The following is a 72089-nucleotide window of genomic DNA, read 5'->3' on the forward strand; positions in this document are numbered from 1 at the left end:
CAATATAAGAATCCATGTTGCTTTAAACAGGTTGCTGGTTTTGCCATTGCAATTTCCTTTGCACCTAGCAATGGTGTGGAAGATGATAAAAGTAACAAGCACAGGAGGAGGCCATTTGGCCCCTCAAGCCTTAACTCCCCTTCCGTACCAACTCCCTACAGTCTTTGATTGCCTTCATCTTCAAATATCTGTAGGTCTCAGCCTTGAACAGACTAAACTCCTGAACATCAGCAGTACTCCAGGGTACAGCATCACAAAGATTCACAACACTACGAGTGAAGAAATTTCTCCTCATCTCAGTCCTTAAAAGGCCATCGCTTAACCGGGGATTAAGCCCTGTAGCTCCTCAGGCAGTGAAAAGCAATGTTACAGTCTCCATCCTGTCAAGCCTTCCAAGTACATTTTAATGAGGTTGTCGCTCATTGTTTTGAACTCCAGAGAATATAGGCCCTTCTACTCAATGTCCCTTCACAAGACAATCATCTTTTATGAGTAACTAATCTAGCGAACCTTTGTTGTACCCTCTCGAAGAAAAGAAGATCCTTAGTTTGGAAAGGATACCAAAACTGTACAAAGTACTCCAGGTGTGGTCTCACCAAACTCCTGTACAATTGAAATAAGTGCTCTAATCTTCCAGTCTCTGGATAATTGGAGATTGGTCATACAACTGAGATGAGCATCAGGACCCTATGCATCTCTGACGTACATGGGAATTTCTCGGGAAGTTTTCCGTAGGGGCTTCGCCTAAGCCAAACTCAATATACGGATGTTTTGCCTCCGCATCCAGTTTTCTAAATCACTCAACTTACATTCTTATTAATTTCCACCACTGATGATAGGCTGGTTTTTAATGAAGTGATCCAATCACTGTGGTTGGATAGGGCAGTTTCCATATTTTTAACTGTGGCTTCACGTGCTTCTATAATTCTGCTCCCACCTTCAGCTCCTCTGCTAAATTCTGACAGTGTTTCACCAACCCGGCTGCTACAATGTAGCTGTTGTCGGCTCTCAGCACCGCGCCCACCCTCGCATTTGCAGCCCACCGAGTCTTGCGAAACCTTGGAAACAGAGGAATATGTGCGACCCACTTCTTTCCTGTTTTTGTCTTTTCTGACCATTAACTTGAAGCCCGAGCATTTTTCTGTAGAATCGTCGTCAGTTTTTTTTATTTTTGTGAAAGGCCACTGTGCCTTAAAAAGCAATTTTTGAGCGTAGACCCTCCTCATGTGTCTCCTTCCACTACACAGGTCACTGGAAGTCCCAACCTCTCCCTTTCTAAACAGATGTAATTTTTCTGTTTTTCCTACATGTGAACATAAAAATTAGAAACAGTAATAAGGCCCCTCGAGCCTGCTCCGTCATTCAATAAGATCATTTTTGGTCTAATTGTAATCTCAACCCTATGTTCCTGCTGACCCCTGATAAACTTTCACCATGTTGTTGATCAAGAATCTATCTAACTCTGCCTTAAAAATATTCAAAGATATTGCTTCCACTGCCTTTTGAGAAAGAGAGTGCCAGAGACTCACGGTACCTCTGAGAGGAGAATTGCTCCTCATCTCCGTCTTTAACTAGAGCCCCTTTATTTTTAGACAGTGACCTCTAGTCCTAGGTTTACCAACAAGAGGAAACATCTGTGTGAGTCTTCACATTCTCCCCGTGTGTTTCGTCCGGGTGCTCCGGTTTCCTCCCGCAGTCCAAAGATGTGCAGGTTAGGTGGACTGTCTGTGCTAAATTGCCCTTAGTGTCCAAAAATGGTTAGGTGGGGATAGGGGGGAGGTGTGGGGATAGGGTGGAGGTATAGGATTAGGTAGGGTGCTCTTGAAAGATAGGACTTCCGGCGAGGTAGGAGAGCGGTCGTGGGCAACAGAACTCCGACAGTCGCTTCCCGTTCCCAAGGGAGAGACATAAAAACAAAACGCGCAAACCGGCCAGCCGTGCGTGCACCGCCCCCCCCCCCCCCCCCCCCCCCCCCCCCGCGCACGGCAGGAGAAAAAACGGGGACCGAGCGAGGACCGAGCCAGCGACGGGGATCGAGCCAGCGGCAGGGATTCAAACCCCCGCCCCCCGCACGGCAGGAGAGGCAGGAGAACGCGGGGACTGGCGAGGACCGAGCGGGAGGGGGGACCCCCTCCCCCGGGGGACCCCCTCCCCCACCCCACCCCTACCCCAGTGGCGACCACGAGGCATGCAACGGAACAAACGAGGACACTCGGCACAGCCAGAAGCCTCTCTCTCTCTCTCTCGACCCTCCTAAGCCGGCGTGTGGGTGGGTGTGAGAGAAAAAAAAGAACTTCCCCAAAAACTTTTTGAAGAGGAAACCTGTAAAGAGAAAGAAAAAAAATTTCTTTCCCCTTTAAAAAAATTTTTTTTTTTACATTTTCTGAAAAAGGGTTTTAAGAGGGGGGGGGGGAGTGTTGAAGGAGAGAAGGGAAGGGGAAAAGAAAAGGGGGAGAAAAGAAAAGGGAAAGGGGGGGAGGAAAAAAAAGGCATTAAAAAAATGCCAGAAGGTATCCAAAGCAGAGGGAGAAAGGGCACCAGAAGCAGAAGGGGCAATGAGAGAGCCCGTTCAGACGAGCTACCCGGCACACGAATCGGCGGAACGGAAGATCTGCCGCAATAAAATGAACTGGGCGGACAGGAGCTTTTTCCCCTTGGGCCAGGGGCGACCTGGAATTGGAAGGCAGCCTTTGCCGAGGTGCTGAGGGAACATCAGCAGGAAAACAAGGCAGCGGCCAGAGCAGACACAGAGGCCGCAGTGCAGGCACCAATGGCCAAGGCCCTGGCGGAGGTGCACCTCGCCCTGGACAGAGCAAAGGAGAAACTGGAAGCCCAGGAAGGAGAAACTGGAAGCCCAAGAGGCGACCATTAAGGAACTGGAAAAAGCCGCGACTGACAAGAGCAACCGGATCACGGCCCTGGAGAAGGAGGGCAGAGTGGACGATCAGGAAAACCGTTCGAGAAGGCAAAATGTAAGGATAGTGGGCCTTCCACAGGGGATCGAGGGTAGAAACCCCACGGCATACGTGGCCGAGATGCTGGGCAACGTAGTGGGGAGGAAAACTTTCCCCAATCCACCAGAAATGGACCGAGTATACTGGGCGCTGCGCCCGAAGCCCAAGGCAGGGGATCATTCGAGGGCAGTTATAGCTAAACTACACCGGTATCAGGACAGGGTAAACAATCTTGCGCTGCTCCAGGCAAAACAGAACCTGCAAATGGGAAGGGCACTTCATTAGAATCTACGACGGCATTGGCGCAGACCGAGCCAGGAGATGGGCCGAATTCAATAGAGCGAAAGCAGCCCTTCACAAGAACGACGTACGTTTTGGTTTGCTGTACCCAATGAAACTCTGGGTCACATACCAAGAAAGAGAGTACTTCTTTACAGCCCCCGCCAAAGCAAACAAGTTTGTCGAGGAATACGGGCTGGAAAGCCGACAGCAAGGGTAGAAATAATGGGCCCCTGGCAGGAGGCAACAGCACGCCAATGGGGGGAGGGGGGGGGAGGGGTGAGGCAACGCCTTTCCCCCCCCTCCCCCGCCACAGCAAGCGCACCCTGAACAAACAGCAAACCACTACCCGAGGGACCGCTTCAGGTGGGAGACAAGGCCCCAGCACGAGGGAACGAGAGCAGCAGAGAAGGGAGAGCAAGCGGGAGGAGTGCAGGCTAGAACGGGGGAAGAGCGGGCAGAAAACCGTCAAGGTCGGGCGATGGAGAAGTGAGACGGTAACCCCCGAGAGGGGAGCCACCACACTAGCAAGAAAGGTAGCGCCGGAGGCATGCAACAAAGCAGGGCCGCAGCACGTCCCAACAGGGGGGAAGGGTGGGGGGGGACCACTCAACAGAGACGGGAGAACAAACGGGGAAAGAGGGACAAAAGAAAGGTAGAAGGGGGAGGGGAGAAAAAGGGAGGGACCGGAGGGGGTGACACAGGGAAGGAGGGACAAACAAGGCTAGAAGGAGAATAACTATAGCGTTACAAATTGCCACAACCAAAGGCTCGGAACAAGGAATCGCTGCAAGCAACCACCCAATGGTGAAGGTAGACTCCAGAGTGCAGAGGACTACCCCCGTGGCAGATGCACAGTAGACGGCCATGTCAGGTGCCCCCTGGACAAAGGAAAAGCGCAGGGACCCGACCACATGGAGAGAGCAGTGACAGCGGCCATCCTGGATGGCCCTCCTAACAAGGGGGAATCCCGGAGGGCAGGGGCACGACCACCAGGTAAGTATGGTTAATCCCACAGTAGCGGAGGGACAGAAGCCCCCCACCAGGATAGTCACCTGGAATGTAAGGGGACTCAACGGCCCAGTGAAAAGATCCACAGTCCTCACCCACCTAAGAAATATGAAAGCCGACATAGTCTTCCTCCAAGAGACACACCTGAGAGCAGGACCAACTGCGGGTACAAAAGGGCTGGGTGGGGCAGACCTACCATTCCTGCTGTGGGATGAATGCCAGGCGGGTGGCAATACTGATCAGCAAGAAGACGATGTTTAGGGTGACAAAGACGGTTACGAATCCAGGGGGGGTGGTACATCATGGTCAGCGGGGCCTTGGATGGGGCACCAGTATTACTAGTTAACGTGTACGCGCCCAACTGGGACGACACAAGCTTCATCCAAAAGACCATGGCAGAAATCCCCGACACAGCGATGCACCGACGAATCATGCGGGGGGGACTTCAACTGTGTACAGGATCCAATGACTGACATATCAAGCTCCAAAATGGGGAAAACTTCAAGCATGGCAAGGGAACTCAGTCACTTTATGGAACAGATGGGAGCGGTGGACCCCTGGAGTTTCACCAATCCAGGGGAGAAGGAGTTCTCCTTAGTCTCCCCAGTACACAACGTATACACCAGAATTGACTTCTTTGTGGTGGGGAAAACGGTGCTTCCAGGGATAGGCAAAGTGGAATACTCCGCAATTGTGATATCCGACCACACTCTACACTACATGGACATGCGGCTAGAGACGGGCAGGGCCCAATGCCCCACATGGCGGTTGGTCATTGCCCCACTAGCAGACAAGGTCTTCAACGAAAAGATATCACAGGCCATACACGGAGAACAACCAAAATGGGGAGGTCTCACCTCCACGTTCTGGGAAGCGTGGGACCCTATACGAACATGGAGACAAAGCCAGCCACCTGTTCGCACAGCAGCCTAGAAAGCAGGCGGCCACCAGAGAAATTGCACAAATCAGGGATACCAGAGGCACATTAGAAACAGAACCAGAAAAGATTAACAAAACCTTCAAGGCCTTCTACCAAGGGCTGTATACCTCAGAGCCCCCAATGGGGGAGTCTGGGATGAAAGGTTCCTTGATGGACTGGACATACCAGTCGTGGGGGAGGGCAAAAAGCGGGGCCTGGAAGCACCACTAGCACTGGGAGAGTTTTTCAATTCTCCCGCCGGTCATAAACCGGCGTTGTGCAAATCCCGCCGGCAGCCTGTGAAAACAGCTGGCGCCGGTGGGATTTCATTTTTTAAAAAACTTACCTCAAATCTCCGGCCCGGATGGGCCGAAGTCCCGCCGCTGGGAGGCCTTCTCCCGCCGCCGAGATTTAAACCACCTCTGAAACGGCGGGCTCAGCGGCGCGAGCGGGCCCCCGGGGTCCTGGGGGGGCGGGGGGCGATCGGACCCGGGGGGGTGCCCCCACGGAGGCCTGGCCCGCGATCGGGGCCCCCCGCTCACTCCGCGGGGCAGTGCCGTGGGGGAACTCTTTCTCCTTCCGCTCCGCCACGGCCTCCGCCATGGCGGACGCGGAGGAGAACCCCGCATGCGCCGGCAGTGACGTCAGCGGCCAGCTGCCGCTGACGTCACTGCCGGCGCATGCGCCGACCGCCGAAAGCCTTTCGGCCAGCCCCGCTTCCGACGGCGCCGGGTGTTTGCGCCAGTCTACCGGTGCAAACTGCTCCGGCGCGGGGCTGGCCCCCAAAGGTGGGGAGAATTCCCCACCTTTGGGGAGGCGCGACCCCTGAGTGGTTGGCGCCACTCCCCTACGCCGGCACCCTCCGTCACGCCGGGTAGGGGAGAATCCAGCCCAGGGTTTACCACCTGGGTAAAACTCCTATACAACGCTCCCATGGCGAGCATACGGACCAACAATACCAACTCCCGATACTTCCAGCTGCACAGGGGCACCAGACAAGGATGCCCACTGTCCCCGCTGCTGTTCGCTCTGGCAATCGAACCATTAGAAATTGCTCTCAGAGCAGCAAAAAGCTGGAGGGGAATCCATAGGGGCGGCAGAGAGCACAGAGTCTCACTCTTTGCAGACGACCTGCTCCTCTACATTTCGCACCCACAGAGCAGCATGGACGGAATCATCACGCGACTGAAAGAGTTTGGAGCCTTCTCGGGCTACAAATTCAACATGAGCAAAAGCGAGATCTTCCCGGTACACCCACACGTAGGGAGGGCAGCACTAACAGGGCTGCCGTTTAAACAAGCCCGACACAAATTCCGCTATCTGGGGATCCAAATAGCCCATGACTGGAAAGAGATCCACAAATGGAACCTCACCAGTCTGACGGAGGAAGTAAAAAAGGACCTGCAAAGATGGAACACACTCCCACTCTCCCTCGCGGGGAGAGTCCAGATGATCAAAATGAACGTGCTGCCCAGATATCTCTTTCTATTTCGATCCATCCCGATCTAAATCCCCAAGGCCTTTTTCAAAGCACTGCACAAACTAATCATGGCATTCGTATGGGGGGGGGCGTGGGGGGAAGAATGCTAGGATCCCAAAGAAGGTCCAACAAAAAACAAAATCCAGGGGGGGGCTAGCCCTCCCAAACCTACAATTCTACCACTGGGCGGCGACAGCCGAGTGAATAAGGGGATGGATCAAGGAGCCAGAAGCCGAGTGGGTGCGTGCGGAAGAGGCCCCCTGCAAGGGGACCACCCTTCGGGCCCTCGCCATGGCGGCACTCCCATCCCCACCCAAAAAACACTCCAGCAGCTCGGTGGTGACAGCCACCTTCCAGTCCTGAAACCAACAACAGCATCAATTTGGCCTGACCAAAATGTCGGACAAAGCTCCCATCTGCAACAACCATAAGTTCACACCAGCACAGGCTGACGCCACCTTTAAAAAGTGGGGACGGGACGGAGGGACACTGACAGTCAGGGACCTATACACGGGCGGCAGGATCGCAACAATGGACGAACTGACAGAGAAATTCCAGCTGGCCAGAGGGAACGAGCTAAGGTACCTGCAACTCAAAAACGTCCTAAAGGAGACAAGGACGTATCCACAACCGCCACGACAGACATTACTGGAAGAGTTACTGGACGCAAGCATCCTCGATAAAGGGAACTATAGCGACATGTATGACCGACTGGTGGAAAGGGCCGACACTTTACTGGACGCAACAAGAAAGAAATGGGAGGAAGGCCTGGGGATTGAAATAGGGTGGGGACCTTGGAGCGAAGCACTGCATCGGGTCAACTCCACCTCTACGTGCTCAAGGCTCAGCCTGACACATAGAGCCTACTTAACAAGAACTCGTATGAGTAGATTCTTCCCGGAGGTGGAGGATAGATGTGAACGGTGCCAAGGAGGCCTGGCCAACTATACCCCAAAGACGGGACCAACGGCTGAAGCGGAGGTGATCGCAAGACAACGTAAGGGAAAACCGTCCGGGAGACAACACCAACACCAGATCTATTCGCATATTGCCCTCTGTAATTGTTCTGTATTTGTTTCCCCAGCGCCCAAATGTATATCAATCCCCAGTTCTCCCCCCCCCCACAAACAGATGCCTACTTATGTGCTAAAACCAATATTGCCAATTGTACAGAGCTGCTGTTGTTGAGCTAGCACATAATACCCTCCCAGTTATTTCATTCTAACTTTTTTTTGTTGTTGTTTGTTTTGTTTTTGTGCATGTTCCCTTCTTTATATATATGCATTCTATTTTGTGCATATAACAGTAAATATACTTTATTCAAAAACCCAATAAAAAACATTTATAAATAAAAAGGTAGGGTTCTCTTTCCAAGGGCCGGTGCAGATTCGATGGGCCGAATGGCCTCCTTCTGCAAAGTGAATTCTATGATTCTGTGATCCCTCCACATCCACCCTGTCAATTCCCCACAGCATCTAAAAGGTTTTGATCAAATGGGTAATTTCACACTCTCCCACATTATACTCCACCTGTTTCTTGTAGTTTACGTAGTTTATCTGTACATCTTTACATGATCTTTGGGAAAGTGTTTGTTGATGTAGCTGTAGTGAATGTAATATATGTTAATATATATATGTTAATTCACACAGTTGTTGTAAGCGCAGTAGCGCCATCCTACCACTCGGGGGAGTAGCGCTGGGAGCACTCAGGAACTTGTACTGGGCTCCACCCTTGGCTCCACCCACAACTCCTCCCCCTAGTGCAGCTGTATAAATACCCTTGTCTAGAGTCAGCCTGGGTCACTACGAGTTCATCAACGGGTAGCAGGCTGGCTCTGAAGTAAGTCGATTAAAACCTAGATTTACATCGGAAACACGTGTCTGGTGAATTGATGGTTCCATCAATTTAATCGACTTAAGAACAGTAAAGATCGATTATGGAATCGGCCCTCAAGCCTGGACGCCTGGAACTCAACACGCAGGATGCAGAGGCTAAAGAAATCTTCTCCCACTGGATCCGGTGCTTCAAGGCCTACCTGGCCGAAGCGAGCACAGCCGAAACTACAGAGGATCAGAAGCTAAGTCTACTGCACGCGAGGGTGAGCCACAGAATCTTGACGCAACTAAACTCGGCCAGTTCATATACTGCGGCGCTAGCAGTTCTTGAAAAAATGTATTTAAGGCCCATTAATGAAGTTTACGCTCGCCATGTGTTCACGACTCGCCGTCAGCGGCCTACGGAATCACTCGCCGAATTCCTAAGAGAACTTAACAATTTGTCCAATGACTGTAATTACCAAGCGGTTATCGCGGCTGAACACAGGGAATTGGCGGTACGCGATGTTTTTGTAGTGGGCCTCAAGTCTAACTATGTGCGCCAACGACTGCTGGAAAAGGAGGCCCAGGACTTAGAAACGACTGTGGAAGCTTCTACCACGATGGAGGTCTCCTTCCGCAGCCTTAACTCGTTCCCCGCGGACCCCGCGACCCAATCATGAATCCCCGACCAGCGACTCCCCCAGGCCTGTGCTACCCTGCCCCAGCCAGCCACCATGCTGTCCCAGCCAGCCAATATGCTGCTCCAGCCAGCCACTATGCTGCTCCAGCCTGCCATTTCTGCGGCCAGAATCAGCACCCACGGCAGCACTGCCCGGCCTGCAACGCGACCTGCAGCAGCTGCTGGTGAAATGGGCATTATGCTAGAGTGTGCCTCGTAAAAAGGGCCCCAGCTTCCAACACCCCAGCGACTCACAGTAACCGCTCCCCTCACTCGCAGCCCCGCGGGGCCCGAAATGCTGCGGCCTCTGCCCCGACTCCACCCCCTCCAGCCACATGCAATCCATGGGGGCCACCATCTTGGAAAACCTCCACCACGCGACCGGCCACTTGCGACTCATGGGGGCCGCCATCTTGGACGCCATCTTCTGTGTCGCCCGCCACGTGCGATCCATGGGCCCGATCGGCATCTCCGCGCTCGGACAACTCAGCGGAGGAATTCGAACTAGACTATGAACTCAGAGGGCAGTCATCACGGGGCCACTCCAGCACAGCTGATCGAGCCGCCAACTACCCGCAACTCAGCGCGGTCACCCTAGACCAATCACGACCAAAGAATCTACAAAATTCGATGGCAGAGGTCCATATCAACGGGTACAAAACACCATGCCTCTTCGACTCCGGGAGCACAGAGAGCTTCATACATCCAGACCTGGTAAGACGCTGTTCGCTTCCTGTTTTCCCCGCGCAGCATACTATCGTGCTCGCTTCAGGCTCCCACTCGGTCCAGATCCAGGGGCGCACCGCCACGACACTCACAATCCGAGGCGCTATTTACTTGAAGTTCAAACTACGTTTTGCCCAAACTGCGCGCGCCACTCTTATTAGGCCTAGACTTCCAATGCAACCTCAAGAGCCTCACCCTCAGCTTCGGAGGGTCCCTGCCCCCACTCGCGATCTGCAGCCTCACTACGCTGCGAATCCCCCCCCCATTCCTCTCTTTGCCAATCTCACTAAGGACTGTAAACCCATAGCCACTCGTAGCAGGCGGTATAGCTGCAGGATAGGGTACTTGTCAGAGCAGAGGTCCGAAGGCTACTCAGTGAGGGAGTTTATAGAGGCCAGCAATAGTCCCTGGAGAGCTCAGGTGGTGGTCGTTAAGACCGGGGAAAAATTCCGTATGGCGGTCGACTACAGTCAGACTATAAATAGATTTACGCTTTTCGACGTCGCTAATGGGGTCTCGGTGTTCCAACGAACAATGGACCGAATGGTGGACCAGTACGGGCTGCGGGCCACATTTCCGTACTTGGACAATGTCACCATCTGCGGTTATGACCAGCAGGACCACCTCGCCAACCTCCACCGTTTTCTCCGACGGCACAGAAACTGAATCTCACATACACAAGGAGAAATGCATTTTCCGCACATCCAGTAGCCATCCTCGGCTATGTCGTGGAAAACCGAGTCTGGGGCCCAACCCGGACCGTATGCGCCTCCACTTAGAACTCCCTCCCCCTCATTGTCCCAAGGCCCTCAAACGGTGCTTGAGATTTTTTTCCTACTACGCCCAGTGGGTCCCTCAATATGCGGACAAAGCCCGCCCACTCTTTAGGACCACACGATTTCCCCTGTCAGCCGACGCACGCCAGGCCTTCGACGGCATCAAGGAGGATATCGCCAAAGTGGCCATGCGGGCGGTGGATGATTCCACCCCATTTCAGGTAGAGAGCGATGCCTCAGAGGTAGCTCTTGCAGCCACGTTAAATCAGGCAGAGAGACCAGTTGCATTTTTCTCCCGTACCCTCTCCGCTTCAGAACTCCGACACTCTTCAGTCGAGAAAGAAGCACAAGCCATTGTGGAGGCTGTTCGTCACTGGAGGCACTACCTCGCAGGTAGGAGGTTCACCCTCATCACCGAACAAAGATCGGTTGCCTTCATGTTCGACAACTCGCAAAGGGGCAAAATACAAAATGATAAAATTCTGACGTGGAGGATCGAACTCTCCACCTACAATTACGATATCAAATATCGACCCGGGAAGCTCAACGAGCCTCCGGATGCCCTAACCCGCGGGACATGCGCCAGCGCGCAGATCAACCGATTAAAAAGCATTCACAATGACCTCTGCCACCCAGGGGTCACCCGGCTCGCCCACTACATCAGGGCCCGAAACCTGCCTTTCTCCAACGAGGAGGTAAAAGCGGTCACCAGGGACTGCCCGATCTGTGCGGAGTGCAAACCGCATTTCTATAAACCAGACAGGACCCACCTGGTCAAGGCTTCTAGGCCCTTTGAACGCCTCGCGATTGATTTCAAAGGGCCACTCCCCTCAACTAACAAGAACGTTTACTTCTTAAACGTCGTAGACGAGTTCTCCCGTTTTCAATTCACAATCCCGTGCCCCGACATGACCTCCCACACAGGCATTAGGGCCCTGCATAGCATCTTCACCCTGTTTGGTTTCCCCAGCTACGTACACAGCGACCGGGGTTCATCCTTCATGAGCGACGAGCTGCGTCAGTACCTGCTCGAAAAGGGCATTGCCTCGAGCAGGACAACCCCAGGAGGAACGGGCAGGTGGAAAGGGAGAACGCGATGGTCTGGAAGACCATCCTATCGACCCTCCGGTCTAGAAAGCTCCAAATCTCCCAGTGGCAGGAAGTCCTCCCAGACGCGCTCCACGCTATTAGGTCCCTTTTGTGTACGGCGACCAACCAGACCCCCTCACGAGAGGCTCTTCATTTTTTCCAGGGGCACTACCACGGGGGTCTCACTTCCAGCATGGCTGAGGACGCCGGGCCCCGTACTCCTGAGGAAACATGTCAGGGCGCACAAAACCGACCCCCTTGTTGAGAAGGTGCGCCTGCTCCACTCCAGTCCCCAGTACGCATTCGTCGAGTTCCCTGACGGCCGTCAGGACACTATCCCTCCAGGATCTGGCACCCGCCGGATCCAGCGCCCCCTCTACCCCCACAGAAGGATCTCTCACCCTACACCCCATGCTGCCGCCCCCTTGCGCTCCCGAGCCCACGAGCTCGCTCCACCAGTTCTGCGCCCCCGCGCCGGCCAGCCCCCAGCGCCCCCAATCCCCGGTCGAACCAGGAGAGTATGAAGCTCAGATACAACCCCCCCGGAGTCTCCCATTGTACCCCAGCCCACCACACCCATCCAGCCACCGCAAGAGGCTGCAACCCCGGTGCTCCGCAGATCTCAGCGGATAATCCGACCGCCGGACAGACTGACTTTATAGACTAGACCACCACCCCAGCCGGACTTGATTTTTTTGAAGGGGGTGAATGTGGTGAATGTAATATATGTTGATATATTGTTAATTCACACTGTTGTTGTAAACGCAGTAGTGCCATCCTACCACTGGGGAAGTAGCACTGGGAGCACTCAGGAACTTGTACTGGGCTCCACCCTTGGCTCCGCCCACGGCTCCTCCCCCTAGTGCAGCTGTTTAAATACCGTTGTCCAGAGTCAGCCTGGGTGACTACGAGTTCACCAACGGGTAACAGGTTGGCTCTGAAGTAAGTCGATTAAAGCCTAGATTCATATCGGAAAACACGTGTCTGGTGAATTGGTGGTTCCATCAGTCGCACCACTCCAAGCAGTGCCAAGGAGAGTGCATTCATTCACTGGAGGCAGATGGCGCTGGCAGCGACTACCTGCGTGACTCACTTAGATTTCTTCAACGGTATCCATGAGGAAGCACGCATGGGAAATCCAAGTAGCCATCTGCAGTGGTGTCTGTCAATGGGGACTCAAAGCAACCTGTGCAGAGTCACTTTGAATGACAAGCGTCGTCACTGGAGATCACCTCACTGGTTCCCCTCTATTGTTCCCTGTCTCCTCCCTCTTCACCCCCCCCTCCTACCCCTTCTGCCCCCTTCCCCCCCTTCCCCTTCTCCTGTGGTTCACCTTCCTTTTCTCTTAGGTTTAGCTGCTATCACCCCCCCCCCCCCCCCCCCCCGCCCCGCCCCCGGTCTATCCCTCCCTCCCCCGCCTCGGCTACTTTCTCCTGATTCTTGGCTACCTGATTGGTTGTCGGTCTGAACGAATTGCGAGGAAGAAGAGCTATCATGAAGTGATGTCACTTGGGGTGAGTTTGCTGGTAAGCATTTAATTTATTTGAAATTAATCAACTATAAAGCAAGACTCGATCAATAAATTAGTATCAAAATTAAATCTAATTTGATAATTAATCACATCATTACAATCGGTGTATAATTCATGAGATCTGGGAGATAAAGTTAAATTAAATAGCAGACAATAGTAACAATAAAAGCTTTTGAATTTTCCAATAAATTAAAATCTCAGGAATCAAGATAATAAGTGTTATATAAAACATTTAAGCTAGCGTCCTATAAACTAAAATGACATCAGCACAAGGGAAGCAGCCGATTGGTGAATAGCTGTGGAGTATTTATTTAAGTTTTACGTTTATTTCTGTTAAATCAGTTAATAATCTGATAAACGGAGGTGTGGGAGAACACTTCAGTTCAGTGAAGCAAGCATCCTGTTAGATTGGAGCTCCATATGTCCTGGACAGCCACAACTGCAGGAAGTGACATCAGCTGGAGGTCGAGGTCCAGGTTTCAGAGCTTGAACATCAGCTGGTGTCACTGCGGTGCATCTGCAAGTCTGGAGGCTGTGGACAGCATGTTTCTGGATTCACTTACCCCACCATGGAACGGTGTGTTGGTAGAGAGGGAACGGGTGACCGCCAGACATTTGAGGAGGAGGAGGACCAGGCTGGTAGTGCAGGAGTGACCAGATTGAATCTCACTGTCCAACTGGCACTGGTGAGACTGACTGCTCAACAGATGAGGGCAGCCTGAACCACGTCCATGGCACCACAGGTAGCTCAGCTCAACTGTACAGGCAGCAGGATGAAGATTGGAAAAGCAGTCGTGATAGGGGATTCAAGATTCTGGAGAACAGACAGACATTCCTGCAGCTACAGAAGTGAATCCAGGGTAATATGGTGCCAGCGTCAAGGATGTCACTGAGCAAATGCAGAACATTCTGAGGGGGAAGGTAAACTGTTAGTAGTTGCGGTCCATATTGGTAGCAACAATGTATATAGAAAGGGGGGGTGGGATCCTGCAAGGAATTAGAAAAAAAGTAGACCTCAAAGTTAGTAATCTACAGAATACTCCTGGTAGAATGCTCCATAGTGAGTATAGAGATAGGAGGATAGAACCAATTAATGTATGGCTGGAAAGGTAGTGCAGGATGGAGCGTTTTAGATTTCGGTACATTGGGATCAGTTCTGGGGAGATGGATCTTGTACAGGGCAGACAGGTTAAACATATGATCAGAACCAGGACCGATGTTCTCTGAGACAATTTGCCAGTGCTATTGGGCAGGGTTTAAACTAACTTGGGGGTGAGGAGATGAGGAACAAGAGGCAATGCTAGAGAGTAGAAACAAGGTGCATCAATAATTTGGAGCGATTGCTGTCAACTAAGAAAAAGTGAGCACAGTAAGAAGTCTGACAACACCAGATTAAAGTCCAACAGGTTTGTTTCAAATCACTAGCTTTTGGAGCACTGCTCCTTCCTCAGGTGAATGAAGAGATGGGTTCCAGAAACATATATATGGACAAAGTCAAAGATGCAAGACGATACTTTGAATGCAAGTCTTTGCAGGTAATTAAGTCTACAGGTCCAGATGGAGCAATTGGAGAGTGGGATAATCACAGGTAATAGGGTATAGGGTGGATACGTTGACTTGAGTAGGGTTATCATTGCTCGGCACAACATCGAGGGCCGAAGGGCCTGTTCTGTACTGTTCTATGTTCTATATCTGTAGCTGTATCCAGTGAGAAGAGGCACAGTCTTAATGCCTCGTGTGTTTTGTAGTGGTAGTGTCCTGTCTGGTGATTAGTTGTTCTGTGTCGTGTGTGTTCATTGGTTATCCTGTGTGTCAATCACTGCTTGTCTGCATCTCATTATATCCATGAGTGGACAGTATGACAGTGGATACAATGCAGATCTGGCTCAAGAAAGGGCTACTAGATTCAGGAAAGATAAGAAAGGAAAGAATGGAGGATGGATAGTTCCATTAAGAAGAATATTACAATAACAAAGAGTGATGATGTCCTGGAAGGATCAAAATCAAAATCTTATTTATTTTGAGTCAAAAACAATGGATGTGCCATTATACGATTGACTCTATGCGACAGGCCACCAACTGGTGACAACTAGTTGTTTTCATATTAAACATTTACCAGAAGCTTTAAATTTTTGAAGAAAAAAAAAGAGTAAATTGCCAAATTAGATTCGTAAACACCAATACAGATCCTCGCTTTCCATGTAACGCAATTGAAATGTAATTTGTTCAGACACCCTGAAGCATCCTTGGGTCATAACCATATATTCCAGGCATTTTCTGAATGGCTTGCATTTTCTTTTCCATTCTCTGCTTTGGAAAGCTATTAAACTGCTTTTCTGATGCTGTTTGTCTATTTTGATAAGGTTTCAAGGTTCTCATGCATGTTGGATCACTGTGATATCAGAATGTCAAAATGATAACCCTAGCTGTCTGTACAGGGGTTAGCGATGTTTTCCGAGATACACTGCAGTCATTTTCATTTTGTCTTCACATAGAAGTGGAGTCAACTGTACAAGGCATTGGTGAGACCGCATCTGGAGTATTGTGCACAGTTATGGTCCCCTTGTTTGAGGAAAGATAAGACATTAAGACATAGGAGCAGAATTAGGCCACTTGGCCCATCGAGCCTGCTCTGCCATTCAATCATGGCTGATATGTTTCTCATCCCCATTCTCCTGCCTTCTCCCCATAACCCCTGATCCCCTTATTAATCAAAAACCTACCTATCTCTGTCTTGAAGACACTCAGTGATTTGCTTCCACAGCCTTCTGTGGCAAAGAGGTTCATAGATTCACCACCCTCTGGCTGAAGAAATTCATCCTCATCTCTGTTTTAAAGAATCATCCCTTTAGTCTGAGGTTTTCTCCTCTGGTTCTGGTTTTTCCAACAAGTGGAAACATCCTCTCCGCGTCCACTATCGCGGTATCCTGTAAGTTTCAATAAGACCCCCATCATCTTTCTAAACTCCAACGAAACTAGTGGCATTGGAGGCAGTTCAGGGGACGTTCACTATGCTGGTTCTAGAGATGAGGGCTTTGTCGTATAACGAGAGATTGAACAGTCTGGGCCTATACTCTTGAGAGTTTAGAAGAATGAGGGGATATCACATTGAGGTATACAAGGTGTTAAAAGGTATGGATAAAGTAGATGTGGAGCGGATGCTTCCACTTGTGGGGCATTCTAGAACGAGAGGTCATAGTCTAAGGATAAGAAGTAGCAAATTTAAAACAGAGTTAAGGAGAAACTACTTCTCCCTGAGGGTTGTGAATCTGTGGAATTCGCTGCCGCAGAGTGCGGTGGATGCTGGGACAGTGAGTAAATTTAAGGAGGAGTCAGACAGATTTTTAATTGGCAGTGGGTTGAAGGGTTATGACGAGCGGGCAGGACGGTGGAGTTAAGGCCAGAATGAGATTAGCCACGATCAAATGGCAGAGCAGACTCCATGGGCCAAATGGCCTAATTCTACTCCTATATATTATGAACTGATGAATACAGGCTCGACATCCCATTTCCCTCATCACAACTGAATTATCAAAGGAACAAGAACTATTAAAAAGGCAATATACTTCTCAGAATGAAAAATGTTGTAGCCTGCAAGAAATTAAACTCTGTGTATGAATGAGGCTCATACATTTGCAAAACAGCAGCAGTCGCAAGGGCATGAAGAAACATTGCAGGGTATGCACATGCTGTATAGGACTGTTTTATGCACAGAAAATAGCATCAGCTGCACCACAGTACACATCACAAAGGCAGTCCCCCAAGGAGACCGCTCCATGCATGGGTTCGCATCTGTAGATTAAGATAGACGTTACATGCCGAGCGTGTATAATAGGCTCTAGACTGTCAGCATTCAGGGACAGGATCTGGATTGCCAAGGGAAGACTGTGTCCTACCAATGTTCTTATGTGTGACAGCACTTTATTGAAGTTGGCAAACATTTTATATCATATGGTGAACAGTAAAAGGCTCTGTTTTGCAGAGATAAACCAGTTCCACTGGTTGGAACACCAGCACAGGTTGCTAAAGAATGACGCTGAAGGTTTGATCCTTCACTCTACACTGTTATTGATCTTAGTTGTGTCTCTCTAAGGAACTGAAGTACAGAAAATCTGCTGTTTCCAAGCTGCCGTGTTTCTGAATGTCTTTCTGATGGTAAGGTTTCCAAATTACATAAAATAAAATAATCTCATCAATAATCTCGAAGTGTGGTGATAACCACTGTAGATATGCGTACGTGCAGTAGGGGGATGTATGGCTGTACCTGTAATACAGGTTCCTCCGGTAAGCCCCTGCCGGCTAGCTCCGCCCACACGGAGCTTGTGTATAAATATGCGTGTGAGTCACTCAGACCCTATTCTACGGTTGCAGCCGGAGGAATAGCATCACACAGCAATAAAGCCTCGATTGTACATGTCCCTCGTCTTTGAGTGCAATTGTTAGCGCCACAATTTATTGCTGTGCGATTTTCCTTACAACATGGACATCAGGATCAAGCCTGACCATCTGCAGCTGGATCTGCAGTCGCCTCACGCCAGGAAAGACTTTGTTCACTGGCTTGCAGTCTTTGAGGCCTACATCTCTTCAGCGGACCCTCCCCGACGGAGGCTCAAAAAAAAAACTCCTGTACTCAAGACTTAGCTCCAGTGTCTTTCCGCTAATTCGAGATGCGCCTGACTACACCAGAGCTATGGAACTGCTCAAGGAGAACTACGCACAGTCGACGAACACCCTGTTTGCGAGACATCTACTCTCTACTCACGTCCAGCAGCCGGGTAAGTCGATTGAGGACTTCTGGAGGGCCCTTATACCTCTGGTACGAGACTGCGACTGCCGGGCCCTCACAGCCACGGGACACTCTGATTTACTCATGCGCGATGCCTTTGTTACAGTCATTGCATCGGACCCCATCCGGCAATGACTGCTGGAAGGGGCCGATCTCGACCTCGCGGCCACAAAGACTCTGGCGCTTTCCATGACGGCCGGTGATTGTGTATCAGTATAGATGCAATACAACTGAGCAAGCACTAGAGGGAGCACGGGAGAGCTATAAATACACAGGGACAGGAAGTGAGGACACACTTCACAGAAGGGTGACTTGTCAGCAGGACTGGCAGACACAGGCAGACAGCATTTGAGGTAGCTGTAAGTTAAGCTCTGAAGACAGAACAAATTCACAATAAAGCATCTTCTCCACCTTTGAGACTATAAGCTTTATTAAGACACGAGGAACAACACACTGTACTCAAGACTTAGCTCCAGTGTCTTTCCGCTAATTCAAGATGCGCCTGACTACACCAGAGCTATGGAACTGCTCAAAGAGAACTACGCACAGTCGACGAACACCTTGTTTGCGAGACATCTACTCTCTACTCGCTTCCAGCATCCGGGTAAGTCGATTGAGGACTTCTGGAGGGCCCATATACCTCTGGTACGAGACTGCGACTGCCAGGCCCTCACAGCCCTGGAACACTGATTAACTCATGCGCGATGCCTTTGTTACAGGCATTGCATCGGACCCCATTCGGCAACGACTGCTGGAAGGGGCCGCCCTCGACCTTGCGGCCACAAAGACTCTGGCGCTTTCCATGACGGCCGCCTCCCGTAGTGCGCGATCTTACTCCGCTAGCCACTCGGCCCACCCGTCCTACCCCTCGTGGACCCCGCAAACGGTCCCCCAAGCCCACCCGTCCTACCCCTCGTGGACCCCGCAACCGGCCCCACCAGCAGCCGCCCCCGCGCATTATGCCTGCGCTGCTCGCCGCACCATGCTCCCTGGGGGGTCCCCACTGTTACTTCTGCGGTCAGCAGAAACACCTCTGCCAAAGCTGCCTGGCCCGCACCGCAACCTGCAAAGCTTGTGGCAAGAAAGGCCATTTTGCAGCGGTGTGTCAGTCGGTTGTTGCTATCACGCCCCCGTTCCCCCCCCCCTCGCCTCAGCCGATCGCACAATGGGCTCTGCCGTCCGCTTCCCCGACCCCACGTGCGATCAGTGGGCGCCGCCATCTTTTGCAGCCCCCGCCACGTGCGCTCCATGGCTGCCGCCATCTTCATCCCCCACCGCCATCTGCGTTCCATGGGTGCCGCTATCTTGTCCCTACCCACAACGTGCACTCCATGGGCGCCGCCATTTTGTCCGCCGCCATCTTCCCTACACAGGTACTCCAGACGCCACCATTTTGTCCCCCCCCCGGGACGGGGCCACGGTACACGGGTCGCTACCACTCCTCGTCGGAATCATCTGACTCGACTGCCGATCACCCGCTACACGCCTCCATTACGCTCGACCAGTCGCGTCCTCGCAACCTGGCACCCTCTTCCACAACGGTGCTGGTCAACGGCCACGTGACCTCCTGCCTCATTGACTCCGGGAGCACCGAGAGCTTCGTCCACCCGGACACGGTAAGGCGCTATTCCCTTGCGGTCCATCCCGCCAACCGGCAGATCTCTCTCGCCTCCGGTTCCCACTCTGTCCCGATCCGGGGTTTCTGCCTGGTTAAACGTACTGTACAGGGCGTGGAATTCGACCGTTTCCGTCTGTACATTCTCCCCAACATCTGCGCGTCACTCTTACTAGACCTGGATTTCCAGTGCAATCTCCAGAGCTTCACCCTCAAATTCGGCGGACCCCTACCTCCCCTCACCGTTTGCGGCCTCGCGACCCTCAAGGTCGAGCCTCCCTCCCTCTTTGCCAATCTGACCGCAGATTGCAAGCCTGTCGCCACCAGGAGCAGAGGGTACAGCACCCAGGACAAGGCCTTCATCACGTCCGAAGTCCAGCGGCTGCTTCTGGAGGGTATCATCGAGGCCAGCAACAGTCCTTGGAGAGCCCAGGTGGTAGTGGATAAGACCGGGGAGAAGCACAGGATGGTCGTGGACTACAGCCAGACCATCAACCGGTACACGCAGCTCGACGTGTACCCCCTCCCCCGCATTTCTGATATGGTCAATCAAATTGCACAGTACCGGGTCTTCTCAACTATTGACCTGAAATCCGCCTACCACCAGCTCCCCATCCGTAAATCAGACCGTCCCTACACTGCCTTCGAGGCAGACGGTCGTCTGTACCAATTTCTTAGGGTTCCCTTCGGCGTCACGAATGGAGTCTCGGTATTTCAACGAGAAATGGACCGAATGGTTGACCGGTACGGACTGCAGGCCACCTTCCCGTACCTCGACAATGTCACCATCTGCGGCCATGACCAGCAGGACCATGACACCAACCTTTCTAAATTCCTCCACACCGCGTCTCTCCTTAATCTCACGTACAACAAGGAGAAGTGCGTGCTCCGCACAGACCGCTTAGCCATCCTTGGCTGCGTAGTCCAAAACGGACTACTGGGGCCCGACCCCAACCGCATGCACCCCTCATGGAGCTTCCACTCCCCCACTGCCCCAAGGTCCTCAAACGCTGCCTGGGGTTCTTTTCTTATTACGCCCAGTGGGTCCCACAATACGCGGACAAGGCCCGCCTACTTATCTAGTCCACACATTTTCCCCTCACGGCCGAGGCACAACAGGCCTTTGCCCGCATTCGATCTGACATAGCCAAGGCCGGGATGCATGCAGTAGATAAGGCACTGCCTTTTCAAGTAGAAAGCGAAGCTTCAGATGTCGCCCTTGCCGCCACGCTGAATCAGGCAGGCAGACCCGTGGCATTCTTTTCACGCACCCTCCACGCCTCCGAAATTCGACATTCCTCTGTTGAAAAGGAGGCCCAGGCAATCAGTGAAGCGGTGCGGCACTGGAGGCATTACCTGGCCGGCAGGAGATTCACTCTCCTCACTGACCAACGGTCGGTAGCCTTCATGTTCAACAACACGCAGCGGGGCAAGATCAAGAATGATAAAATCTTGCGGTGGAGAATCAAGCTCTCCACCTTTAACTACAAGATCTTGTATCGCCCCGGCAAGCTCAACGAGCCCCCAGACGCCTTCTCCCGAGGTACATGTGCCAGTGCACAAGTGAACCAGCTCCGTGCCTTGCACGACAGCCTTTGCCATCCGGGGGTCACTCACTTGTACCAGCTAATCAAAGCCCGCAATCTGCCCTACTCCGTCGAGGAAGTACGGACAGTCACCAGAGACTGCCAGGTCTGTGCCGAGTGCAAGCCGCACTTTTACCGGCCAGATCGCGCGCGCCTGGTGAAAGCGTCCCACCCCTTTGAACGCCTCAGCGTGGATTTCAAAGGTTCCCTCCCCTCCACCAACCGCAACACCTACATCCTTAGTGTGGTCGATGAATTTTCTAGGTTCCCCTTCGCCATCCCATGCCCGGATATGATGTCAGCCACCTTCATCAAGGCCCTGGATTCCATTTTCGCTCTGTTCGGTTTCCCCGACTACATCCACAGTGACAGGGGATCCTCGTTCATGAGTGATGAGCTGCGTCAGTTCCTGCTCAGCAGGGGCATCGCCTCCAGCAGGACAACCAGCTACAGCCCCCGGCGATACGGGCAGGTAGAGAGGGAGAACGAGACGGTATGGAGGGCCGTCCAGCTGGCCCGACAGTTCAGGAACCTCCCAGCTGCTCGCTGGCAGCAGGTCCTCCCTGACGCGCTCCATTCCATTCGGTCACTACTGTGCACCGCAACTAACAGTACACCCCATGAACGTGTTTTTGCCTTCCCTAGGAAGTCGACATCCGGGGTGTCGCTCCCGACTTGGCTCACGACTCCGGGCCCTTTCCTTCTTCGTAGGCATGTCCGGCACCACAAGGCGGAACCCCTGGTAGACAAAGTACGCCTTCTCCACGCCAACCCTCAGTATGCCTACATGGAGTTCCCCGACGTCCGCCAGGACACAGTCTCACTCCGGGACCTGGCTCCCTCAGGTGCCGATCCCATGCCCATGCCCCTTTCCCCCCCCCCCCCGTGCCGCCCTCCTTTTCCCCGGTGCCCCCGTATTCATCCCCACGAGGTCCATCCCTCGTCCCCCTGCCCACACTGGAGGACATGGAAGATTTCGGCTCGCTCTCGGAGTCATCCCGCCAGCAGCCAGCACCAACACCGCCAGCACCTGCACCATCGCTGCCATCACCGCCTGGGCCGACGTCGCCACCACAGCGACGCCGATCACAGCGGAACGTTCGACCGCCGATTCGGCTCAACCTGTAACCTGCTAACCGGATGGACTCTTGGTTTTCTTTGTTTGAACCCTTTTGTAAATATATCATCCGTGGTATTATAGTTACACGTCCACCCCGCCGGACTCATTTTTTTTACAGGGGGTGAATGTGGTGATAACCACTGTAGATATGCGTACTTGCAGTAGGGGGATGTATGGCTGTACCTGTAATACAGGTTCCTCTGGTAAGCCCCTGATGGCTAGCTCCGCCCACAGGGAGCTTGTGTATAAATATGCATGTGAGTTACTCAGACCCTATTCTACAGTTGCAGCCAGAGGAATAGCATCGCACAGCAATAAAGCCTCGATTGTACATGTCTCTCGTCTTTGAGTGCAATTGTTAGCGCCACAATAAGGATGGAATTGTTTAAAATTACAAGAGTTTGTGACGTATCCTGACATTTTATTAGTTGATAATTATATCGACTACATTTTCACTGAGTAATTTCTGTCACTTTTGCTATTGATATTAGCTTCCTGGCACGCAGCAGGGTAGCACAACTGTTGCTTCACAGCTCCAGGGTCCCAGGTTCAATTCCCGGCTTGGGCACTGTCTGTGTGGAGTCTGCACATTCTCCCTGTATCTGCGTGGGTTTCCTCCGGGTGCTCTGGTTTCCTCCCACAGGTCCTGAAAGACGTGCTGTTTGTTAGGTAATTTGGACATTCTGAATTCTCCCTCCATGTACCCGAACAGGCGTCGGAATTTGGCGACTAGCGGCTTTTCACAGAAACTTCGTTGCAGTGCTAATATAAGCCTACTTGTGACTATAAAGATGATTATTATTACACTTTACATCAACAAGCGCCCTCAGCAGGGAAAGGAAGACACCACCTGACTGGTCCAGGCACTAATGTCCTCTAAGCATATGATGCCTCATCAGTTGTGAATCTGATGTGTTGTCCAGCCTCAGTGAAGAGGCCCCCACCAACAAGCCTGGACTTGCAGAGGCCTACCGACTGAACTGGCTTGGGACAATTCACACCTCTTTAACCTGGAGTTACCTCTCTCTCTGCATCTTTGATGATTTGATTGCCTGCAGGTGCTCGCATTCCGGGGCATCTCTGACTGTGTCTATATAAACATTTCTGGAACAAGCCTTTCCATTCACCTGAAGAAGGAGCCGTGCTCCGAAAGCTCGTGTTTGAAACAAACCTGTTGGACTTTAACCTGGTGTTGTAAGACTTCTTACTGTGCTCACCCCAGTCCAACGCCGGCATCTCCACATCATCACTTTACATCAACAGGAAGGTCATGCACTGGTGAAGATTCCAGGACATTAAACTTTGAGTTAACAAGAGTGACTTGTGCACCTGAATTTGTTTACATGGTTGGAAGAGGTGAGGGTGTGGAGATCTGCTCCAGTTAAATAGAAGACCATGAGTGTTCTTCTGCAATTGGGCAGAGTGGAAGATGGAGGAAATATAGTGGCAGTTATGTTTGAGTGAATATTTGAATCAGTGGCAGTTGAGATATCATTATGAAGGTTCACTACCTTACAAGAGGCTAAACAGCTGATGATATCACTAAAGGAAGTACTTTATGTCAGTCACATTTACTGCACAGAAATCTCACAGCCATGAAAAATCCAAGTTTAACAATACACTGGTTGCCGGAATCATGCGCAGATTACTGTTCAGAGTGTACATCGTTCTCAGCTCTTACCAGGTGGGGTCAGATTTTCGCCATGGAGACAGGAAACAGGAGCCAGCTGTGTTTTCGTATCAGAAATCTGCGTCTGGTGGGAAACTGACTGGAGTTTAGATTTTCCAGGGGGTGAATCCTCAGTTGTATAGGGACAGGGGAAGGAGGTTTAGCAGCTTTTAGGCACTCATGGTAGCCATCATTAAGGCTGCTCGTAGTCTTGCGAGAGAGAGAGTTTGGGCCAAAGTCAGCCACTACGCCATAGGAGAGAAAGCTGTCAGAGAGGAGCCAGTGGCCTGGCATCCATGAGGTAGACCTCTTCCTGGGGTGAGGGGAGGGGGTGGGAGAAGTGGGCAGGAGGAAAGGCCACCTTGTCATGTGGCAGTGGCACCTCTTTTTAGTGTCTGTTCTGCTCTTCCTTCAGTTCATCCTCTTCCTCTCTTACCACTTGCCCCTCCCCCGATGAGCTGTCCCCTTCCAGTGCGTCACCATACTGAAGGTCCACACCACTCTAGAGGGCCACATTATGGAGAGTGCAGCAGATCACCGCAATGACCGAGACTTTTGCAGCAGGGAAAGGAAGACACCACCTGACTGGTCCAGGCACTAATGTCCTCTAAGCATATGATGCCTCATCAGTTGTGAATCTGATGTGTTGTCCAGCCTCAGTGAAGAGGGCATCTGTCACCTGGATGATGTACCAGCGTTGAGCCACCTGTAAGATTCCATAACGGTCAGTGCTGACGAGCACAAAGAGGTCTATGACCATCTGCCTTGTGAGATGCAGTTTCCCTCAGCACTAGTTCTCAGTCATTCCAGGTAGTTTCTCCTCAGCCTGTGGATTCTATGTTCAGGGTGGTGTCTCCACCCCCTTCATGCTCCTTATCCCTCTCCTTTGACCTCCTGATGAACTATTCACTGTCCTTGTGCAGGCTGCTGCTCCTCATATCCAATGGCCTTCCTGAGGGTGCAACACCCATTACCAGCTGCACTCTTCCTGGTGGTCAGGTGGAGTCCAAACAACCCATCCTAATGCTCCGATGCCCACACAATGCCAAGAGAGTAATGTACCAAGAGGCAATGTAGACTGCTCACCTTACCTGTGGTGGGCAGCAGCAACTTAAACTTCAAAGGGGTAAACCCTTTAGCCTTTGAAAAGCACAAACACTTGTCTTTTTAAACTTTTCTCATTTCCATGCCTCGCCCCTGATACATGTCTCACACTGCTGCTGAACATCGACCATCTTCCAGAATATCCCAAAAGGTTGCAGAGATGGACTTTGAACGATCAGTAAATTCAATTGATCTGTTTAGCAAAGCGGATGAGTTGGAAGCCTGTATTTTAGTCCTTGTACGGGATGTGGGAGACACTGGTTAGGCCAGCATTTATTGCCCATCTCTAGTTGTATTTCAGAAAGTGGTGGTGAGTTGCCTTCTTGAACCGCTGCAGTCCTTCAGGTGTAGGTACACCCACTGTGCTGTTAGGGAGGGAGTTCCAGGATTTTGTCCCAGCGACAGCAAAGGAACGGCAATTATATTTCCAAGTCAGGGTAATGAATGATCCCTCAAGAATGTTGGTGACACCAGAAATAGAGGCACCCACCTCCATTACAACACAAATCTGGCTGTGAAAATCCACCCATGCTCTTCCCACCACAAGCAAGAAATCAAGAAAATCTTGTCTAATATTTCACCAGCTTGGTCAATCCAGTGTCACAGATATATTCCATTGGATCAAGAAGAAAAATTAAGAAAATTAAGCTTTCAATCAACAAAGATACAAAAACATGGTTAATGGGCTAGAATATTGCATGTCGAATCATCACCAGAGGAAGTTTACATCCTGCTCTTTTACTCTGCTCTCTTCAGCGTCCAAGACCCAAAATAGTCCTTTCAGGTGAAGCAACGATTTACTCCTTTCAATTTAGTCCATTACTTTTGCTTCCCCAAACTCTGAAGAGTCAAACTGACTCAAAATGTTAACTCTCCACATGCTGCCAGACCTGCTGAGTTTATCCATCGTTTTCTTTTTGTATTTGCTGCTCACAATATTGTGCCCTCTACAGTGAAGAGATCAAATATAGATTGGATCACAGCTTTGCAGGAGACTTCCGTTCAGTCCCTGAGTTTCTGGTGACCTTGCTATCATGCTGACATCTCTGCCCTTGTCCTGCTGTAGTTAGAAGTCTTACAACACCAGGAAGACAACAGCAGGCCTGTTGCACTGTCCCAGTGAAACTCAACCTAAACTTAAGGAACAGAAACTCATCATTTCTTTAATACAGTGACCGAGGTGAACACCCGAGGGGATATAGGTTCAAATCCCACCATGGCAGCTGGTGGAATTTAATTTTGTTTAATCAATAAAATTTGTAATTGAAAGCTACTCTCAGTATGGTGACCATGAAGCTCCCATCGATTGTCACAGAAACTCATCTGGTTCTCTAATATCCTTCAGGGCAGGAAATCTACCAGCCTTACCCGATCTGGCCTATCTGTGACTCCAGGTTCATGCCAATATGGTTGACTCTGAACTTCCCTCTGAAATGGCCAAGGAAGCCATTCAGTTCAAGGGCAATAGGTGAAGGGCGACAAATGCTTGCCTTGCCGCCTGAACCCATATCCTATGAGAAAAGGATTACAAAATTATGTTTCAGTTTCTTAATTTTGCTTTCAGGCAGCAGAACACCTGAAATAGGCCCATCTTTGTTTCTTTTCCTGCCATATCACTATTCAATTTGAACCGATAAGACTGCCATCTGTCAATCAATGTCTCCTATTTTCCACTCTATCACAGCCTTTCATTCATCCCAGGCCCACCCATTCCGTGCTACATATCATTTCTAAGTTTCTCCAGTTCTGATGAAAGGTCATCGACCTAATACATTGGGAAGAGTTTTATGGCAGGTGAATCCCCCCCTCACCCAACTGTCATAATATCCACTCATGTATATAATGAGATGCAGACAGGCAGTGATTGACACATAGGATGACCAATGAACACACAACACAGAACAACCAATCACCAGGCAAGACACCACCACTATAAAGCCCACAGGGCATTAAGACTCCCGCTCTTTTCGGGATCCAGACACTGAGACAGTCAGAGTGCACAAGTCAGTGGACATTATTGCCATGTGGTAGCTAGTAGGTCTGGCCGAGTCAGTAAGAGGTCGTCAGTAGGATTAGTAGAGTGTCAATCCACAGCTGAATATGTACAGCAGTTCATAGTTTAAATAAAACCGTGTTGGGTCATCTCCGGTGTTAGACGTTTGTTTCTAGCTTCCCTGCATCCAGTTGCAGTTAATGTCAAACCAACCCTCCTAACACATCACCAACCACAGATGAAACTTGGTTTCTGATGCACGATCAATCACTACTGAAGCGAGACTGTAGTCCCACCTAGGTACCGCGATACCCCTAATATAGCCTACCACAGTTTCAAACCGATTTATTGTAATGAAGCTGTAACACGTTGCTGGTGTCCTTGACAAGCCGATCCTTCGCCCCTCAGTGGAAGGACATGAGAGCTGCCAGAAATTCTGCTGGGACTGCAAGGAGGCCCCAGGCAGGACAACATGGCAAGCAGACCCAGGTAAGTCCTGGATGTTTAGGGCGGGGAGGGAACGGGCACTCTGTGTGGTGGGGGTGTGTTTTGAAGGCCAGGTAAAGAGGCATAAATTTGGAGTGGGAGGTTCAATTGTCGTCAACCTGGGTTAAAAAACAGCCTTCTCACTCTCATCTGCCTTCCAGTCAGGGCCGGCTCAAGGCACCGGCAACTCGGGCAGTTGCCCGGGGCGCCATGTGCCGGGGGGCGCCAGAGACTCGGGTCCCGCGCATGCGCAGTTGGGCCGGTGCCAACCAGCGCATGCACGGTGGCCGCCCTCCCCCAAGGCGCCCCCGCTCGGTCCGCCCCGCTCGGTCCGCTCCCCCCCGCTCAGTCCGCTCCCCCCCGCCCCCCCCTCGGGTCCGCCCCCCCCTCGGGTCCGCCCTCCCCCGCCCCCCCTCGGGTCCGCCCTCCCCCGCCCCCCCTCGGGTCCGCCCTCCCCCGCCCCCCCCTCGGGTCCGCCCCCCCCTCGGGTCCGCCCTCCCCTCGGGTCCGCCCCCCCCCACCCCCCCCCCCCCTCGGGTCTGCACCCCCTCGGGTCCGCCCCCGCCTCGGCCCGCCCCGCCCCCCCGCCCCTCGGCCCCGCCCCCCGTCCCCCCCCTGCCCCTCGGCCCCGCCCCCCCTGCCCCTCGGTCCCGCCCCCCCCCCCAAGGGCGCCGAAGTTCAGCTTGCCCGGGGCGCCAGCAACCCTAGGGCCGGCGCTGCTTCCAGTATCCAGTGAATAATGGCAATGGAGGCGGATTAAGGGCCTTAAGTCGGCAATAACTTCATAAGCCTAAGCGAGGGTGGGCTGAGGGGCACCTTATCCAACCCCCATCACCGCCACCCCCCCCTCCCCCCCCCAGATCTTATGAGAAATCTGGAATCAAAAGTCTAGTGATGACGGTGAATCCATTGCCAATTATCATAAAAATCCATCTGATTCACTAATGTTTTTCGAGAAGGAAATCTGCTATCCTTACCTGGTTAGGCCTATGTGTGACTCCAGATCTACAGCCATGGTGGACTCTCAAATGCCCTCTGAAATGGCCATTCAGTTCATGGGCAATTTGGGATGGGTAATAAATGCTCATCTGGCCAGCAACAACCACATCCATGAATGAATAGACAGAAAAGGTCCGACGTCAGTGGTAAAGAAGTGAAATGGTCCGTTAACACAATTTCTCTCTCCACAGATGCTGCCTGACGAGCTGAGCATTCCCAGCATTTTTTGTTCTTCGAGCACAGAAGCTGCACTTGACTCAAAAGTCTGGATAAGAAGCAGAATCCAATTTAGTAATGGCTCCAGTAAGAGATTTTGTCTTATATTATTCCTTCCTGTACAACGCACTGGATAAGAACTGCAGTCAATAAACATCTTCCACCCATGTGCATCACAAGTAGATCACCCAAGTGCATATTCAGAATAGTGGCCACTTGCTTTACTCATGCAAAAGAATAAATTTGCATGAATAAATTTGCTCAGATCTTTGCTTGGAATCCTTTATTACATTTATTTCTAATTAGATATCAAGCATTGGTATGGTTATGTAATGAGGACTGGAAGTAAACCAAAAACATGTTTATTTATTATTGGTGATTAATTGGGGCAGATAATCAACCATCGCCCAGCCTTGCAGATTGGACACCCTATTCGCAAATCATCCATATTAATTTCCCTTGGTTCCAGATCTCCTCCCTGGTGAAATATTGACAACTGACATTTGAAATATATAAATCTATGATTTACTCCTTTATTCTGCCACATACATTTAATTAACCATGGCCGCAATTCAATGGCCTCGTCGTGCACAAGTTAGTGTCGGGACGAGGCCATTGAATCTTGTGAGAAGCCTGCAGCCAGCATGAATTACCCCGTTTAACCACACCCAAAACCGGACATTGAAATGTTCGGGTCGAATTGCGTCCTGCGTCTCTAAACTTAATCTGCATGCCCAAACATGTTGGAAACAGATGCTCTTACCACCAGGTAGTCATATTTGCACCATGGTAGCACAGTGGTGAGCACTGTTGCTTCACAGCGCCAGGGCCCGAGGTTCAATTCCCAGCTTGGGTCACTGTCTGTGCAGAGTCTGCACATTCTCCCCGTGTCTGTGTGGGTTTCCTATGGGTGCTCCGGTTTCGTACCACAAGTCCTGAAAGACGTGCTGTTAGGTAATTTGGACATTCTGAATTCTCCCTCTGTGTACCCGAACAGGCGCCAGAATGTGGCGGCTAGGGGCTTTTCACAGTAACTTTATTGCAGTGTTAATATAAGCCTACTTGTGATAATAAAGATTATTTTAAAAAGAAATTAGTTCTTAACCATTCAGGCGTGAATTACACGATTACAAAAAAAATGTTTTGAAAAGAACTGAAGAATTCATTTGTCGGTGAGATTTTTCCTCAATATTGTTGTTGTTCCCCTTTTACTAAATCCGCATCTTAAACCTTTAGCGCCTTCAACATTTTGCAAATCAGAATGGTGAAATACTGAATATTGATTCTGTTATGGAACATTTGACAAATCTTTCATAATATCTGGTATCGAGTCAACAGAATACCATAGGAGAGAAGGAAGTTTTAACAAATCAATTACTTTATCGATAATAATAAAATAATATTCACAGGAGGCACATTGGGCTCAGTTTGAACGAAGTTACAAGATCATGTTGTAGTGTTCCTCCTTGTTGTAATGCTTTGGTGTGTAAACATATTGGCCTGGATTGTGTAGTCGCTGGTACTTGCCACTCATGACTCAGATAGCTGCTTACAAACTTCAACCAGAATTTTTACTGGAAACTTGCAGTAATCTGGCATTTTATCCAGCGGGGCGCCCTCCTCAAGAAGCAGGATGACCAACTACGAGGTTCTTCCGGCAATCAGATTGAAGCACCTCACTAGGCCGTGTGGGGCAGAATTATAATACATTTAGAATGTACAGTGCAGAAGGAGGCCATTCGGCCCATCGAGTCTGCACCGACCCACTTAAGCCCTCACTTCCACCCTATCCCCGTAAACCAATAACCCTTCCTAACCTTTTTTTTGTTACTCAGGGCAATTTATCATGGCCAATCCACCTAACCTGCACGTCTCGGGGGCAGCAGGGTAGCATGGTGGTTAGCATAAATGCTTCACAGCTCCAGGGTCCCAGGTTCGATTCCCGGCTGGGTCACTGTCTGTGTGGAGTCTGCACGTCCTCCCCCTGTGTGCGTGGGTTTCCTCCGGGTGCTCCGGTTTCCTCCCACAGTCCAAAGATGTGCGGGTTAGGTGGATTGGCCATGCTAAATTGCCCATAGTGTCCTAATAAAAGTAAGGTTAAGGTGGAAGTTGTTGGGTTACGGGTATCGGGTGGATACGTGGGTTTGAGTAGGGTGATCATGGCTCGGCACAACATTGAGGGCCGAAGGGCCTGTTCTGTGCTGTACTGTTCTATGTTCTATGTTCTATGTCTTTGGACTGTGGGAGGAAACTGGAGCACCCGGAGGAAACCCATGCAGACACGGGGAGAACGTGCAGACTCCGCACAGACAATGACCCAGCGGGGAATCGAACCTGGGACCCTGGCGCTGTGAAGCCACAGTGCTGTCCACTTGTGCTACCGTGCTGCCCCTGTCAAGTGGATTTGGGTTCTGAGTGTGAGCAGTGAAGGTAGGGGGTTGGGGGTGGAGGGGTGTGCGTGTTGGAGGATGAAGTCTGAAAAGTGGTGTTGGGTCAGGAACCCAATGATATCACACTTAATTTTGGGTTTAACCCGAGTAGGGTTGGAGGTGAGCAGAGAACCATTGTGGAAGCATCCAGTAAGTAAATAAAATGTTCAAAAAGGAAGTAATCTGAGAACTTCGCCCAGCATTTTAGCCTCAGCAACCAGAACATGGGTTTCCCAAGCTGTGTGGAACTCATTACATTCAAATAGATAAGAGCAAAGTGGGGAGTGCTTCTTCAATGAAACTGACAGGCTGGGAAGCTGTCAAACATTGAAACTGAATAGCTGTAGATCTGCCAAAGAAAGATTACTGCTCACAGAACGTCTTCTGAAATTGTACTCTTGCTGCTTTAAGGATGACTTACAACTTCATGGAAGTCAATTCACCCATCTTGGAACTTACTCATCCTGAACTGGATGCAGAAACCATCAAAAATTTCAAAATGAAATTGGATGTGCACTTGAAGGAAATAACCTTGCAGGGCTACAGGGACTGAACAGTAGAATGGGACTGATTGAATTACTCCACAGGAGCCAGCACGGATGTGATGGGCTGAATAGCCTCCTTCTGCACTGTGAATAGCTCCAAATGCACTTCCCTGCTGTCAGCCTTCCGCAGAGCATTGAAGTAACTTTCACAGCTCTATATTGGGAATCTCTTGAGGCACAAGTGGAGCTGTAGCAGGAATATCTGCATCACCAGCAGCACTAAAAGAAGCAGGATTAACGCTGGTAGCAGAATCAGCTGCTGTACAGTGATGCACTATCAATTGTGACGAGATCAGAGTAGAGAGTAATCGAGGCTTTATTAAGCAGAGATGTGTGGCCTCCTGCAGCTGCTACCAGAAATAGGAGCAGCTCGGTGTGCACACAAATTTATACTCCGCCTACTGGGCGGAGCCAGCAGGCAGGGATCTACCGCCATACCTGTAGTACAGGAGCCTTACCGTTGTAGTGAATTCATACTGTATTGTAATTCACACTGTATTGCATTGCATTGTATTATGTCCTTGTGGGCTCTGTATGTGAGCCGTTGCGTGGCTCTGCCCATAGGGGGAGATGAGGAGCTTGTATGGGGCTCCACACTTGGCTCCGCCGATGGATCCACTCATGGCCCCTCCCACTACCAGAAGTATAAAGTGCTGCAGTCGTGAGCCTGCTCTCAGTTCTTCTGGTCGCAGGCAGGCTCAGTTGTAAGACTATTAAAACCACAGTTTGCTTCCAATCGTGTCTCTAGTGAATTGATTGTCACATCAATTTAATAGTCTTAGAAAACTTGAAGAAAACTACTGTGGAATCAACCCTCAAACCTGATTGACTAGAACTCGACCCGCAGGCTGCAGAGGCGAAGGAAATCTTCCTACACTGGCTTCGATGTTTCAAGGCCTACCTGGCTGAACCAAGCACATCCGAGACTACAGTGGAGCAGAAACTCAGCCTACTGCATGCAAGGGTGAGCCATCATATCTTTACGCAACTTAATTGTACCACCTCATATACTGAGGCCCTGGCTATGCTCGACCGATTGTACGTACGGCCGATTAACGAGGTCTACGCGCGGCACATTTTCACAACCTGCCGCCAGCACCCTGCAGAGTCGCTAGAGGACTTTCTGTGCAATTTAAAATCTCTTGCTCGGGACTGCAATTTTCAGGCTGTAACGGCCTCCCAGCATATGGAACTCGCTGTACGTGATGTATATGTTGCAGGGCTCAGGTCCAACTATGTGCGCCAGCGATTATTTGAGAAAGGGGCCTAGAACTTGGAGGACACGGTAGAGTAGGCTACGACTATGGAGGTCGCGTTCTGCAGTCTGAACTCATTCCCCGCGGACCAAGCGACCCCATCGTGGGCCCCCGACCAGCGACTGCCCCAGGCCTGCGCCGCGCAGCCAACCACTATGGTGCACCAGCGTGCCACTTTTGTGGCCAGCCCCAACACCCACGGCAGCAGTGCCCGGCCAGCAATGCGACCTGCAGCAGCTGCGGTGGCAAAGGACACTATGCCCGAGTCTGCCTGGCAAAATCGAAACTTAACCCCCACAGTACAGAGCACTTGCCTCCCAAACCCGCAGGCCTGCAGACCCTGTAATGCTGCAGCATGTCTGCCAACTCCGCCTCCACCCGACATGTACGACTCATGGGGGCCGCCATCTTGGCAATCCCCTTCCACGCGGCTGGCCAGTTGTGAGTCATGGGGGCTGCCACCTTGGATGCCATCTTCCTCACAGCCCGCCACGTGCGATCCACGGGGGTGGCCATCTTGGACGCCATCTTCTTCATCACCCACCACGTGCGATCAACGGGGGCCGCCATCTTGGCCATCAACCGAACCGAACCTCGACGACTACAACCCCAGTGGACAGTCATCACGGGGCCACTCCAGCACTGCTGATCGAGCCGCTGACTACCCGCAACTCAACGCAGTCACGTTGGACCAGTCGCGTCCGAAGCACCTCCAGAGCTCGATGATGTCCGTTAAATTCAACGGGTACAGGAAACCGTGACTCTTTGACTCCGGGAGCACCGAGAGCTTCGCACATCCTGACCTGGTAAGACGCTGTTCGCACCCTATCTTCCCTGCACAGCAAACTATCTCCCTCGCCCCGGGCTCGCATTCAGTCCACATACAAGGGCGCACCGTCGCGACCCTAATGATTCAGGGCGCCAGCTACTCTAATTTCCAGCTGTACGTACTCCCCGACCTCTGCGCCCCACTCTTACTCGGGCTCGATTTCCAATGTAATCTCAAGAGCCTCACACTCAGCTTCGGCGGACCCCTACCTCCACTCACTATCTGCAGTCTAGCGACACTTAAAATTGACCCCTCTACACTCTTTGCTAATCTCACTGCTATCCCGTAGCCACTCGTAGCAGGCGGTACAGCCTGCAGGACAGGGTATTTATTAGAGCCGAAGTCCAGCGGCTCCTACGGGAGGGAGTCATAGAGGCCAGTAACAGCCCCTAGAGAGCTCAGGTGGTAATCGTCAAGACCGGGGAAAAGTTCCGGATGGTGGTTGATTATAGCCAAACCATTAACCGGTTCACGCACCTCGATGCGTACCCCTTCCCCAGAATTGCAGACATGGTCAATCAGATCACCCAGTACTGCATATGATCTGAAGTCTGCTTACCACCAGCTCCCAATCCGCCCGGAGGACCACCACTACACGGTGTTCGAGGCAGATGGCCGCCTCTTCCATTTCCACCGGGTCCCCTTTGGCGTCACGAATGGGGTCTCGGTGTTCCAACGAACAATGGACTGAATGGTGGACCAGTACGGGCTGCGGGCCATGTTTCTGTACTTGGACAATGTCACCATCTGCGGCCATGATCAGCAGGACCACGACGCCAACCTCCACCGATTTCTCCAAACCGCCCAGAAACTTAATCTCACTTACAATAAGGAGAAACGCGTTTTCCGCACTACCAGACGAGCCATCCTCGGCTATGTCGTGGAAAACGGTCCTGGGCCCCGACCCAGACCGTATGCGCCCCCTCATACAACTCCCTCTCCCTCATTGTCCCAGGGCCCTCAAGAGGTGCCTGGGATTTTTCTCTTATTACACCCAGTGAGTCCCCCAGTATGCGGACAAAGCCCGGCAACTATTTAAGACCACACTCTTCCCACTGTCATCAGAGGCCCGCCAGACCTTCAACTGCATCAGTTGGAGGACATCGCCAAAGCCGCCATGCAGGCGGCGGATGAATCCGTCCCCTTCCAGGTGGAGAGCGACGCCTCAGAGGGCACTCTCGCCGCCACTCTGAATCAGGCAGGGAGACCAGTCGCCTTCTTCTCCAGAACCCTCTCCGCTTCGGAATTTCGACACTCTTCAGTCGAAAAGGAAGCTCAAGCCATTATGGAAGCCATACGGCACTGGAGGCACTACCTTGTAGGTAGAATGTTTACACTTATCACTGACCAAAGATCGGTTGCCTTCATGTTTGACAACTCGCAAAGGGGCAAAATTAAAAATGATAAAATCTTGCGGTGGAGGATCGAGCTCTCCACCTATAATTACAATATCATATATTGACCGGGGAAGCTCAACGAGCCCCCAGATGCCCTGTCCCACGGCACGTGCGCCAGCGCGCAAGACAACCCCCTGAAGGCTATCCACAATTATCTCTGCCACCCAGGGGTCACCCGGCTCGCCCACTACATCAAAGCCCGAAATCTGCCTTTCTCCACCGAGGAGGTAAAAGCCATCACCAGGGATTGCACGATCTGCGCAGTGAAAACCGCACTTCTATAGACCAGACAAGGCCCACCTGGTAAAGGCTTCCCGGCCCTTTGAACGCTTGAGCATCGATTTCAAAGGGCCACCCCCCTCGACCAATCGAAACATGTACTTTCTTAACGTCATCGATAAATTCTCCCGCTTCCCCTTTGCTATCCCGTGCCCCGATATGACCTCCCACACAGTTATCAGAGCCTGGCACCATGTTTTCACCCTGTTCGGTTTCCCCAGCTACGTACACAGCGACAGGGGTCCGTCCTTCATGAGCGACGAGCTGCATCTGGCCTCCTTCTGCACTGTAAATAGCTCCAAATGCACTTCTCTGCTGTCAGCCTTTTGCAGAGCATTGAAGCAACTTTCACAGCTCTATATTGGGAATCTCTTGAGGCACAAGAGGAGCTGTAGCAGGAATATCTGCATCACCATCAGCACTGAAAGAAGCAGGATTAACGGTGGTAGCAGAATCAGTTTCTATCAATTACAACGAGATAAGTAGAGAGTAATCGAGGCTTTATTAGGCAGAGATGTGTGGCCTCCTGCAGCTGCTACCAGAAATGGGAGCAGCTCGCTGTGCACACAAATTTATACTCCTCCTACTGGGCGGAGCCAGCAGGCAGGGATCTACCGCCGTACCTGTAGTACAGGAGCCTTACCGTTGTGGTGAATTCATACTGTATTGTAATTCACACTGTATTGCATTGCATTGTATTATGTCCTTGTGGGCTCTGTATGTGAGTCGTTGCGCGGCTCTGCCCATAGAGGGAGATGAGGAGCTTGTACAGGGCTCCACCCTTGGCTCCGCCGATGGATCTACCCATAGCCCCTCCCACTACCAGAAGTATAAAGTGCTGCAGCCGTGAGCCTTCTCTCAGTTCTTCTGGTCACAGGCAGGCTCAGTTGTAAGACTATTAAAACCACAGTTTACTTCCAATCGTGTCTCTAGTGAATTGATGGTCACATCAATTTAATAGTCAGACAACTTGAAGAAAACTACTGTGGAATCAACCCTCAAACCTGATCGACTAGAACTCGACCCGCAGGCTGCAGAGGCAAAGGAAATCTTCCTTCACTGGCTTCGATGTTTCAAGGCCTACCTAGCTGAATCGAGCACATCCGAGACTACAGAGGAGCAGAAACGCAGCCTACTGCACGCACTGGTGGGCCATCGTATCTCTACGCAACTTAATTGTACCACCTCATATACTGAGGATGTAGAGCTGGAAGTTGCTGAACTCTACACCCTGGACGGTGAGGGTGGCAATACAGTACCGCCGGATTTCCATGGAATGGGATCCCAAGGCCAGGGAGATTCTCTGAGTAACGGGGTGTACCGCGAGGGAGCAACGCCTTACCATAGAGGGGTGGATGAAGTTTTCCGTGCTCCCGGAGTCAAGCAGGCAGGATGTCTTGTGCCCATCGACTTTCACCATCATCGTCGCTGTTGCGAGGTTGTGCAGCCGGGACGGGTCGAGCATGATGGAGGCGAGCTGCTGCTGGTGTTGGTAGGCCCCGGGCTGGCCAGATGAAGTGCCCGACGAGCAGGTGTCCTGAGGCGCCGTCCAAAATGGCGCCGAAGATGGCGGCGCACATGGCGGGCGGTGTTAAAAATGGCAGCACCCATGGGTCACTCGAGGTCTGCTGGGAAGAAGATGGCAGCACCCACGGCCGCACGGGTTCTGCTGGGAGGAAGATGGCAGTGCCCACGAGTTGCACATGGGGGGTACAGGAACAATGGGCCTCGTTACAGCAGCGTTCGACCAGGCCTGGCACACTGCCGCAAAATGTCCCTTCTTCCCGCAGGTCTTGCAGATTGCACTCCGCACCAGGCAGCGCTGCCGGGGTGCTTTGTCTGGCCGCAGAAATAGCATTTGGGCCCCCCCGGGGTTGGCTGGCTGCTGCTGCACGGCACAGGCTTGGGGTTGGCTGGGGGCATCCACTGGTGGAGACCACGATGTCCATGAGGGCGCCGTGCGGTGGGGACGTACGACTGTATGGGAGGCTACCATTAGCGAGTTCGCAAGTTGCCTGGTCGCCGCGAGGTCGAGCGTATCCCCTTCTAACGGGCGCTGGCGATGTACGCCGACCCCATGCCTGTAACGAAAGCGTCCCTGATTGAGAGTTCTGTATGTTCAAAGGCTGAAACTGCCTGGCAATCGCAGTTCCTCACCAGGATGTGCAGGGCACGCCAGAAATCGTCTAATGACTCACCGGGGAGTTGTTGCCTTGTGGACAGGTGGTGCCTGGCGTAGAGTTTGTTGATCGACCTGACATAGTGTCCTTTCAGGGTAAGTGGGCGCATCCTGGATAAGGGGAAAAATCTCAGAGCTCACCTGTGAGTACACAGGATCTGGAGTTTCTGTGTGTCCGAGGGTTGTTCTGTCGCTGATCCGAGGTAGTTTTCGAAGCAAGCTAGCGAGTGGTCGAAGGCCGACGTGGCATTGGCTGCTTGGGGTTGCAGCTGTAGGCGATCTGGCTTGATGCGTAGTTCTATTGCTGTAATATCTCTGCTTAATAAATTGATGCACTCTCAATTACGACGAGACGAGAGTAGAGAGTAATCGAGGCTGTATTAAGCAGAGATGTGTGGCCTCCTGGAGCTGCTGCCAGAAATGGGAACAGCTCGGCGTGCACACACATTTATACTCCGCCTACTGGGCGGAGCCAGAAGGCAGGGACCTATCCCCGTACCTGTAGTACAGGAGCCTTACCTTACTCTAATACAACAATTATACAAACAGTGGTGACTACCACACACAGATCAGGGCACAGACACAGGAATCCAGTTCAAAGGAGGTAAAGGTATACAGGCAGAGAGAGGATCACGTGTGCGCACGCAGCTTCAGCTTTTTGCGGCATGATATTGTTGATATCTGTAACCTCCTCAAACATGACTTCCTCCCCAATGGATCAGTTGGACCCACTTTGCCAGTGGCCAACAAGGTGCCGGTCATTGGCACCCCCCTCTAAGGCCTCTGTCTTTCCTGAGATTGTGCGTTCTCTTCTCATACAAGAAGAGGAAACAGAGCTGTGTGCGTGAGAGATGGAATATGTGGAGATGGGAAAGACAGCATTGTGGAGGGTGTCTGTGAGGCAAAATGACACAAAGTTGAGGGTCAGCATGAGTGTTGGCTGTTTACATAAGGATTGAGTGGTACCTGGAAAAAAAGGAATGAGCGGAGGTGGGTGCTTTGTTTATCTGAGGAGTGTCACACAGGGAAATGCTGCGGACGTCAGCAGAAAGGTCTGCAAATGTTTTGCCACTCACCCTGCCTGCCCCCCTTTGTACTGCAAGTTAAAGCACCACCTTTCTGATGCTCACTTCCCGGGCCACTTCCACCTAATCTCTTGACAGCCAAGACATTTCTTCAGTCCCTTAAATCTCACAGCAGAATCTCCAGGTAAGAACAGAAACCGAGGTCACCTTTCCATTCCTATTGAAGCAACAGGAAGCATTGTATGTTCAGTCATTCAGACCCCTGCTGGGCCCCCTTATCTAGAAATCCGTCATTTGGCAGATGTAACAAGTTATCCTACCCATTCTCTCGGATTAGTTTGGAAACCTGGAAGTGGGATTCTAATGCCGTGGCTGAGTTTAAAAACCGTGGCAAAGTCTTCTGACAGACCAAGCACATTCCAAACCCACTACCAGCTTCACCAATGCATGCAGGTCTGTGAGGATAAAATTCCACCGACAGTCTAAACCAGGAAGTAAAAATGTTATAAAACTTAAAACATGCACAGAAAGCAAAATCGACATTGGGAAAGAAAATGGGTTAGAGAGAGAGAGATAAAAGACACAGGCAGAAAAAGTAAGGCTTGCTTACTTTAAATTCTCTTACACTAATTAACCTCTGAATGAATGAGACTCCATGCTTGTAAAATTAATCTTTTTGCGCCAGATAGATGTTTGGTGGCAGTTATGACTGATCACATCATTAAAAATTCACTTATACTTGAATGAACTGACTCTCTCTGCCACGTTTATTGGGTATCTAATGGGTAAGCACCAATGGGTAAGGACCCTAGGAAGTACAAAGGATCAGAGGGACCGGAGTGTGCATGTCCATAGATCCCTGAAGATGGCAGGAGAGGTAGGTAAGATGGTTAAGAAGGCATATGGGATACTTGTCTTTATTAACTGAGGCATAGAATGTAAGAGCAGAGAGGTTACAATGGAGCTGTTTAAACCTCTGGTTAGGCCACTGCTGGAGTACTGTGTGCAGTTCTGGTCGCTACACTATAGGAAGGAAGTTATAGTAGAAATGGAGGAGAGGGGATTCACTAGGATGTTGCCTGTGCTGGAGCCTTTCAGCTCTCAAAAGAGATGTGATAGGCTGGGGTTGTTTTCCTTGGAGCAGAGAAGACTGAGGGGGAACCAATCTGAGGTGTATAAAATTATGAGGGGTGTCTAAGAAGGAGATTTCCACTGAGCAGAGGGACCAATAACCGGGGAGCATAAATTAAAGATCATGGGCCGTTTATAGGAGATGTGAGGGGGAATCATTTTCACTGAGAGGATGGTAGGAATCTGGAACTCACTGTCTGAAAGGGTGGTAAAGGCCGGAACCCCCACAGCATTTAAGAAGAATTTAGGCGAGCACTTGAAATGCCATAGCTTTTAGAGAAGAGGGAGCCCAGAGAACCGGGGAGGAGAATAGACATGGGGATGTTAGCAGATCAGATCTTCTGTGATAAGATTGGGAAAGTGATCGAGGGGTATGTGGGGTTTAATTGCATGGGGGAGGTCTCGCGGTCAGTGGTCTGGGAGGCTCTGAAGGCGAGTGAGGGGGATGTGATCTCTTTCAAGGCTAAGGTGGATTGGGAGGAGAGGGAGGAATACCAGAGATTTTGGGGGTGGATGGGGGGCATGCGGGGGACCCAGGTGCCTGACGAAGAAGAAGGAGTTGCAGGAGTTGTGGCATGGGTGCGGCTGTTGCATAAGGAGCTGATGGCGAGCGAGTGCACAAACAGAACAAATTCAGGGTATTTCGCACTGCACCAGATTACGAGGCAGGGATGTCCAGTGTCTCCCTTCTTTTATGCATTGATTATAGAGCCCTTGGCCATTGTGCTGAGGAGCTCGGATTTATGGGAGGGGACAATGAGCATAGGCTGTCCTTATATGCCGATGATCTGCTGCTGTATATTTTGGAACTGAGCATGTCGATGAGGGATATCATAGAGGTGCTCCAGAGATTTGGGACATTTTCAGGGTATAAATTGAATTTAGGGAAAAGCAATTATTTTATGGTCTCCCTACTGGAAGTTGGCGCGGGAGTAGGGGTGGCTGCCATTCCGCTTGGCAGCTGCCCACTTTAGGTATTTGGGGGTGCAGGTGGCCAGGGATTGGACAGGGCTTCGGAAGTTTAATTTCACTAGTTTGGTGGGGAGGCTGAAGGCCGTTTTGCTGAGGTGGGACAATCTCTATCTGTCGGTAGCGGGCCGAGGGCAGGCAATTAAAACAAATGTTTTTCCGCGATTCTTGTTTTTGTTCCAATGTCTTTCAAGTCCTTCTTAAGGGGTGTGGATAAGCTGATCTCTTTGTTCATTTGTGCGGGGGGGGGGGGGGGGGGGGGGAAGGTGGCCAGGATTAGGAGGGTGGAGGGGCTTGGCCTCCCAAACATTCTGTATTACTATTGGGTCCCAAATGCGGAGAAGGTGTGGGTCTAGAGCAAGGAGGGGGGCACTCTGTGGGTAAAGAGAGAGGTGGGCTCTTGTTAGTGGTCGGGGTTGCGGGAACTGGCAACGGTGCCGCTCCCGATAGCCGCAGGAAAAGTCTCGGTGCCAAATTGAAGATTTGGAGGTAGTTTAGGCAGCACTTAAAGCTGGGGGCTGGGTCAGGGGGGGATGCCGATTAGCAGGAAATCATGGATTCGAGCCGGGATGGATGAATGTGAGGTTTTAGGTGTTGGATGAGAGGGATGAAGGATTTGTTCCTTGGGGGCAATTCGCGAATTTAGAAGAGCTGGGAGAGAAGAATGGGTTGGGCCAGGGGGAAGTGTGCAATACAGGACTTTGCGAGGAAAGGTTTCACGACCTTCCCGTTAGTGCCAGCCTCCTCTTTGCTGGAGGCGGTACTGTCAGCTGGATGGTTGGGAAGGGGCGATCTACGGGAGGATTCTGGAGGAGGATAGGTGTGTGTCCATGGAGGGGATTAAGGTGAAGTGGGATGAAGAGCAAGCAGGAGGTGGTGCTAGAAGAGGGACTGTGGTGTGAGGTGCTGCGGAGGGTTAATGTCTCATCTTCATGTGCGGGTTTGGGGCTGAAGCTAGTGTACAGGACAGACCTCACAAAATAATGGATCAGCCGGCTGTTCGAGGGGGTGGAGGATGTCTGTGAGCGATGTGGAAGGGGCCTTGCGAACCATGTTCAGATGTTTATGCCCTGCCCGAAGCTGAAAAGTTTTTGGACATGATTTTCATTACAATCTTGGGGGTCTTACATGTGGGTGTAGAGCCCAGTCTCCTCAATGCCATATTTGGGGAATCGGACCTGTCCGAGCTACAGTCGGGTGCAGGGGCAGATGTCTTAGCCATCTCCTTGCTGATATTGTTGAGGTGGAGGTCAGTTTCTCCACCCTGTGCCTTGGCATGGCGTGAGGACCTGGAAGTGCATGATAAAATAGGACTGAGTCAGCACGGTTTCGTCAAGGGGAGGTCGTGACTGAAAAATCTTTCAGAGGTCTTTGAGGAGGTAACAAGGAAGTTAGACCAAGGAGAACCAGTGGACGTGATTTATTTTGATTTCCAGAAGGCCTTTGACAAGGTGCCGTATAGGAGGCTGTTCCATAAGTTAAGAGCCCATGGTGTTAAGGGTAAGATACTGGCATAGATAGAGGATTGGCTGACTGGCAGAAGGCAGAGAGTGGGGATAAAGGGGTCTTTTTCAGGATGACAGCCGGAGACTAGTAGTGTGCCTCAGGGGTCTGTGTTGGGACCACAACTATTCACAATATACATTCATAATCTGGAAGAAGGAACTGAAGGCACTGTTGCTAAGTTTGCAGATGATACAAAGATCTGTAGAGGGACATGTAGTATTGAAGAAGCAATGGGGCTGCAGAAGGACTTGGACAGGCGAGGAGAGTGGGCAAAAAAGTGTCAGACGGACTACAATGTGGAAAAGTGAGTGTATGCACTTTGGAAAGAGGAACGGAGGCATCGACTATTTTCTAAATGGGGAAATGCTCAGACAATCAGAAGCACAAAGGGACTTGGGAGTCCTTGCTCAAGATTCTCTTAAGGTTAATGTGCAGGTTCAGTCGGCAGTGAGGAAGGCAAATGCAATGTTCGCATTCATGTCGAGGGGGCTAGAATACAAGACCAGGGATGTACTTCTGAGGCTGTAAAGTGCTCGGGCCAGATCCCATTTGGAGTATTGTGAACAGATTTGGGTCTTGTATCTAAGGAAGGATGTGCTGGCCTTGAAAAGGGTCTAGAGGAGGTTCACAAGAATGATCACTGGAATGAAGAGATTGTCATATGAGGAACGGTTGAGGACTCTGAGTCTGTACTCATTGGAGTTTTGAAGGATGAGGGGGGATCTTATTGAAACTTACAGGATAATGCGAGACCTGGATAGAATGGATGTGGAGGATGTTTCCATTTGTAGGAAAAACTAGAACCAGAGGACACAATCTCAAAACAGAGATGAGCCAGATGGTGGTGAATCTGTGGAACTCTTTGCTGCAGAAGGCTGTGGAGGCCAAATCACTGTGTGTCTTTATGACAGAGATAGATAGGTTCTTGATTAATAAGGGGATCAGGGGTTATGGGGAGAAGGCAGGAGAAAGGGGATGAATAAAATATCAGCCATGATTGAATGACGGAGCAGACGGAGTCGGCTGAGTGACCTAATTCTGCCCCTATGTCTTCTGGTCTTATGGGCCTGCTGGAGTTTTTTACTCTGGAAAAGGTGAAGTTTGAGCTGAGGGGTGTGAAGGAGACGTTCTACAATTGTTGGCGTTCGTTCATCATGCACTTTCGCAAATTGGTTACTGTTGACTGCTGAGGGGTGGTTTTGGTTTTTTTTATATTGTAAAAATGTTGAAAATTTATTGAATAACAATAATTTTGGAAAAAAATTAAATGTCATAGCATACAAGGCTATAGGCCGTGCTGGAAAATGGGATTTCAATAAATAGGTGCTTGATGGCTGGCACAGACACGATAGGCTGAAGGGCTTCTTTCCGTGCTGTGAAACTCTCCATGACTCTATGACTTCACACCATCACATGGATTTCAAGGTCAAATCAATTGTTAAGAGACATCTGAGCTGTTTCCATGTTCCCACATTTAATTGTGCAATTCTGTGTTCTGGAAGCTGATGTGTGACTTACTCCATTACAACAGTGATGGCTGTTAACCCTGCCATTATTCTCAACACAAAATCTGTATCAATCAGTTGTTATTCTGAATCTTTCTTTTAGAAGTTCTATTAAAACACCCTTCTCAAGACTGTAGCAGATTCAAAGCAAGAAGCACTTTAATAAGTAACCCTGCTAACTTGGAATATTTTGGGTTTCCATTAGCGCAGATCTGACAGCTCACAGTCTTTTGATCCCCTGAAAATATCTAAATTTCTTTCAACTTTCACAACTGCCCGGGCTCTTTTTTAAGTGTTCTCCCAATAATGGGTTTCTTACATCTTTTCTGCTGTGACAAACCAGGAGTAAATTAATCCATCCCCTTAAACCTAGATTCCTTCATATTGATCAACTCCATTTGAAATTCAAGCAAAAGTGCCCAAAAATTATTAATGACCATAATGCTGGATGAACAGTTAACTCTTTTCTATTATATTCTTTATTTGAACACAGACATGAACTACTCTCATGTAAGTGGGTGAAGACCCAAATTAAAACAGCTAGCAGAAACTGGCACATGCGATCTTCTTCCTTCAATATTGGCAACAGTAATTTTCAGGCTAAATTCAAAACCGACCACCATGGTGTGTGAAGTGGGAAATGGTTCAGAAGGGCACTTGGCACAGAAGATGGCTGCCTGACACACAAGATCATCATAGATATCATAGAATTTGCAGTGCAGAAGGAGGCCATTTGACCCATCAAGTCTGCACCGGCTCTTGGAAAGAGCACCCTACCCAATGTCAACACCTCCACCTTATCCCCATAACCCAGTAACCCCACCCAACACTAAGGGCAATTTTGGACTCTAAGGACAATTTATCATGGCCAATCCACCTAACCTGCACATCTTTGGACCGTGGGACGAAACCGGAGCACCCGGAGGAAACCCACGCACACACGGGGAGGATGTGCAGACTCCACACAGATAGTGACCCAAGCTGGAATCAAACCTGGGAACCTGGAGCTGTGAAGCAATTGTGCTATCCACAAGGCTACCGTGCTGCCCTATGGAGACACAGAGAATAAAGCAGACATGACCGATACCTGGAACCCAGCAGGATGCCAGTGGGACAGTTAGGAACAGACCCAGGACAAAGGGAGCCAAACAGGAAGATTAAGAAATACATAAATGCAGGACACCACTTGAATAAAGCTGACTTCAGCCAAAGTGTACACAATGATATGCTAATACGAATGTCTTGGGCCATCTCCTAAAACAAAGGGACAATCGATACTGCTTTCTGTAACCTGTAAAACCTCTTTAACTACATCCATGTGTAAATGGCAAAACGCTTATGTACAATCTGTAAAATGTTTAAAGATAACAAGGTGATAATTGTTTTGTATCCGGCCTCATTGTGAACCCAAAGTATAAAATGAGTGACTGCCATTCAAACGGGAAGAAAGGCTGGCTACCGTACCCTTTCTCCCGAATCTTCATGTAACAATAAACTGCACTGATTGAACATAGCAAGTCTGACTCCCGAAGTGGTTGATTTTCCCACAACAGTGTGTATCTGTCATTTAACCCATAACAATTTCTAATAGCTTTGATATTTTACCGAGATTTATCATTAAGTCTTGTGTTTTAATTTGTCAAGATGTCCTGGAAATTTATGAATAGTGAAAGCTTAGTTAACATTCAATAGACCAAGTGTAAACATTTGAATTTTTGATGGTACTTTAAGGTTGATGCCTGAATAATGCAAAGTGTTGCCTGCATCAATGGACCTCCTCACATTGAGACACGTGTTATAATCAGAAAGGCGTTACTATTAATAAAGCTTGAAGTAAATCCATAGTAATTAGAAAGGTAATGTGCAGACAAAAATGTTTGCAAGCCATAAACTGCCTTCTGCCTTTTGTTCAACTTTGCAGATGTATCCAGACACACTAAATTATCTACTTATTCTAAAGGCCCATTGTACCTCTGTTGGAGTCGACAATGTCAGCTTTCATTATCTGGATCTTTAAACATTGAAATGTTAGCCAAAAACAGTTTTTCACTTGCCCTTGAGCTAAGTTAAAAATCAATTAGAATAAGCTGTCAAATAAATGTGTTCCATGGAGCAACACCATGGATGATTTGTAGTTATAAATTATTCGATTTTGAATTCCTGCCAGTGACAAGAGAAATTATGCTTTTGGTGTCCAAAAAAAAACTTGGTGTTTTGCACTGAAGCTGATGTGATTTGAGACGTGTTCACTTTTAACCCAAGGCAAAATTTACATTTTTTTTAAAAAACAGGTAGAAGTGTAATGTTATTAATTTATAGTCAGCGTCCTGTGAAGTTTTTTAAGTAAGGCTAGTAAAAGCTTCACGATTAGAAATCTCTTTGATAAATTTCAATTGAGATGCGGCACTGACATGGACAGACCAAGTGATAGGAATTTTTATGGTGAGTTAATGTAATTTGGAATATGCCAGTCAAAGCGCGAGGACTACTTTGGAGTAATATTAATAGTAATTTGGAAATTCAGTTTAACCGTGAATTAGGGACACCCATAAAGGTCAGTTATTGAATGGGCAAGATGCAGGGGAAACCAGTTAACTAAAAACACAATTCTAATTGCAAATCGTTGGACTCTGTAAGAGTTCCAGATTCCAGGACACACTGAGAACAGATTTATTATAACTCAATACAATTGAATGTGTGTGTTTTTTTTAAATAGCTTTCATAAAGTAAAATGAGCACACTTTTATATTGATGTAAGTACTCACAAAGTTAGATTTGGCACAGTTTTCTAAGGACAGATTATTAATCTAGTTTTGCCCCATATTGAAACGTCTGATGAATTTTATTTGCGCTATTTTACATTGTTTCTTTTTATTCAGTTTCACGGGATGTGGGCTTCGCTGGCTAGGCCAGTATTTGTGGCCCATCCCTAATTGCCCTTGATAAAGTGGTGGTGAGCTGCCTTCTTGAAGCACTGCAGTCCATGTGGTGGAGGTGCACCCACTCTGCTATTAGGGAGGAGTTCCAGGATTTTAACACAGTGACAGCGAACGAATGAAGATATATTTCCAAGTCAGGATGGTGAGTGATTTGGAGGGGAACTTCCAGATGGTTGTGTTCCCAGGTAACTTCTGCCCTTGACATTGTAGATGGTAGTGGTCATCAGTTGGAAGGTGTTGTCTAAGGAGCCCTGATGAGTTCCTGCAGTGCATCTTGCAGATTGTACACACTGCTAGCACTACATCGGTGGTGGAGGGAATGAATGTTTTTTGGAAGGGGTGCCAATCAAGCGGGCTGCTTTGTCCTGGATGGTGTCGAACATCTTGAGTGTTGTTGAAGCTGCACTCATCCAGGCAGGTGGAGAGTATTCCATTGCACTCCTGACTTGTGCTTTGTAGGTGGTGGACAGACTGTGTAGAATCAGGAGGTGAGTTCTTTTCAATGCATTATTTTTAATGGTCATTATCAAAGGGTTGCAATTGTTTACATTTATAGAGGAAACAATTGCTGGAAGATTGTGATCGTATTGATGGTGTAACGGGTGTTAGCACTTATCATAATTTCTCCACTGTCAGCAACGGCAAGAGTCCACAGAAGTGGTTGTTGGAAATTTCAGATTTCTCCCAGAGAGTGTTGTTGAAATTCCCCTGAATGCAATCTGTATACAATCCGTGGCTTGATGAAAACTTCCACTATTACACTGCTAGTCTCCATGTACAAATCCTTGAAGAAGTTGCATCTTGTTCAGTAAGATGTAAATAGGTTTTTATCAGAGTAATTAGTTTACAAGTCCTGCCAAACTGCCTCACTGGCCCTGAAAAATCATTTTATATTTGTGGAATATCAAATTTTCCCATTGTGACAAAACATTCACATATTTTTAAATAAATATTTATTTCAAGGTTGTAGTGTATAGAATCATAGACTCCCTATTGTGCACCAGTAGGCTATTTGGCCCATTGAGTCTGTACTGACATTTAGAGAGAGAAACCTACCAAGGTCCACACCTCCACACTATCCCCCTAACCCAATAACCCAACCTAACCTTCTGGACACGAAGGAGTAATGTAGCATGGCCAACCCACCTAACCTGCACATCTTTGGACTGTGGGAGAAAACTGGAGCGCCCAAAGGAAATCGGCGCAGACACGAGGAGAAAGGGTAAACTCCAGACAGACAGTTGCCTGAGGACAAAATTGAACCTGGGTCCTTGGCGCTGTGAGACAGCAGTGTTAACCGCTGTGCCACCGTGCCGCTAGACATCCGGAGACTCAGGGTAATCCGTTGGGTTCCCAGGTTGCAATCCCACCACATCAGATGCTGAAATTTTAATTGACTCCATCAATACAAATCTGGAATTAAAGTCTAACGATGACTGTTACGTTCCCAGCTGATATTCTGATTGGACGAAAAGATCTCGGAATGGAACCCTGGTTCAAAAAACTGTAACTTTTACTTTTTTATTTAGAACATAGAATAGTACAGCACAGAACAGGCCCTTCAGCCCTCAATGTTGTGCCGGGCATTGTCCGAAACCAAGATCAAGCTATCCCACTCCTGTCATTCTGATGTGCTCCATGTGCCTATCCAATAGCAGCTTGAAAGTTCCTAAAGTGTCCGACTCCATTATCACAGCAGGCAGTCCATTCCACAACCTAACTACTCTCTGAGTAAAGAACCTACCTCGGACATCCCTCCTATATATCCCACCCTGAACCTCACAGTTATGCCCCCTTGTAACAGCTACATCCACCCGAGGAAATAGTCTCTGAACGCCCACTCTATCTATCCCCCTTATCATCTTATAAACCTCTATTAAGTCGCCTCTCATCCTCCTCCACTCCAAAGAGAAAAGCTCTAGCTCCCTCAATCTTTCCTCATAAGACCTATGCTGCAAACCAGGCAGCATCCTGGTAAATCTCCTTTGCACCCTTTCCAATGCTTCCACATCCTTCCTATAGTGAGGTGACCAGAACTACACACAATACTCCAAATGAGGTCTCAACAGTGACATGTACAGTTGCAGCATAACCCCGCAGCTCTTAAACTCAAGACCCCCGTTTATAAACGCTAACACACTATAGGCCTTCTTCACGGCTCTATCCACTTGAATAGCAACCTTCAGAGATCTGTGGACATGAACCCCAAGATCTCTATGTTCCTCCACATTCCTCAGAACCCTGCCGTTGACCCTGTAATCCGCATTTAAATTTTTTCTACCAAAATGAATCACCTGGCACTTATCAGGGTTAACTTCATCTGCCATTTTTCGGCCCAGCTCTGCATCCTATCAATGTCTCTTTGCAGCCTACAACAGCCCTCCACCTCATCCACTACTCCACCAATCTTGGTGTCATCAGCAAATTTACTGACCCATCCTTCAGCCCCCTCCTCCAAGTCATTGATAAAAATCACAAATAGCAGAGGACCCAGCACTGATCCCTGTTGTACACTGCTGGTAACTGGTCTCCAGTCTGAAAATTTTCCATCCACCAGCACCCAGTTACCAGCGGTGTTACTTATCCAATTGGCCAAATTTCCCTCTATCCCACACCTCCTTACGTTCTTCATGAGGCGACCATGTGGAACCTTATCAAACGTCTTACTAAAATCCATGTATACGACATCAACTGCTCTACCTTCATCTACACATTTCATTGCCTCCTCAAAGAATTCAATCAAATTTGTGAGGCAAAACTTACCCTTCACGAATCCGTGTTGACTATCCTGGATTAAGTTGCATCTTTCCAAATGGTCATAAATCCTATCCATCAGGACCTTTTCCATTAACTTGCCGACCACCGAAAAAAGTCTAACCAGCCTATAATTACCAGGGTCATTCCTATTCCCTTTCTTGAACAGAGGAACAACATTCACCACTCTCCAATCCTCTGGCACTATCCCCGTGGACAGTGAGGACCCAAAGATCAAAGCCAAAGGCTCTGCAATCTCTTCCCTTGCCTCTCAAAGAATCCCAGGATATATCCCATCTGGCCCAGAGGACTTGTCGACCCTAAGGTTTTTCAAAATTGCTAATACATCCTTCCTCAGAACATCTACTTCCCAGTCTACCCGCCTGTATCACACTCTCATCCTCAAAAACATGGCCCTTCTCCATGCACAAGTTCCCACTGCTGTCCTTCACCGGCCCTAACCTCACTCTGGTCATTATTTTATTTCTCACATAATCGATCCGATCCACCAAGGACTTCTCATGCCCCCTCCTAGCTCTCCTAAGCCCTTTTTTTTTCTTAGCTCATTCCGTGCTCCCTTGTAACCCTCAAGCGACCCAACTGAACCTTGTTTTCTCATCCTTACATACGCTTCCTTTTTCCTCTTGACAAGACATTCAACCTCTTTTGTGAACCATGGTTCCCTCACACGGCTATTTCCTCCCTGCCTGACAGGGACATACCTATCAAGGACACGCAGTATTTGTTCCTTGAACAAGCTCTACTTTTCATTTGTGCCTTTTCCTGACAGTTTCTGTTCCCATCTTATGCTCCCTAATACTTGCCTAATCGCATCATAATACCCCTCCCCCAATTATAAACATTGCCCTGCCATATGGCCCTATCCCTCTCCATTGCAATAGTGAAAGACACCGAATTGTGGTCACTATCTCCAAAGTACTCTCCCACAAACAAATCCGAGAGTTGGCCCGGTTAATTACCCAGTACCAAATCCAATGTGGCCCCCCTCTTGTCGGCCTATCCACATATTGTGTCAGGAAACCCTCCGACACACACTGTACAAAAACTGCCCCGTCCGATCTGTTCGACCTATAGAGGTTCCAATCAATATTTGGAAAGTTAAAGTCACCCATGACAACTACCCTGAGACCTCCACACCTATCCATAATCTGTTTTGCAATTCCTTTATCCACATCTCTATTACTATTGGGGGCCTATAGAAATCTCCTAACAACGTGACCACTCCTTTCCTATTTCTAACTTTGGCCCATATTACCTCAGTAGGCAGATCCCTACTGGGCAGCATGGTAGCATGGTGGTTAGCACAATTGCTTCACAGCTCCAGGGTTCCAGGTTCGATTCCCGGCTTGGGTCACTGTCTGTGTGGAGTCTGCACGTTCTCCCCGTGTGTGCGTAGGTTTCCTCCGGGTGCTCCGGTTTCCTCCCACAGTCCAAAGATGTGCAGGTTAGGTGGATTGGCCATGCTAAATTGCCCTTAGTGTCAAAAATTGCGTTTCCTGTTGGGTGGAGGTGTGGGCTTGGGGAGGGTGCTCTTTCCAAGAGCCAGTGCAGACTCGATGGGCTGAATGGCCTCCTTCTGCACTGTAAATTCTATGATTCTATGATCCCCTTTGAACTGCCTTTCTGCAGCCGTTAAACTATCCTTGATTAACAATGCGACTCCTCCACCTCTTTTATCACCTTCCCTACTCTTAATGAAACATCTATACCCCGGAACTTCCAACAACCATTCCTGTCCCTGTTCTAACCATGTCTCTGTAATGGCCACAACATCGTAGTCCCAAGTACCAATCCACGCTCCAAGTTCACCTACCTTATTCCGGATGCTCCTTGCATTGAAGTAGACACACTTCAACCCACCTTCCTGTCTGCCGGTACACTCCTGCGACCTTGATACCCTCCTCAGTATCTCACTACTCTCAGCACTGGCTTCTGAACTACAGCTTGTTTTCCCATCGCCCTGACAAATTAGTTTAAACCCCCCCAAAAGAGCCGTAGCAAATTTCCCTCCCAGGATATTGGTGCCCCTCTGGTTCAGGTGCAAACCGTCCTGTCTGTACGGGTCCCACCTTCCCCAGAATGTGTTCCAATTATCCATGTAACTGAAACCCTCCCTCTGACACCATCCCTGCAGCCACATATTTATCTGCACTCTCTCCCTGTCCCTCACCTCGCTAGCACGTGACACCGGTAACAAACTAGAGATGACAACATGGTTTGTCCTGGCTCTCAGCTTCCACCCTAGCTCCCTAAATTCCTGTTTTAAATCCCCATCCCTTCTCTTACCTATGTCGTTGGTACCGATGTGTACCACGACTTGTGACTGTTCCCCCTCCCCTGAAGGATTCTGAAAACACGGTCCGAGACTTCACGGACCCTGGCACCCGGGAGGCATCATACCATCCGTGAGTCTCTTTCGTTGCCACAGAACCATCTATCTGTCCCTCTAACTATCGAGTCCCCAATAACTATTGCTCTCCTGTTCTCCCTCCTTCCCTTCTGAGCCACAGGGACGGACTCAGTGCTGGAGATCCGTTCACCGTGGCTTACTCCTGGTAGGTCGTCCCCCTCAACAGTATCCAAAGCGGTACTTGTTACTAAGGGGAACGACCACAGAGGATCCCTGCACTGACTGCTTCCTCTCACCGTCACCAACTATCTTCATTCTTCGGAGTAACTACATCCCTGAAGCTACTATCTATGACCACCTCTGCCTCCCGAATGACCCGAAGTTCATCCTGCTCCAGCTCCAGTTCCCTTACGCAGTTTCTGAGGAGCTGGAGATGGGTGCACTTCCCACAGGTGAAATCAGCAGGGACACTGACGGCGTCCCTCACCTCAAACATTCTGCAGGAGGAACATTGCACTGCCTTCCCTGCCATACCCTCAATAAAACAATAAAAAGAAAGAAAGAGCTTACCTGTTATTCACTCTACCCCTTAGGTTAGAGGCGGTGGAAGGGTGGGGAACACTACAAGTGTAGTGTCCAGAGTTTAAGCTTGGATAACCTTGGAGATGCTTGGAGAGATGGGCAAAGGGTCTGGGGGTCAGCCAGCATTGCAGAAGGAAGTGGCACAGGAACCATAATGTTGTGCGTAAAGGTGTTTAATGTGCTGTAAATACCCCACTCCTGATGGTGCCGCCCCCCCCCCACCCTCAACTCCAACCCGCCCTCCCCACCCCCTAAATACCCCCTCCCCCTGGTGCCCTCAGTCATCCTCAATGTGCTTGGTGCTCCTAGTTCTACCACTACGTCTGGTGATTCCCCAGGATTCACATCAGAGGTGGAGGCAGCCAGCAGCTTACCTAGTCCCGTGATTTTTGATGCCCCTGGCGGACGTTTTCTGGGGGCTCTGGGGCCGGAGGGCCCCGGCTCCCTTGTTGGTGGCACATTCACAGCCATTCCACTCTGTCCCATGTGCTGACCTCAAGATGCAGCCTCATTAGAGGGATGGAACTCAGGGGAGCTGGTGGCCACCGTTGTCTCTCCGTGGGACGGGTCCAGCTTGGCACCCAGCACTCCCTCCTCACGATTAGTGCCCATAGGGCCCTGGGTTCACCTTGAGGTGGGGGGGGGGGCAGCTGGTTTGAGCCTCATTTGCCCCTGCATCATGTTCCTCTGCCAGCCTTGGCGATTCCCCATCGTCTGCACCATCGTGTCAACGCCTTCAGCAATTCTCCTCAGAGACTAGGACATGTTCTGCAGTGCCTCAGCCATGCCCACCTGCGACTGGGACAGGCTCCGCAGTGCCACAGCCATGCCAATCTGAGAGCATGACATGTCCCTCATATCCTCATCAAGGTTGGCCTGGGACTGGGTCATGTTTCCCATTGAGTCGGACATTCTGTAGAGACCCTCAGCCGTGGTCATCACCATCTGCACAACACCTTGGACACCTTCACTCATGGTGCTGACATCATGCACCAGGCTCACCACTGCGGTCACCATCCTAGCAGTGTTGGCCTCGGTGCCACTCATTGCCGGCATCATCTCCTGTGCCTCTAGCCCCTGGAACTCCTCCAGTCGGCTATGGAACTGCTGGAGTGATGCTGACATCTCCCTCTGAACATCCAGGTTGGTCCCTGTGGTCTCCATCAGTTCGATCAACTCTAACGCACGCATATACAGGAAGAAAGTGCAAACTCCACGCAGTCACCCGAAGCCGGATTGAACCTGGGTCCCTGGAGCTTTGAGGCAGCAGTACTAACCACCGAGTCACCGTGCCGCCCATGGTGACAATGTTGCTGAATGGTGGTGGACAACTAAGTATCTCGCTGGAGGAGGAGGCCCCACAAATATCCCCACCCTCAATGATGAAGGAGCACAGTACATCTGTGTAAAAGATAAGGCTGAAGAATTTGCAACAACCTTTAGCCAGAAAGGCCAAGTTGTCGATCCATTCTGGCCTCCTCGGATGTCAGTCTCCAGTAAATTCAATTCACTCCACGTGATATCTAGGTTGCAGGCATTGGATACCAGAAAGGCTGTAGGTTCTGACAATATTCCAGCAATAGTACTGAAGACCTGTCCTTCAGAACTTGTAGCAGACCTGGGTCTGTAGCCAAGCTATTCCAGTAAGCTTCCACATTGGCAATGTGAAAAATTGCCCAGATATGCCCTGTATACAAAAGGCAGGGTAAATACAACCCAGACAATTATCAACCCATAAGTCTACACTCGAACATCAGTAAAGTGTTGTAAGGGACCATCAACAGTGCTATCAAGCAGCATTTGCTGAGCAGTAATCTGCTCATTGATTGTCACAGTTTAAGTTCCGCCAGGGTTACTCAGCTCCTGACCTCATTACAGCCTTGGTTCAAACATAGACAAAAGAGCTGAACACGAGAGGTGAAGTGAGCGTGACTGCCCTTGATGTCAAGGCAACATTTGACTGAGGGTGACACCGAGGGACCCTCGCAAAACAAAAGTGAATGGGAACCAGGAGAAAACTCTCTGCCTAGTACAAATGTAGAGAGCTGTGGTTGTTGGAGGTCAATCATCTCAGTTGCAGGATATTACTGCAGGAGGTCCTCAGGCGAGTGTTCCAGGCCCAACCATTACAGCTGCTTCATTAATGACCTCCTACCATCAGAAGGTCAGAAATGGGGATGTTCACTGATAATTTCAGAATGTTCAGCAACATTCATTACTCATCAAATACTGAAATTATCCACGTCCAAATTCAGCAAGACTTGGACTACATCCATTCTTGGGCTGACAAGTGGCAAGTAACATTCATGCCACACAAGTGCTAGACAATGACCTTTTCCAACAAGAGAGAATCTAACAGTCACCTCTTCAAGGGCAATATCATCATTGAATCCCTCACTATCAACATCTTGGGGTTACTATTTTTTAAATATAAATTTAGCGTACCCAATTCATTTTTTCCAATTGAGGGGCAATTTAGCATGGCCAATCCACCTAACCTGCACATCTTTTGGGTTGTGGGGGCGAAACCCATGCAAACACGGGGAGACGTGCAAACTCCAGACAGACAGTGACCCAGAACCAGGACCGAACCTGGGACCTCGACCCTGTGAGGCAGCAGTGCTAGCCACTGCACCACCCTGCTGCCATAACATCCTGGGGTTACTATTAACCAGAAACTGAACTGGTCTAGCCACATAAATATTGTGGCAAGAAGAGGAGATCAGAGGTTGGAATCCTATGGCATATAACTCATCTCCTGACTCCTCAAAGGCTGTCCACCATCTACAAGGCACAAATCAGGACTGTGATATAAAACTCTGCTTTTACCTGGATGAGTGCAGCTCCAACAACATCAAGAAGCTCAACATCATCCAGGACAATACCGCCCGTTTGATTGATACTGCATCCACAGCTCTGATACTCCACCACTGACACAACAGTGTCGCAGTGTGTACCATCTACAAAATACACTGCAGGAACTCACCAAGGCTCAAATGATAGTACCTACCAAACCCTTGACCATGACCATCTAGAAGGACAAGAGCAGCAGATACCTGGGAACCCCACTGCCTGCAGATTTTCCTCCAAATCACCTACATCCTGACTTGGAAATATGTCGCCGTTCCTTCACTGTCACCAGGTCAAAATCCTGGAACTCCCTTCCTAACAGCACTGTTGTGTATCTTCACCATAGGGATCCCAGTGGTTCACAAAGGCAGCTCACCACCAACTTCCCAATGGCAATCAGGGATAGGCAAAAAATTGTGGTCCACCCAGTGAAGCCCACATCCCGCAAATGAATAAATAAAAATATTTTGCGATCTGAATATTAAAATTGAAGGGTAATCAGTGTTTCTATGTGCCTGCTTTGTTGTCTGCGATTGTTTGCTTATCCTATTTGCTGACATCACTGTTGCTGGATGCCAGGAGATTGCCTTGACTTGATTCCAGATATAAACTGATACCAGGAAAGAGGAATCCTGCACCTCAAAGATTGGCAGATCTTTGTGGTCAGCTTTCATCCATGTCAGCTGCGAGTGCCATTGCTTCACCGTTGGCTGTAAAATCCAACCCCATTTCTCTGCAGCATTTTACGTACATTTATGAAGGATAGAAGAAGTCTCAAGGTTGTAGAATTTCTCAAGGTTGGTAGGAGAGCACTCGGAAAGTTATGCCCAGAACTAGGCCCATTCACATTTGCATGTCTTCTTCCACCGAGTGCGAGACAGGAGTCAAAGAAACATGTAAATTGGAGCAAACAAACAGAAATCACTAATCAGAATCAAACAAATCAAGACCTGAAGTAATCTGGGAATTTACACCAGATATGCCTTTTTCATGTTTGAAAATTAAACTTGCAAGCCATCTAACCATCATTCTTGCACATTAAGCACAGCAGGAACTAAATTGGACGGCCCCCAAATATGTGCCCATTCAATGTAATGCAGGCATTAGGCCAACTTTATGCTGCCTGCTCATTTGCATGTTTGCTGTGTGCAGCCAGCGCTAACTGTGTTGTTCATTAGCTGTTCAAAACAGTAGGGGACCGAAAACCATAACTTGCTCGCACCACTTAAAGCTAGTCTGCATTTCTTAATAAGGGTGGTTTATTGTGGCTGGAGCAGGTGCTCAGAGCTGCGTAAAATGTGAATCTGAAATAGGAAGCAGTTGTTAATTCCTGATTCTTTGTGGCCGGTCTGGACTCAATAAAATCTGAGATGGATTTGCAGGTATCCTTTCATTTAATAATAACTAACTTGCAAGGCTGACTCAATCCATAGGACCTCAGGACACACACACTGTCTTCTGAGAGCCCAGGATAAAGAGAACCTCAGGACAAAGGAACACTGGAGATATACTTCAAATTACATCAAGATTCGCATACAAACTTCCCATTGGTCATTTTACACACCTCCTGACCTGTCCATATATCCTGATTGGCTCACTTCGCATTTTCCCAATCCTGGCCTCTTGTTACCCAGCATCCTTTTCACTATTCTCTCCATGAGGCAAAGCTCCCCTCCCCCTTCCTAGCCATGCTGTGCTCATCCCTTTGTTCTCTGTCTGTGAACTCATTACCCTTAGGGTCCTACTGTCCATCATATTCGTTTGTTCACAGTGATGAATGGCAAACGATGGGAGAAAGGTGGCTCCAAAGTATTTGGACACTACGCTTGAGGCCATTCTGAAATAAGTGGAATGTCGGAGAGATGCCCTTTAATCACAGGAACCCAGACTTTCCAAACCCATGCTCAAAAAGCGGTGGACTCAGACAACTGTGGAGGTCAATGCCAGGAGGCAGACTCTGCCCTCTTGTTGCCGTGTAGGAAGAAATTCGATGATCTCACATGAGTGGTCAAGGTCGATGTTTGCGTTTTCACGTACCACATTCCACCAACTGGACCACTAGCATTAGACAATGTTTAAATCGCCACAACACCATTCCCGCTTGCTACCCCTCCACCCATCATTCACCTACCACCAATCTCTTTCAATGAGAACTCATCCCTGATGTTCTTATTCTTCACCTCAGCCTCACACACTCAGCACTGCTGCAAGCCTCGACCCCACATTTCATAGCTTGCGCCATTTAAAGTGAGTCCGCGCTTCTTAAAAAAAGAGGTGTATTATGGCTGAAGCAGGTGTTTGGAGCACGATCAGCAACACACAAGAGAATAAGAGAGATGCCCTTTTCAATGAAGCTCAACATTATTATCACCAATTTCATATGGATGATCCCCCGGGGAGGGGGGGGTGCGCGAGAATCACGCCACGCCCCCCCCCCCCAACACCTGCCTGTCGATTATCTGGCGCCGATCCTCGGCGCCAGCGGGATCGCCGCTGCACCAGTGGGGGGGCCGTTGAAAGCTTCCCCCCACCCCCGGCGATTCTACGCATCTTGACAGGCCGAGTGCCCGCCGAGTTGGGCCAAGTCCTGCCGGCTGGGTAACGTAGGGTCCCACCCGGCGGGACCTCGGCGTTCTGGCTGAGAGCCATCCTGGTGGGGGGAGCGGAGGGGGGCATTCGACTCCGGGGGGACCTCCACTGTGGCCTGGCCTGCGATCGGGGCCTACCGATCAGAGGGCGGGCTAGTTCCGTGGGGGGCCTATGTTCCTCTGGCCAGGCCCCTATAGGGCTCCACCATATTTCCCGGGGCCAGCGTGGAGATGGGAACCCACGCTGACATGAGCTCTGTGAAACTTCACATAGTTACGTGACAGTCAGTGTAATTACTTACAGCTCGGGCAAAAGCACCACAGATTCTGATACAAGTCTTCTTGTATGTGCGGACACACGCCGGCAGTGGTGCGCATGCATGGACACGCACCGGCCGTGGCGCACATGTGTGGATCCGCGGTGGCTGTGGCATGCTGGCTTTCGAGCGCCAAAGCAGCGGACACCACTCCGGTGCCGTACTAGCCCCCTTGGATGAATACCCGAGTCTGATGGCCCGTTGACGCTGGAGTGACTCACGCTGCTTTTGACGCCGGTGTCAGAACTTGGCCACGGGATCGTAAAATCCCGGCCATAATCTCTCACAATCCTGCAAATGTTATGCAATGTTTGATGCCTTATTGAGATATCATAGTCTATAGGTATTTTGAAAACAACAATGTGGTTGTGATAAGTTATTTCGCCAAATAAATAAATCAGCCTTTTTTTTTTACAAATTCCAGTCAACTTTGCATTCTCGTCTTGATCTCCATTTTATATCCTTCATTGCAGTTCAACTAAATTACCTCATTCTTTCTGATTACGATTCCAGTATGCTTTTAATTCAGCAGCAACATATATAAGTTAAGAAGGCTTGTATCAGAATCTGTGGTGCTTTTGCCCGAGCTGTAAGTAATTACACTGACTCTCACGTAACTATGTGAAGTTTCGCAGAGCTTATGTCAGAACATCACAGCCATCATGACTGTAGTGATCTCTATATGTGCATGTACAGAAGGGGTTAATGTGTAATCAGTAGCACCACATGATCACTAGAGGGCCGGACCAACAGGGGTAGAAAAGGCAACCACATTGGGTCTCTGGCTCTCGCTTGGGTGCACTGTGACCAGGACAATAGCAGACTAGTTCAGATGGCTAGTGGAATTACGTATAGTTACCACAGTTAGATCTTGTTAACCTTATCACTAGTATCAAAAGTTAAAGTAAAGAACTCATGCAATTATTGGTATAGTTACTCAATAAACCTTTTGTTACTACTGGACGAGTTTGAGTCTTCTTCATCGAAATTCAGACGACCTCATCACTAACCAAGGTTTGAGGAGCACATGTTACCTACCACACAGGCAACAAAACAATGACTTACATTTGTTCACGTCACAGTTCCATCATTTTAGCAGCTTTACCAAACCCACAGTCCATAGGATCCCCCAGAGTATCGGAAGATTGTATGAGAATGTGAAGACAAAATTGAAGTTATGCAAATTGACTTAAAATGGATGGTTAATTAAGTGTTTTTAACTGATTTCCTTATTTTTATCAACTGCATCATAAACATTCACCTGTCTCGTCAGTGTTATGTTTGCAACTGCGAGTGTCTGTCTTGACAGCATTGATGAAAACCTCCAAATTACCGACATGCAAATAAAAATTAATAAGCAGAAGTGTGTTGTTGATATCATAGCTAGAGAGTTATTGAATAGCATGAACTAATTATCTCATCAACTGATTTGTTCCAGGAACTTTTAAACGGGATCATGTTTGGGGATGTAAGGTCTCGATTTTAGAGTGATGTTGTTCTGCCCAAACCTGAGGTAACATTTCAGTATGTTGAAAAAATTCCAGTGTGTTAAGAACCAACTTCAGTCATTTTAAATGGATTCAGCATTTCAGAATGCATAGGCAGGCTGATAACCAACAGCCTGCATACATGCCACGTATCATGTTTCCCTGGGGTGTAACCAATCTTTGAGGTGAGACAAGAAGCTCTTTTCACTAATCCATTTGCTAAATTCTACCATTCACTACAACCTCATTAGCTTTCCAGAATACAACCTGTAAATCAAAACAAGGAGTGCTGCCAACTAAAGGAACACTTGACAGTAACATAGTACGCCAGGCCCTTTTCACAAGCATGTCGGAGGGAGTCATCCAAACAGTATGTGATAGAGCAGGCATTTTGTATAATTTTTCCACTTCAGTGAAAACCATAATTAATGCGCACTGTACATGAACATTATAGATGATTCAATACTTTGCATATTATTATGTGATGTGAATAACAATATTCATGCAATAGGTTTACATTTATTAGGGGTCTAGGAGCTTTAAATGTAGTTATGAAGTACTTGGTCCATGGAGAATTTATTCATGAATATTAAGGTAATTTAATAAGGATACAAAGTAATGTTGACATCCAAACCCAAAACAGAATGCAAATATATTTCAGACTTTTATTCTCTTTAAACCCACTCTGGGATAAACCAACAGAGCCTATTGCTAATCTGCATGTTAGTTGGATCAAGGAAGTGTTTTAGTTGTTCTACTCCAGATGTCTATATGACTTAAAAATCATTGGCATAGCGGCGGCACAGTGGCTGTGGTTTGATCCTGATCCCGGTTCACTGTCAGTGTGGAGTTTGCACATTCTCCCCGTGTCTGTGTGGGTCTCACCCCCACAACGGGTAGGTGAATTGACCATGCTAAATTGCCCCTTAATTGTGGAAATAAAACGAATTGGGTACTTTAAATTTACAGAAAAATAATCATTGGCATGAATATTTTTCACCTGCAGGTCTGCCCTGAACCAGTGCAATGAGTTTTAAATTGTAATCGTCGCAAAAGAAATGTCGATGTAAAAAAAAACATTTGAGAGCCGTAACTTGGTAAAATTTGATTAATACAGCTGAAAGTAGGTTTATTACAAAATAAATATGCACTTTTAATCACAGTGCCCATTCAATTCTGCAATTGCTGAAAATAACTCTTACAAAATATACAAAACTGTTTTCTCGTTAGCTTTGGGAACAGTAGGCAAGTTCTTAGTAATTGTTTATATATTCAGAACCTTTCAAAACATACATCCCAAAGTTCCAGTTTAATTTTTGGAGCCTTCTTGAAGACTTGCAAGTCAGAGCTACTGGGAGATATTGCCAATGGTAATTAACTAAACCTGGGGCATGGAACGATTTGGCCACTGTACCTTGCACAATGTTTCAAAAATAAGTTCAGATGTTTGCAGGAACCTGAGTTGCTCTGAATGCCATTTACATTTGAAATTCAGCAATATTTTTAGCCATATACACTCATACTGCTGGGCTAAGGGAGGGGAATGTGTAATTGAGCGGTAACTAGCATCTACAGAATATCAATAAGTTGCCAATAGATACAGGAGGATCTATTGGCATACTGAGGCCATGTTGTCAGCAGAGTGCTATGTTGAATGAGATCCACATCCCTTGCCTGTGCTCCCCATTGGGTGCAGCGCTCTCCTTGGAACACTTAAGTGGTGAACATATCCTGTGCCATGTGTGACACTGAATAAGTCATACTGACCCATAAATGAATATAACATGTCTGACTAAATGGCCAGGTCAGTCCAACCTTCAAATACAAGTGATATGCCATGGATTCTTGTCATTTCTCATCTTATATATCTCTCTCTCTATATATATTCCTTCTGTCCTTGGTGATGACCCTTTCTGATGGATGATAAAACTGCCCTGATTTGTCATGCACGTAAAATTGCCAAGAAATAAATATTCCTGAGAGGAAATTCAGTCTGCTGTTGAATTAAAGAGCAGGGTGGAGAATAGAAAAATGGGCCATTTATCTTATTTCGGCTCTTGGTATTCTTTCATTTTGGCACATGATGAACACTTCATCTGTGCATACTTTAAGCGATTAAGTTCATGTAATGATTACTGATGTTGCTAGAGTTCAGAAGAACACTGATTCCATTAGGCTGTTTGCATAGCCATTCTAAGCTGGTCCTTGCTTAGACAGTTACAGATGATCCATTAAAAATGTTGACAGATTTTGAAACTTGGCTGTAGTGAAGAATCAAAGGGGTTATTTTGCAGAGGTTCGGCATGGAGCTAGATATGAATATGGATAGGAAATAGCACTATAGCCCTGATTTTCTGATCCACATATGACAATTGTAAAGCTGCACACCAGCAGAAATTACTCCTTAATGGTTCTTGCAATTTGTACAATGGCTTCAGTCCTTAAAACAGTGCAATCAGAATCTTTGTCAGTGCTTTGAACATGTTCCATCTACTTCGTAATTCTTTGCTGACATTGAGTTTAACCAACCAAACAAATAAAGCAAGACTATTGTGAACAGGACAATTCTTTTACTTGAATCAATTTTATTATTTTTGTCATGGTGATGAATTGAAATCAACTGATGTTAACCCAATCTTAATAAAAGATGGAAAATTACATGTACCAAATGCAACTACCTTTCTTTCTCCGATTGTTGCAATCAGGTTAACAGACCCAGGCTGTAATATTACATTTAATATCTGTAGTACTGAATTAAATCAGCAAAGAGTGGCATTTTACTGAATTAATCCACTTGTTGATGAATCAGTAACAAGAGAGTATAGACTCAGGATTATTGGAAGACCAAAAGTGCAAGTTAGAAGAGGATGATTTAGGATGGAGCACGCTTTACTTTAAGTAGCAATTGAGGCAGAGACTAGAATGATATAATTGAAAAAAGGAACAGGCTCATAGAAAATTAAAGGACGTTTTATATTTTCTGAGCTATCTGCGGAAATACGGGGTTAGACTTTGCATCCCACCCCCTACCAGGCACATTTTTGGCTGGGAATGGGGACATCGTGCAGGCAAACCGCAAGTGGCAGAAGCGTTCATTCTGGAGTATAAGTTGGGAGGTGGGAGAAAAAGTGAAAGTGATCTCTGCTCTCGTGTGGCTGGCTACACGTGATCTCATGCTGGGCAGCTCATTAGAAAAGCATGTGAAAGGAGCACCATGAATCTTGTGGTAGGGTGGTCAGCATATTCTCTAAAGCTGCCCCCTCTGCCCCAAGCATTTCAATCAATATGAAGCCCAGTACCTAGCCCTGGTCTAGCCCTGGCTTCTCCCCATCCCACCATGATGATGCTTACATGGAGGACCACTATATAGTTCTCCTCTTGTTCATACATCCATGTACAAGGGAACTGCAATGTTGATCAAGGTAATTAAAGCCGTGCCCACGCACCCACCCTCAAATACTATTGGACTTTCCTCGAGGGAAATTCAAGAGATCCTTGTCTTGACACCATAGACATACCACCCACCCCCACCCACCACATCAGCTATGACCCTCCGTTCGGGACTTTTGAAGTTCTAAGAAGGCACATTGTTGCCTCTTCTCCCTGCCCCAGGACCCTGGGAGCTAACCTCTGCCTCGCTCCATCTGTGCTTCCCTCCATCTCCATCTCCACGCCACTGCCCCCCCCCCCCCTCCCCCCCCACACACACACACACACATCCTGTCAGGCAGCTTGAGTCATGTTCGAAGAACTTAATTGTTAAAAAAAAGTTTCTCTGGTTTTTGGTCTCCCACTGAATTAACCTCGCAACCCAACTTGCGGGAGCAGCGAAAGATTTTGCCCGAGGGGTGCCAAACACATCACCTTCCTGCCCAACTCGGGTTGTCCCCCAAAATAGGTTAGGTGGGTGGGTGCCGAAATCTGCAGCTTTCCCGCCATATTTAAAATAAAGGATAATTGAGTTTGTTACCAACCCAATTGACTGGAATATTACGCTACAGACACCATATTATGTGGACATGCCATTGAAGTGGACAAGATTTTTTTTTTGAGGTCAAGATTTTAAAAAGGCAGGAAGAAAGATGAGGAGTAGGGAAGAGGCACATCATTGGGGGGAGGGGAGGGGAGATGATGAGGGGGGAGGAGGGGAGCTGCCCTGTGCTCAAAACAAAAATCTAAATCGAGAACAGAGTTCATGGTATGGTTAGCATTACACCTAATTGGAAGACATTAAAGTCCCCCACCCAGAGTACATTCTGTGCATTCAGCTGAGGAGACAGGGTAATTGGTAATCAGCAGTAATCAGGCACCGATCGCGGGCCTGTCCAATCCCGAGCACAACGGTGGTGCTCCCGCCCCAAATGGGCCTCTGGATGCCCCAAATGGGCATCCAGCCCCCGTTTTTACAACGGCAGCGAGCAGGTGTGTTTGCTGCCATGAGAAAACAGGTGTAAAGGCCCGGCAGCTCGGCCCATAGGCCGCGGAGAATCGCCGCTTGCCGTAAAAAATGGCGAGCAGCGATTCGTGACGTTGGTCGGGCAAGAGGGGGGAGAATAGCGGGAGGCCGTGAAAAATGTCGGGAGGCCCTCCCGCTATTCTCCCAATTGGCGTGGGCAGCGGAGAATCGCGCCCAAGGAGAGCAGCATGGATAGGAGGCAGATACCTGTGACCCAAGACACTCCGTAGCTCGAGTCCGAGGATGACACTAAATTCCTGTCACAGCTGTCTCCAACACCCTCCACCATCCCAGAGACACTCACGTCCTTTGGGCACTTTAGTGAAGAGGCTCCTGGGAAACTGTCTGGGCGCACCACACAGCTGATCCAGTACATCAGGTGGAAGCAGGAACACCCAAGATGGCGGACGGCCGGAGGGTGGGCCGAACCCAGGAACTAGCTGCCATCCAGACAGATTTCAGGCTTTTGGAATGGTCAATCCCATCGATTGTGGAGATGCACTCGCAGAGCCAGGGACAACATGAGTGGCTGTCAGCGAGCATCCAGCACCTGCAGGTACAGTTGGAGGAGTCCAAACGCGTGCAGGAGCAGAAGGTGGTGCTGACCATGTGTGCCACCCAGACTAACACCGGACTGGTGGTGTCCACAGTGGATTCCCAGATGGAGATGCTGCACTCCCTGTGCTCCATAGCCACCAGCATGCAGACGCTGGTCGAGAACAGAGCGGGCCTCCAAGACTGGCAGCGCCAGATGGTGGGGGAGCCTCAGGGGATAGCTCCGCTCGCATTCCCCATCCCATGGATTAGCCTGTGGGCCATCGTGGATCCTGAGGAAAGAGGAAGGATGGAGCCCATGTCAGTGACTGCCACAGGGGAGGTGCCAGAACACCGTAACACCTCGGTCTCCAACCCTCCCCCTTCCTGTCGCTGGCATATCTGGTTGGCAGCGGCTGAACAGGGTGGCACCATGCCACCTGGGACAGCCGAGCAGCAGCAGGGCTGATCCAGGGCCGGTCGCCCCAGAAGACAGCCGCCAATGGGACCTAGGTCGCAGAGCAGGCATCACAAGCATGCCGCCTCCACTCCTGATGTCCCATCTGGGGATCCACCGAGGTGTGGCATTCGGGTCCGTAAGGCCAGAAAGTTAGACACCAGTTAAGTCGGCACAGGTGCAGGATACAGATTAGTTATAGAGGCTAGGGAATGTATCTGGATATATCTGTGCACAGTAAACACCTGTTAACACTGTTACAAACTGCCTTGGTGATCTGTCAGGTGGATGTGAGGGGGTGGGCTGGTCCGGGCTGGCCAGAGAGGGATGCAGGGTGGGGGGGGGGGAGGGTGGATGGGGGGGGGGGGGATTTGGGGGGGGGCAGGGTGGGGGAGTGGGACGGATGTTGTGGATGGGCTGGGCTCTGGGCTCCCCCCCCCCCCCCACCCCCCGACGTCCCACCACCCTCATCCCAGGGTCCTGTGGGATTGTGTGATGGAAAGGCCAGTGCTCACATGCAGGGCACCCAGGCAGATAGTGGAAAATGCTACCACGGGCAGGAGTCAGACACTGTTAAACGAAATGGAACAGAGAGGTCATCATGGTCCCTCTGAAACATGTCAGGAATCGTTGAGTGTGCCTTGATGAAGGGCCTCGTGCACACTGCCTGGATATCGGGCACAGACGTGCTTGATGCACATCTGATGGTCTCATATCAGCTGCATGTTCATTGAGTGAAACCCCTTTTTTTGTTTTGTGTAGATCGGCCCGTCATCTGCACGTGCTCATAAGGGGACATCCATCCCGTCGATCACCCCCTGAACCTGGGACATCCAGTCGATAGCGGTGAACCGCACTGCTTGGGCTTCCTGCTAGTCTCGGTCCACATAGAAATTTATGTATTATGCTGACTGGGCATTTTAGGTCCTCCATTAGGCGCAGATGTGCCTGTGCATCGAGATCTGTGAGATCCCCGACAGGTCTTCACTCGGCGCCTAGAAGAACCCCGTGGCGTAAAAGTTCAAGGCGACCGTCACCTTGATGGTCACTGGGAGTGATTGTCCTCCCCCATTCGTGGTGCCATGATCTGGTAAATATGTCACACTGTCTCCCTGCTCAGCCAGAATCTTCAACAGCACACCCGATCCAGCAGGTGCTCGAATGACCGCCGCTGCTGTACACATGAGGCCTCATGTGGCACCTCCTTTGCAGCTCCTCTTCCTTGGTCTGTTGGCTCTCCATTCTGGGTAGCTGCCTTCTTTTCCTCTGGGGCAGGCTTTCTTGCTGCAGGCTCCATTGCTGTAGCTTCCTCCTCCTTGAGCAGTGCAAGCTCATACAGCCACAGGGCATCCCCCAGGGCTGCGGCGACTAGCAGGAAGGCCACCATTGCTGGTTGAATTCCAATTTCCGTAGTCTGCAGGGGGTGAATGACTGACATGTTAGCATGATGCGTACTCCTGTACCCAGCCAGGCCCAATGGGCTACATCGCAGACCCGGTTGGCACAGGGAGTTCTTCTCCGCATGCCCCCCATCTCCGCACACAACACCATCTCCGCACGCGATACCCCATTGGTGTCCGCCACCATGGGGACCTCTGGCCCTGCTGCCCATTCCTGCTGCCAATGGTACCATTGAAGGTGCTGCCCTTGCCAGTGGTATGCTCAGCGGCTCCCTCCGTCAGCCCCTTAGGGGCTACTGTTGGCATTGCCCATGGTGGGCTTCCTGATTCCCTGCTGGCGGGCGGCAGCTGGTTGGGTGGTGGTATGGAAGAGGGTGGGTTGCGAGCTGGGGTGCGAGGATGGTGGGCTGGGGGCACCCATTTGGTCAGTGCCACTCTGCATGACCAGGGCCCAAGATGGTGGTCAGTGGGATGCGCAGCAAGATGGCTGCCTTGCAGGCTACGGCAATGGCGGTCTGAGGCTAGACACCAGCCTAGTCCCATGGGGGGTCACCCCGGCTACTCATCCCGTTCCCCCATCACCCTCCCTGGCCCCGGAAGGGTCCCCCCCCCCCCCCCACCATCTCAGTCAGCCAGGCCAGTGTCTGGCCCGGCAGCCCACAGTCACTCCTCTCTGTGTCCTACCTCCTCCCTTTCCCTCATCCGCCATGACACCTGTTTCACGATTTCTGAAAGCACAAGTGAACCATGCTGTTGGGAATTCGGCCCATCAGAGGTGGAGAATTGCAGTGGCCTGGAGAATACCAGGTCAGGCCCGCTAATTATATACAAACAGCATTTACTCTACATGCCTTCCAGAACGCATTGACGCCGCTGTCGAGGCGATGGAGAATTGCGATTTTGCGTCAAATTACCGCAATTTCGGCATCAGAACCAATTTGACACCCAATCGCATGTCCTGATTTTGACTCGGCCGATGGAGAAACCCGCCTCTTATGTTTAAACAAACCATACATTGATTTTATTGATTAACTATATTTATAGGGCTGGACACCTGTATTAGAAGGAAACCTTTAATTTCTGACATTATGGTATGAAGTGCTGTTGCGAAAATAATTCAACTTTGTTTGTTACTGTTCTAAATCTAAAGGAAATTTACAATTTATTATTGTTATTATTAATTTGTTTTCAACTGTATGTTTACTTCTGGGGCCTAGCGAAGTAAGAGATAGAGCCATGTCTCAGTTCACGACCTATTCAGCCGGGGCTGCAATGATAGGGTGACACAAGGTGACTCACACCTTTCAGTCAATGGAAGGAATGAATTTGGACTATTTCAAAATAAGGGAAACTCTCAATAATGAAACTGAGGAATAAAGTTGGAAAACCGTGATTTTTGATGGTGCAGTGACACCATGATTTCTGGGCATGACTCTTCTGGACACGGTTCGCCATCCCCTTCGAAGACGGAGAAGAGAAATACATTGCACTGGCAACATCAAGAACTCCTCAGATTTTGAGAGATAACATGTTGCCTTCACTGCTGCTTGTTATATGTAAAATCTTGCTTAATATATTCTACTTGACTCATAAATACTGGTTATTTATAACTTATAGGAGAAGAACAACTGAGGACCCGAGTGTTATTTGGACCCTGGAGCTGTTACTACAAGAACTTGTACCACAAAGGCCTAAACTTTGCACTAGAATTCCTTCACTCACCACATCTAGGGGCTGGTTTAGCACAGGGCTAAATCGCTGGCTTTGAAAGCAAACCATGGCAGGCCAGCAACACGATTCAATTCCCGTACCAGGCGCCGGAATGTGGCGACTAGGGGCTTTTCACAGTAACTTTATTTGAAGCCTACTTGTGACAATAAGTGATTTTCATTTCATTTCATTTCATCTAAGTCGTTGATATAAGTTGTAAAAGGTTGAGGTACAAACACAGACTCATCAGGACTCCATAAAAGCAACTTACTGCGGATGCAGGAATCTGAAACGAAAGAGAAAATGCTGGAAAATCTCAGCAGGTCTGAAGCATCTGTAGGAAGAGAAAAGAGCTAACATTTCGAGTCAATGACTCTTTGTTAAAGCTAACAGTCAGAGAACGTGGGGAATATTTATACTGTGGAGTGAAAATAAAAGATGAGTCATAGCCACAGAAACCCAGGGAAATGGGGTACTACGTGTCCACAGAAACCAAGGGGAAAGAGTGCTGATGGCAGTCCCCAGAGAGAACAAAAGGTGTGAGAGGCCAAACAGTAGACAAACTAACATCAGAGGGTGAACTATGGCAGATGGAGATGTGGGGGGAGGGGAAGGGGGAGAGAAGGGTTAAGGAAAGGTGGATAAGATTGGGGTGGGGTTTTTTATATATATATATATTAAGAAAGACAAGAAAGAAAGAAATGGTAAAACCAGTTGAAATGAAATGGGATGAAAACAAATGGGTCGAGGTGGCATCGAGCTAATAATCTGAAGTTGTTGAATTCGATGTTGAGACCGGAAGGCTGTTGCGTTGCTAACCGGAAGATGAGATGTTGTTCCTCCAGTTTGCGTTCAGCTTCACTGGAACATTGCAGCAGGCCAAGGACAGACATGTGGGCATGGGAGCAGGGTCTTTTGTTAAAATGGTAAGCAACGGGAAGGTCCGGGTCCTGAATGCCCACAGACCAAAGATGCTCAGCAAAGCGATCACGCAGTCTGCATTTGGTCTCTCCGATATAGAGGAGACCACTTTGGGAGCAGTGGTAGCATGGTGGTTAGCATAAATGCTTCACAGCTCCAGGGTCCCAGGTTCGATTCCCAGCTGGGTCACTGTCTGTGTGGAGTCTGCACGTTCTCCCCCTGTGTGCGTGGGTTTCCTCCGGGTGCTCCGGTTTCCTCCCACAGTCCAAAGATGTGCGGGTTAGGTGGATTGGCCATGCTAAATTGCCCGTAGTATGCTAATAAAAGTAAGGTTGGGGGGGGGGTTGTTGGGTTACGGGTATAGGGTGGATACGTGGGTTTGAGTAGGGTGATCATGGCTCGGCACAACATTGAGGGCCGAAGGGCCTGTTCTGTGCTGTACTGTTCTATGTTCTATGTTCTAAATGCAATAGACCAGATTGGAAGAGGTGCAAGTGAAACATTGCTTAACCTGGAATGAGTGTTTTGGGCCTGGGATGTTAAGCACGGAAGAGGTAAAGAGGCAGGTGTTACACGTTTTGCGATTTCTGCAGTGCAGAAGGATGGCATTTGGCCCTTCGAGTCTGCACCGACCCTCTGAAAGAGCATCCGACCTTGCCCCATTCCCCCACCCTATCCCCATAACCCCATCTAACCTGCATATCACTGGACGCTAAGGGGCAATTCAGCATGGCCAATCCACCTAACCTGTACATCTTTGGACTATGGAAGGAGACTGGAGGACCGTGAGGAAACCCACAGAGACACGGGGAGGATGTGCCCACACAGACGGTCACCGAAAGCCGGAATAAAACCTGGCGTGTGAGGCAGCAGTGCTAACCACTGTGCCACTGTGCTGCCCATTGTCCATTTCCATTGTTATTTCTGCTGCCAAAGTCAATGCCGGATGGAGCATTTTAATGAGTCAGTGGGACAACCTAGTGGTCCAGTTTCATTCTTTTGAAATTTTTTAGTGGTTTGATAGACCTGAGTGGTCGTCAAGGCATTTTAAGAGTCACATTGCTGTGGATGTGGAGTCACATGTGGGCCAGACCAGGTAAGGATGGCAGATTTCCTTCCTTAAAGGGCCTGAATGAACCTTATCGGTTTTTATGACAATCAACAATCACGAGATTTTTTCTGATTTCCAGATTTATTCTGTTTTTTGTATGAGATAATTGGTGGTGTTTGAACCTGGATCCCGATAGCATTACCCGAAGCCCCTGGATTACTAATCCAGTGTCAATACCACTCCACCTCCACCTACTTGTTTTATAGCTACAAATTGAAACCTGGGAGGTGTACTGCCAGGAATTTCAATCCCTGGAGCCATTAGTGACTAATGTTGCTCAAATGAGTTAAAGCTGCCATTGGCATTCTATAAGTACGTGACAGTTCCCCATTCTTCCATTTTCACAAATCTGACCACAGTGGGACATCAGACAAATTAGATAAATTGAGACAAAAGTAGTGGCAGATCCGTGGTGGGTCAATAATTCAAAATATGTATATTTCCTGAAGTAAACATCCTAAAAATAGGCCCCAATATCATGCAAAAACATTTTGATCTTATTTTGACTCGAGAAATAAGTTGTGCAACATAACGCAAAAGTAGTACTTCAGTGTGCCTTTAAGCACATTATAGGGACTCTGATATCAAAGAGGCAGATAATTAATCAGCTGGTCAAGCTACATGTTTGGTTCTAATACTTACATATTTTTTATGCTTATTTTGTATTTAACCAGTGTATCTTTTTGGAATACCATCTAGAAACTAGAAAAAAAATTGTTAATTAAGGTACTTGCATCATTGAGATGTATGTCCTTGCATCAGCTCTGAGATTGTGAAATACTTATTCACCTGTCCTCATCGTAGGTGTAAATTTGTTGCTAGGATTTATATTGACTCGATGCAGAATCCTGAATTAATACCCAATATTTATTTATTCTGATTACAGAAAATATATTTATTAGTAAAATATAAGATCTAAAATGTGAATAGTGAAACATTGCTTTGATGAGCACCAACATCAAAATTAAGCATGATTTGATTTGTCATTCCCTAAATAACTTATGTACACACCTTCGTCAAACTGCAGGAATAACAATCAGGTACAAAAGGCACAGTAGGTGGAGGAAAGCCACAAGTTGAACAAAATAGTGAGAGGTGAAGGGAAGCTTTCCCCATCTTAGCTGATCCATTCCGAATAAAGAAAAGCTTAGTCTCCTTTCATCAGATTGTCTGCCACTGAAACGACTCAAAGGGTTTCACCTCCATTACCAACTGTTGATTGCTTTTTGCATGAAAAGGTTCTCCTTGATATTTATCCCAGATTTCCCTTTCTTCAGTTTTGACCGATGCCCCCAGTGTGCTGTTATCCTAAGAAACCTGAAAATATTTGTAAAACCTTATCCTGCCACATTTATAGAACAACTAAGCCATTATTTCTAAATCAATGAATGACCTGGAGTTCCAAATTAATTTTATCTACATTGTGCAAAAGGGGTGAGCGCGGCTTACTAGCAGCATTACTGCCTGAGTCAGATGATTAGGCATTGAAGCCCTGCACTGCACGTGAACTTGAGTGTTCCGGCCTGTGACATGCAGCAGGGTACTCCATTGTGTCTGGCTGGTTCTCTTGTACAGAGTTGTGAGGCAGGCTGATAATTGCTCACATAAAATAAGGATTTTTGCTGCGATATTACTCTGGCGGCATCTTCCGAATCAGGGTGGGGATGTAGAGTTGGCGGCTTGGACAATAAACTCACAAGTCAAGACAGCAGGGTCTGAATCTGACA

The sequence above is a fragment of the Scyliorhinus canicula genome, chromosome 17, assembly GCF_902713615.1.
Source record: "Scyliorhinus canicula chromosome 17, sScyCan1.1, whole genome shotgun sequence".
Classification (NCBI taxonomy): Eukaryota; Metazoa; Chordata; class Chondrichthyes; order Carcharhiniformes; family Scyliorhinidae; genus Scyliorhinus; species Scyliorhinus canicula.